We start from the raw sequence: 72,089 nt of genomic DNA, 5'->3' as shown, positions 1-72,089 counted from the left end.
GCCCACAAGGACAACCCTATCAGGGACAACCTTCGGCCTCTGGTGGTCCATCGTTCACCTATCAGAGTCAACCTTCTGGTTATCCAGGGCAACCTGGTACCCAGCAAGGTTACCCGTCTGGACAACCAGGGCAGCCTTACATCCAACAGGGCCAACCTGGTCTCTAGCAGGGTTATCCCTCTGGACAAGCTGGGAAAACTTATATTCCTCAAGGTCAACCAGCAGTCCAACAGGGGTATCCTTCTGGGCAAGGGGGGCAACCCTACATACAGCAGGGCCAACCAACTGCTCAGTCTAGTCATCCTTCTGGGCAAGGGGGGCAACCCTACGTACAACAGGGCCAACCCACTGCTCAGTCTATGCATCCTCCTGGGCAAGGGGGGCAACCCTACGTACAGCAGGGCCAACCCACTGCTCAGCCTATGCATCCTTCCGGGCAAATGGGCCAGCTTTCTACGCAGCAAGGCCAACCCACTGCCCATCCTAATCATCCTTCTGGATAGGCTGGCCAACCTCAAGGTCAACCGGCCGTCTAGCCCGCTCGACCATCTGTTCCGCAAGGACAACCCTTGGTTGCTCAAGGACAACCTGGCGCCCAGCAAGTACGTCCTTCTGGGCAAACAGGTCTATCCCAAACCCAACCAAGCCAACCTTCCAGCCAGATGATCCAAGCCCAACCTGTTCAAGGACATTATTCTGGGCCCCAAACTCAAATGGGTTATCAAATGCAAGGCGGGCCACGGCCCCAACCTTCTTACCAAGCGCAACCTTCTTATCAGGCTCAGTATGGAGCTCAGCAAATGTATGGCTACCAGCAACCCCAGGGGCAAACCCAGTTTACCCCTTATCAAAATTATCAACAGATGCAGGTCACTCCTTACCAAAATTATCAGTACGCTGCACCTGCAGGTCAAGTTGCTAATCCATGGGGTGTTGGGGGGCAGACCTAGGATCAACTGTCTGCATATGGATAGAATCCATATGGACAGAACCCCTACGGGCAAAGTCCCTATGGGCCAGGCCCCTTTGGGCCGGGCCCATCTGGACAGAGTCCATGGGGGCAACCACCACGTGGTTGGAACCCCGGTACTGCCTCTCTTCCACAGCCACAAATGTCCTTTCACCCTCAGTTGCCTTTCTTAGCGACGTTGGAACTTCCAGATGTGTCCAAGTTAACAAATGATCCCATTCTTCATAATCCGTATTGGCCACCAGTTCCGACTAAAATACCCGGTGATTGTCCAAAATTTGATGGCAAAGCTGGTGAAGATCCTCAAGCCCATGTCATGACCTATCACCTCTGGTGTTCATCGAACTCATGGCTTGATGACTCTATCCGGATCCGCCTCTTTCAGAGAACTCTCACCGGCTCAGCCGCTAAGTGGTATATTGAGCTGAATCACGACACGTTTCAAGATTTCAACTCGCTGGCTATGGCATTCCTAACTCATTTTCAGTTACCCATTCGGTATGAGACAAGGACACATCTCCTCACGTCTCTCAAACAGGACACGGCTACGCATATATCTGATCATATACATGAATGGAGAAGGCGTCGTTGCTTGATCAAATTCTGGATTCCTGATCAACTCCTAACCGATTGGTTCACAACTTCCTTTGTCCCTGCGATTGCGCGAGACATCGCCATGGGAGCTTGTGTAACTGAAGAGCAGGCTATCGCGCGTGCTCAATACCTTGACTTAGTATACTCTCAGTCAGGTACTTTATATGATTATTTGCCAGACGCCCTGAGGCCTGGACAGTCCAAGGCTCCGCCAAAACCATCTGTTGACGGAGTCATTGGTTCTGTAAATTCGTCATCAAAGAAATCGGCTGCGAACCCTGGGAAGCAAAAACAGAACGCTTCTAATGGAAATGCTTCTCAGGGCCAATCTAATTCTGGGAGTACCTCCGAGGTAAATGTCGTTCAGTCCACCACGGCGGATAAATCCTCAAAAGGGAAAAAGAAAGGGAAAGCTAAGGATAAAACCGGACAGCCCAAGCAAGATTCCCCTAAGCCTCCACCCGAGGAAGGAGCTAAACGAAAACCTAAGTATCCTTGTCTCATCTGTGATGAGGATCACTACACTAAGGACTGCCCAAGGCGGTCCGAAGTTAGTCGACTTTTGAAAGGTGCTCCCGGGCCTCCTGCCATGCTTAAAGAGCCTTTCCCTTCCCAGCAGACTCAAATGGTGGCAGACCCATCTCAACCCTCTTCCTCGTTCGGTTCTCAAGTGTTCATGGCTGGAACGATTCCCATCCATGTTTCTACTCGAGCAAAATAATATCCACCTCATGCCGGGAAAGAGCCGGAGGTTCCCTCCAGCGCTCCTCCATCCAGTTCGGGTCCTCTCCACATCGAAAGGCCCAGCACTGAGACGATCCCCCGACCCCCTCCAAAAGGTGTACTCCGGAAGTCGTCTTACAACCCCAATGCTCGTGCTACCCATCATTATAGCATCGCTGAGGACCTAGCTCAGGCTCCGTCTACTATGTCTGCTCTAGAATTCCTCCAGAGCTGCCCCTCCCAGAGGAAGTCCTTGCTATCGGCTATTGGTGGCATCGACCCAGCTGATTCAGATTTGATTTCTTTTGATCTCGAGGGTTTTACACAGAGACTGCCTCACCAAGTCGCTTTCCTTATACAGGTCGTCATCAATGGAAAAACAATTCATCGTACGATCATTGATGAAGGCGCCTCAACTTGCATCATGTCTGTTGCTTGCTGGAAGGCTATTGGTTCTCCTACTTTGAGTCAGTCTCCTACGACGTTAGAAGCCTTCGATGGAAGAGAGTCCCGTCCTTACGGTATCCTCCAACGCTTGCCCATCTCTTTGGAAGGGAAGACGGTAGAAGTGGAGGTCGAATTTGTTGACGCCAATCTTACCTACAACCTCCTCCTCGGACGTAGCTGGACGTACGCCATGCAAGCCGTGGCTTCCTCCCTGTTCCTTGTCATTCGTTTCCCTCACCAGGGGAAGATTGTCACGGTGGACCAGCTCTCCTTCTTCGCCTCTTCTTCTGAAGGTAATGTGCCATTTGTGGAGCATACCTCTAAGTCATTCGAGAGTGTGGGTGCTGGACTTTTCAAAGATCCCGCTTTAATGGGAGTCTTTCCCCTCCCACCTCCGAATCTCACCCCTATTAACATGATCTTTGTACGCTCTGATCCTTGGGTTCTTCCTCCCGCTAGTCAGGAAGACTCTTGGGGTGATATGATGTCGTTGAGTCTTGCCGAGCTCAACTATGTCGAAATTGTCGCTGCATCGGCTCCCCCTGCCGAACCTGCTCTTCCAAGCAGTGTTCCCGATTCATATGTTCATTTCCCTTGGCTAGGAGATGAGGTTACTTCGGATCCATTGAAGGAAATATTTCCTTCCGATGAAGCCATCATAGAGACCATGTCTCTCGAAGAGCTCCCTTGGTCAGATCATCACCACTGCTCTTCGTTTCTCCCTCCCCATCCGGAAATGATCACATGTCTCGAGCGGTTTGCTTCGTGTATCCCATCCCCGCCCCTTCAAACACCTATTCAGCTTTACCAAGTGTCTTCTGAGGGCAATATGGGAAACATCACGCAAACCCAACCCATCGACATCTCTGTGAAACCAGGGATTGTTGAATACATTTACATTGGAGTCACTTGTACTCTAGAGGAGGTTCAACTTTACACTGCTCTATTTCGCGAATTCCGTGATGTCTTCGCATGGTCCTATGAGGAAATGCCCGGCATCGACCCCAGTATCGTGGTGCACGAAATACCGACGTACCCAGGGGCTAAGCCTGTCCGTCAGCGCCTACGCCCTGTGCACCCCCGAAAGGCCGCAGCCATCAAGGCCGAAGTCGAAAAGCTTCTCAAAGCCAGATTCATTTACCCCATTCCACTTACGGATTGGGTTTCTAATATAGTCCCTGTGAATAAAAAGCAGGGTACTATCCACGTCTGTGTTGATTACCATGATATCAATCGTGCATGTCCGAAGGATAACTTCCCTACACCCTTCATCGATCAGCTTATTGATGAGTGTGCAGGAAGCGAAATTTACTCGTTTATGAACGGCTTCTCTGGCTATAACCAGATCAACATTGCACTCGCGGATCAACATAAGACGGCTTTTATTTCTCCTTGGGGCACCTTTGCCTATAAGAAGCTCCCTTTCGGTCTCAAGAATGCCGGCGCCACGTTCCAACGTGCAATGTCTTATGCCTTTCATGATATTCGTCACATTGTACAACCATACCTGGATGACCTCCCAGCTCATTCAGTCAAGCGTCAGGACCATCCCTCTCATCTTCGCGAAATTTTTCTCCGCTGTCGACACTACCGTATTAAGCTCAATCCTCATAAGTGTGTCTTCTGCATGGAATCTGGCCGACTACTCGGGTTCATCGTCTCCCGAGAAGGCATCCGTTTGGATCCCCTCAAAGTCGAGGCCATCCTGAATCTTCCTCCCCCTGCCTTTTTGCAACAGTTGCAGAGCTTGCAGGGCAAATCGAATTTTCTTAGACGATTCATTCCGAATTATGCCGAGGTGGCTAAGGGTTTCACACGGTTATTGAAGCGAGACACACCCTTTCGTTGGGATGCTATCGCTCAGGAGTCTTTCGAGCGACTCAAGGACCTCCTTGTCTCGGCTCCACTCTTAAGACCTCCGAACTACCACCGTGATTATACTCTCTATCTAGCTGCCACTGACACCACCATCGACATGGTTCTAGTGCAGGATGATGACGACGGCAATGAGCATGTTATCTATTACCTTAGTCGCAACCTTTTGGATACAGAAACTCGCTATGCTTATGTCGAGAAGTTGGAATTGGCTGCTGTCTGCGCCGTCCAACGTTTCCGGCACTATATCCTGTTGCGTACCACGACCGTGATTTCTGACTGCAACCCAATGACGTACATCTTGTCGCGTTAGCTGCTGGGGGGAAAATACTCGAAATGGATCGTAATCCTCCAAGAGTTGGACTTGGAATTTACTGCTGCCAAGTCTAAGAAGTCTCTGGTCTTTGCTGAATTGCTCTGTTCTTTGCCATCTCCTTCTGCACCATCTCGTTCGGAAGAGCATATCCCGGATGAAACGTTGTTTCTCATCAGCACCCTCAACCCTTGGTATGGGGACATCATAGTATATTTGCAGACGTCTTCCTTCCGTCCCAATGTATCGAAAGACGCTCGACGGAGGATTCGTCACCAATCTCAACCCTATCGCATTATTGGCGATACCCTGTACCGCTTCGGCGCTGATTCCGTTCTCCGCCGATGTTTGACTCTCGAGGAGGCTGAGCGGGTGTTGAATGACTGCCACTCCGGTGTTTGTGGCGGCCATATGTCCGGATATGCCACCGCCCAGAAAATCCTCCGTGCTGGTTATTTCTGGCCTTCTATCTTCAAGGATTGCATCCTTGCCATCCGTGCATGCCATGAATGCCAGATCTACCACCGGAAAATGCGCGCACCTCCTGCACCACTGCACCCTGTTGTTACCGTAGGTCCGTTTGCCAAATGGGGCATCGATTATACGTCCTGTTACCCTCGTTCGGCCGGGGAGCATGGGTATATCATCGTTGCCGTGGATTATTTCACCAAATGGGCCGAAGCGATGCCTACATTGAATGAAGACGGTCACACAGCGGCGCAGTTTTTGTTTAATCATGTCATTACTCGGTTTGGAGTCCCTCAGGCTATCGTCACGGATCACGGAAAACATTTCCGTAATCACATGATGACGGAACTAACGACCCAACTAGGCTTGCGTCAAGATAGTTCGACGCCGTACTACCCTCAATCCAATGGCCAAGTTGAAGCCGTGAACAAAGTTTTGATCACAATGCTCCAACGTACCGTTGGTACACACAAGTCTAATTGGCATCTGATGTTGTTTCCTGCCTTGTGGGCCTACCGGACCTCTATGAAGGACGCCACTGGTTTCACCCCTTTTCAGCTAGTTTATGGACTGGAGGCCACCCTTCCTATTGAATGTGAGATTCCTTCGTTAAAGTTAGCTGTCGAGTTGCTTCCCAACACCACTCCGGTGGAGGAACGGCTTCTTTATTTAGAACGGCTAGACGAGACCCGTCGCTTAGCTTCTCTAGCTATTGAAGCGCAGAAGAAGAGGGTTAAGGCTCACTTCGACAATACCATTCAACCTCGTTCCTTTGTTGAGGGAGATCTAGTACTGCTCTACGATCAAGCTAAGGATAAGCTAGGGGTAGGCAAACTCGAATCCATGTGGCTAGGCCCCTATATCGTGAAGAGAGTTTTGCAGAAGGGCGCATATGAGCTGATTGACTACGAAGGAAATCCTCTCGATAAGCCCCGTAACGGGCTTTATTTGAAAAAATACTATGCATGATTTCGTGCACCTAGCTTGTACATACGTGTGTTTTTAGCAAGTGTGTTATGTGTGCATGATTTCACGTTTTGCATTGGTGTGAAGGCGTGTTTGCCTCTTATTGTGTTTTCTGCTTCTTGTGCAGATGTCTAGTGCACCTTATGTTGGTTTCGTTGATGGCGCCTGTCGTAGCACTTGCAATTTGTCTTCTGCAGCGTGGGTGATCTATGACCCTCACGGAGAGTTGCTAGACCTTCAAGGTATGTGCTTGGGTCGTACCACTAACAATGTTGCCGAATACAGTGCTGTAATTGAGTTACTGGCCGAGGCAGTTGATCTCGGCATTCATGCATTGGTGGTGAACCTGGACTCTCAACTTGTCGTCCATCAACTCAACGGGCGATATTCCATCAGAGACCAACGCATTCTAAGGTTGTATCTACGTGTAATATTGTTAGAAAGGAATTTGATTACATCACATATGAACACATTCCGAGACGATTAAACACGTTAACTGATGCATTGGCAAACCATGTGTTAGACAGGCATTTGCGTAACAGATAAACATTATACAAGAAGACATAGAAAACATAATAAGACCATAGAATAAGCATATGTATATAAATAAATCCTTTTCCAAGCATAGTTTGCATGTGTGTTGTCATGTGTGCTTTTAAGCTTGCATAAAAAATTAAAATATGTGGGTCGTGTGTTATGCAACTGATACATTAGATTACATTTGTATTAGGCATTTGCATAGCATATAAAAACATCATCACATGTGAAAGATCCATCCAAAATCAGTATATATATATATATCACGTGGCGCACCAAGGCGCTCAAAAAATAAGTGTATATGTCTAGATAAGGCCGGTGTCCTCAGTACATCTGAGACACATGTCTCTCAAAAAACATCAGTGGAAATAAGACCTAGATGTCTACTGTGGTGGGTTATGCTCTCTATAGCATACAGCTGCCCGTGCCACCCGCCTCAAAAGGCGGTGCATCCTGGGTTCCACCCCCACTGTGTGGATCTGAGATGCTATGGGGACCTCCTCTATCCCCTGGTAATCTGGAACCCCCGCCAATAAGCCCTCGAGGTTATGTGTCACAGTCTCCATTGTATCGACTCCTGGAGGAGCCAGGCCTAGGGCTCTGGCGCCTTGTCCCTCTCTCCACGCCTCTGGGGCTAGACCAAGGGGTCTTGTGGGTCCCACATCTGCATACCATAGCATTCATCATAAGGACATGTACATGAAAAATTAAAAAACATTACAAAAGATAAAAAAATTAAACAGAGATCAAGTGGCCTACCTCCATCGTCCCAATGCTCTCCCGCAGGCAGTGGCATGTCTGGATCACCACGGAAGTCTATGCCAGCATATGGCCAGTCCTCTACAAAAACAACCTGTCGATCCAGCCACTCTCGAAAATATACACCCCATGCCACTGGGAGGCCGCCACCTCCTCGCGGCATGACATGGCCCCATCGACTAGCCCTCGTCTCCCGGGGACCTCTGGGTGGATCCACAACCATGTCCTGTAGCTGTAAAGCCGGTACCCGCTCCAGCATGAGTGGGAGTAAGAGCGACCCATAACTGAACTGTTTCGACTCACTGCGTCGACAATTGCTTAGTTGTCTCTTCATGCTGGTTGTTACTACTGCTGCCCAGTTGAATATGGTGGGCTGTAAACACTCAAGAGCTAATAGTAGATGGGTCTTTGAGGTCTCGTGATTGGCCAAGCAGCCCGTTGCCCGGGTCACCATGAAGAGTATGGTCCGAAGGACGATGTCCTCCACTGTCGGAATAGCCACCTTCCCACTCCGCGTTTTGCGTGCCTGTGGGCACACTCGAGCCATCAGCATATCGAGGGTTTCACCACTGGGTCGTTGCCCCTCCAGAATGGGCATCTCACCTCGGCGTGATAACCCGGTCAAAAAATAAATATTCGTGTAATCGAACTCGATATCACGGCCTCGAATCGTAAAATTTCCATCAACAGGATTCCAGGCTCTAATTAGGAACTCGAGGAGATCAGGTTGCCCTCGCAGGCGCGGAGTGAGGAAAAATTTGAGCACCCCGCATGCCCGCATTGCATTACGGCACCCAGCATCGGCATAAGCTGCTATATCTTCGTTATCGTGAGCTCTCTCTTGCCAAACAAATGCCATTTTGTCCTGCATGACCACAAAAAACCATTAGAGCCCTGACCGTTGAAGTTTATACGTTCAAATTGATAAAAATATAATTTCACGGCGTCAGCGCGACTGTTTTTAAAACAGTCGCACTGATAATGGCGCCCTTTGTTTTTCTCCGTGGGTCAACGCGGAAGCACACGTGTTTTCCGCGCTGATCCGGAGATGGTGTGTGTAAAAATTATTCGATCAGCGCGGACCCGATGAGGAAATCCGCGCTGACCGAGAGCGCATCGAAGCTCATAAAATTTGCCCAAATTACCACTTCCCACCGTGGAAATGTTGCAAAAATGACTCAAAATGAAGCGCAGGGGAAGGAGAACCTACCTGGAACAAATTGCAGGGAGGATGGTGTCCGCACGGGATGGAATTCACTCCGTCAACCTCGCAGCTCCACAACGTTCTCCATGGCTCAAAATGGTAACAATGGTAAAAAATTTCTTTTACCCCCCTATTTATGGTAAAAAATTTATAATTGACTATGGTTTTTCATAAATGTGGGTTTTGTTATGTTTTTACCATGTATTTAGTGCCAATATCGCTGTGCTATGTTTTTATGCATGTTTTACTATGTTTTTAACATGTCGAACAGGTTTACGCGTGTGGTGTTCTTGTGCAGATTCTCGTAACCGACAGGGTCACGACGGTCCTATACACACTTGGTCCCAAAAACGTCGTCTTTAAGCTCTTTTTCGACGTAAAGCAAGAAAAGATGGCCAAGCTCCCTCTTGGCTCGTTAAAAGGAACGAGAGGCGGTCGCTTTTAAAGCTCTTTTTTCGACCGTTTAAACTAAAGAGATTGACGGGTGTTTGTCGTTTCGCACTCGTTATTGGCTCCAAAACGACGTACTTCTGACCACTTTTTTACTTTTTCGGGTCGAAGTCACTACTTGCGAAAAGTACTCCTCGATCATACTCGTTGGGCGGTTCTTTCAAGCATTGTTTTATACTTTTTCGGGCTCGAGAGACACAACTTTACGAAAAAGGACCCCCCGGAGTTTTCTTTTCTGTTGTCTTTTCAGACTCTCTAAACAAGAAAAGACGTCGAGTTCTTCCTTTGTCAGACTCGTTAAACCTTCATGACATCGGACACCGTCGAAATGACGCTTTCCAAGCATATGCTATCCCCGTCAATCTTGTCCTCCAAAAATAATCGGGGTACCTGCCAGAAATGGTGGGGAAAATGGAACTGTAATAATTTTTGTGTCGGCAGTATGTCGCTCTTGAACATGGCACTAGTCTGCATTCGTGTCTGGGTGGGGATTTCTCATCTTGTTTTACACTAGCCTCCGTGGGTTTGGGTTATCCTATTTTGACCTCTCATCTGCTCATTTCCTTGTCACCATGGCCTCTGCTCATTAGATGTCAGATACTGCCAAATCCGCTGTCGTGCCGCCGATACGTTCAGGAGAAGTTGACCTCTGCAAACTTACCACCTCCCTCTGATGTCTCACACAAAATATTTTATCCTTCTCTATCTCGTGTCGATGATGTGGGAAACATTATGGCCCACCTTCGATCAAGATCACTTCCTGTCGACTTCAGCTCATTATCCAGGACGCTGATCTAGAGACTCCCTTCAGGTGCCTTAGAGCCTGCATGCCTCAATGGCAGGTTCTTCGTGTTCGACGCGAGGTTTTCATCATTGGCCTCCGATCGAATGATTCTGCAGGTGTTTGACACCAGCTCATTGATTCACACGCCGCGGATTGTACCTATAAGTACCTTGAGGACCATTGTCATTATTGGTGGTACCTCTCGCGTATGTTAACAGTTTTCATTATTTGCTGGTAATCAGACGATGTTCATGCATGTTCGACTTCAGCTCATGTATTCACATGCTTGGACTTGTACTTTGTTCGGTTCAGGTTGGAGCGCAAGACCCTGGTTTTTGTCTGTTGCAAACCAGGTTGCGATTTTGTGGATTATTATTACATGACTCATTGATGGATGGCTGCGCCCATGCCTGAGTCTTTTGGGATGGCTGCGACCATACCTTTTCATCATCATGGTCTCTTCAGCTGGGTGGCTGCGTCCATACCACTGACCTTTTCCGTATTTCTTTTGGATGGTTGCGCCCATGCCTAGACTACATGTAATAGAGATATCAGTTGTACATACGTGTAGGTTCTTCCTGGTGGTGTTCCAGTTCAGCGAGTTTTGTAAAGCATTTCACCCCTCCGACTCTCTCGGGCTTCATGCTTTAGGGGGCATCTATTACACAGTAATTTGTCACTGTCTCCCTGTCAGTCTCCCTACTGTGTCATGAATACAAATTAACCATGCTCATGCTCTCTAATCTGGCCAAATGACCCACTTTGCCAAAGTTTTTTCCATCATCGCGACTGTTATTAAAATAACCGCGCTGACTGGCGCCTCATAGTGCAACAAATGCGTTGCCAGTGTGGAAGCACACGTGTTTTCCGCGCTGGTCGAATTTCATGAGCCAGCACATCCTCTGTTCGTATTGAGTCGCGCTGACACAACCTTCTCCATTATTCAGATGCGATGTCAGCGCTCCAGTGCAGTTATACACCCGCGCTGATCCAGTTTGGGCGAGTTTGTTCTAACAGCCAGCCTTCCAGATGACTCCAGACCTGGTTGTTGGCCTTGTAAATGTCGCCCTCCCTTCTATGGCATGTCTGTTCGTCATTTGAGCCACCTTCCTTGGAGATAATCTCATCCTCCCACCATTCGTGGAGACTCCTTCTCCTATTTTAACCCCTACCATTGCCATGAGCAGCTAGTTTTGGATAGTGTGGAGTTGATAGTGCTTAGAGTGCTGCTGCTAGTAGGTAGTTGGTGTGACAAGTGTGGGATTGCTAGATAGCTTAAGGAAGGTTGTGAAGTGTTGCTTGTGTGAGAGAGAGTTCTTGTCTTGGGAGATCTACCTCTAAGGGTGAATGCTTAAGAGACTTGCTGGCTGGACCCTCTTGAGAAGGATTCAACGTCAGAACTTTGGTTGTACTCTTCTCTGTTATTGATTAATAATAGATGACTACTATTATGGTTCCACTCTCATTTGTCTTTGTAATGGTTAATGTGAGTTATGTCCTTTCTGACTGATGTATAATTGCTTTTATTAGATTTCACGCTTGTGTTTGTCTTTCTCTTCGTGTGTGCAGGTATCTATTCACGGGGATCGTGGAGGATCGTGACCGGCCAAAGCGAAGGAGCGAGAGCGGTATCTCTTCATCAAACGACAGTGTTGGAATCCAAGTAGGTGTTCATTGCCTACCTTTTATTTGCAATTAGGAAATTGCATAGTAGCATTGACTGATTGTTGCTAGACCCATTCTGGGCTAGTAGGGATCGCCTCTATCCGTAGAGGGGATTTACCTCTCCAACAGGCACAACAGCTTCAAACAGTGTGGAATCAAACAGCAGAGGAAAAGGGAGAGGCGATTAAATAGGTAAACAAATTAAACTGGGAAACATACTCGCATTACCTGGTAAAACCACATAGCCAATGGATGACCCTAAAGTGCCTCATAACTTTTGCCGAGAAGATAGTGCCAGCTCTTGCCAACGCCGTATTTGCAGGACAGTTAAAAGCTGAAGTTGGCCAACCGACGCTCTTGAAACCAATGCTGGACATTTGCGATCTGAAGGATCGGATACAGGATTTATCATAGATACAGTTTATTTTTGTTTTAGTTTATTTTTGCTTAAAATTAGGCAGATCGTTTAAACCTCCTCATCTATTTTTGTAATATTTATTTTTAGATTTCATAGAAGTATTATTTAAACCCCTCTCATGTATTTAGAGAGAGGTCCAAAGTTTTATCAAAAACAATTCTTCAGAACGTGCATTTTGCCCCCCACTGACGAGGTTTTGATAAAATCAATGAAATGAGATTTATTTTCTATATGATTTTAATATGTGCTATTGAATTGCACTTTTGTACTCTTAGTGGATGTTAAGTGATTTGAAGATAGATCTATATTGCTGCAGCTCATGAGTAGAACTTATTACAAATGGTATTTTTATCTCCTAATACTTTTTACTTATGTGTCAAGCAATAAATCATTTTCAGTTATTTATATATGAAAGTTTGAAATGTTTAGTTATCATTATTGCACTTCTGTATGGTGATGACTTACTCTTTATGTTGAATATGTGAATGACTCTTATGCGATATATTTCTCATAATTGTTTCGGCTAACTTTTTATATGAAACAATCATTTTTAAATGGATTCTATTCTCATTGTGATTGAATGATTTTCATTATCAATTGCTTTTAGAAATTATTTTAGACCTCATAAGTAAACGTTACTCCTAGGATAGTTTTAGAGTTAAATATTTTCTTTGATTACGATAGATGCATATAATAGTTAGAAGATAAGTTAGATTTAAAACAAGTATTCACCCCATAAAACCCCAAAAAGAAAAACATCATCTCGCTAGCACACACATCATAAACAGATTGGGAAACTGGTCCCATCATCCCCGGTCGGAGCCACTATTCCAAAGAGAAAACGAGCTGCATTAAGGTCCGGACCAGATGGTTATCCCCCTTGTTGGAGACCCGATTTTACGAGCCTTCAACATAATTGTATGTTGAAGTTGTCCAATACTTAAGATCATTTGGGTAATTATATAGTAAATCAATTACAGAGGCGTGTAAATGCCTATACCACCTGTTAGGGTTGCACGAAGAATATTCATAGACCTTCGCGGAGGTTCAGAGGACGAATAAGAGAAGTATATTAATAAGCCCTAAGAGGCTTATCGACTGGCGCAAAGACAGAGTTAAGATATAAAACCAACATCAAAACCATCTCAAGGTGCAGAAACTTGGTTTCTGCATCCCCCCATACTGCTTCAGGTGAAACTTCAGTCCGCGCTCCGTGGATTGATGCCAAAAGGGCCAGTGGTGTAGGGATTTGCTTGGCTGACTAAACGTTGAACCTGGGTCAGGGCCCATCAAGCCAACACCTCTCAAATTACTCAACGAATTATAATATATATTTGTTATCGGTTACTTTTCTACCCTCACACAGGATTTTGGAATTGATTTCTCAATATCTAGTAAAATGAAGGATATTATTTATATCACATAAACAAATGTATTATGTCATAGGTTTACTAAGTGAAACTCCTAATAATTCCTCGCTACTAAGAATGAGAAGAACAATATAAATCAAAGATCTAATAAAAACTATTTAAGCATTAAAAAATTTCAAACATATAGTAGCAACATGTTATGCACATCTCTTGCTCTATAAAATACACCTAATATTATTGAATAGTCTTCATCTTATGCTACATGAATGGAATATCACTTAAGCGCATACTACCATTTTCTATTTCCCATTAAATATATTTATATCTATTTTCTAATAAATAAATCCAAATATCTCACTCTAATGGCCTATAAAGAGCCTTTACTCAAGATTGCATATAAAGACCAACATCTCAATGGACTTTTAACCTCTTATCATACCAAGAAACATAGAAGTCAAACCAAATAAAGATTTATTTTTATATAAATTATAGATAATTGAAATATCAATCTCTCTCTACCAAAAACAAAGTATTTTGATTGCATGGTATCTTGTTCAAGATCTTAATTTGGTATTTTTGTTAAGGAAATATGTCCACCTCTAACATTTAAAAACAAAGTATTTTGATTGCATGGTATCTTGTTCAAGATCTTAATTTGGTATTTTTGTTAAGGAAATATGTCCACCTCTAACATTTAAAGTTAAAGTCTGGAACATTATTATTATTAATTATTTCATTGATTCATTCAAATTTAAGATATGTTTTATCTTATCCGATTTCTACTTCTTAGATTATTGCAAAAGAACAAGATTTTGAGATTTCCAAGGTCAACAACTTAAGAAGTGACAAAGCAAAGAAGTGAATTAATATTTGGTGTTGTTGATCAACATTTTTTTATCAAATTAAAAGTCAATTTCTTCTCTTTTAAATGTACATGGTGATATTCATGAAGACCCAAAAATTTAAGAGTTTAAAGTTAGTTTCAAGATATAGTGCTTCTTTACAGAAGGCTAACCAGGATGGTTTCGCCTAAAAAATAAATCATATTTTTTCATTTGATAACGATATTCATGAAGACCCAAAAAATTTAAGAGTTTAAAGTTAGTTTCAAGATATAGTGCTTCTTTACAGAGGATATTCATGAAGACTCAGAAAATTTAAGAGTTTAAAGTTAGTTTCAAGATATAGTGCTTCTTTACAGAGGATATTCATGAAGACCCAAAAAATTTAAGAGTTTAAAGTTAGTTTCAAGATATAGAGACCCAAAAAATTTAAGAGTTTAGAGTTAGTTTCAAGATATGATATAGTGCTTCTTTACAGAAGGCTAACCAAGATGGTTTCTCCTAAAGAATAAATCATATTTTTTTATTTGATAGCTTTATATCTCAGTTGTACCCAACACTTCACAAAATATAAAAATAAGGTTGTACCCAACACTTCACAAAATATAAAAATAAGGTCCTTTCTTGAGATATTGCCAATTTGATCCAAAAACCCAAGAAGTTAATCTACCTACATCATTTTCATTTTACCTTCTTAGATTTATCATTGTATACTTACTCCATATTTATCCATTTACTATTTATCTTTTACATTTATCATTTTATGTTCTTCATCCCTTTACTATTTACCTTTTACATTTATCATTTTATGTTCTTCATTTACCATCAATCATGACCATTTTCCATTATAATTTTTATCTATCATGTGATATTATGGAATTTTCCATTCTTAGATACTTAGCCTTTCCACGTTCCATTTTCCTTTTACCATTTATATTTCCAACCAGATTTTAATAGTTGTACATTTATATTCTACATTATCCACATATATATTATGTTATATTCTAAAAATGAATTTCAGCAAAAACACTAAAAGGTTTGCAAATATAATGACAAAAACATCTTTTTTTTAATAAATTTGTATTTAACATAAATTAATGAATTTAAAACTCATTGGGAAATGTGTTAGTAGCATAGCAAAACAGAGAATGAATTTCACCAGTTGAAACTACTAAAAGCCTTGCAAATGTAATCACAAATATCTTTTAATATTCCTTTCTAAATAAATTTGCATTTAAAATAAATTAAATAAATTTGTGTTCAAAATGAACTAGCAATTGCACCAGATGTTGCAAAGGGTGGTAAGTCGGTAGCATATGGAAGAAGAGCATAGATGAAAAGAGATGTGATATGTTATGCAATCTAGATGTTGTCTAATTTGGCACTGTTTCCTTTGCAATATATATTACTGTCTCTAACAGGTAATAAATTAATTTAACTTTACAACAGGTTTATCTAGGCCTATATGAATGGAGACCCCAATTTCATGAGATATGTGCCATGTGAGCCTATTATATGATAGGCCTAGTCATAGTAACTTCACACATTTCCTGAGTTACATGGAGTTACATGTATATTACTTGATAACTGGTTCAGAGTAAGATTCACACATTTCCGGGGTTATATGGAGTTACATGTATATTACTCGATCACTGGTTCAGAGTAAGATTCACACATTTCCGGAGTTACATATATACTACTCGATAACTAGTTCAGAGTAAGATTTAATTTTTCTAGTTGTTGGAGGTGGCCAATGGATTTGGGGATTCTTCCACAGAGATTATAATTATTCTATTTAAATATGTATTCTTTTTATGATAGACATTGAGATTAAGGTGGTCATTTATAAACTATATATAATCTAGTGTTTCTCGACACTATGGGCCATGTCTTCCATCAATTAGAACAGGGAAGGGAAACTGCTCATAAACAGAGAATTGTAACAATTTAACTGTGATACAAGGTTCTGATTAGCCAGGCATTGATTGAAGTCAAGAGGATTGTGACCGGTCCGTAGCTCAAGAAGAACTACACCAAATGCATAAACATCACTTTGCAATGTCAGCTTTCCAGTCTGTCCAGTAAAAAAAAAATTATTACTAAATAGAGATGCACTGTTATGGAATGAGTTGCAATAGCAGGCCTTTGTTAAAAATAACAGAAAAGAACAGCATGGAATCTAAACTTAGTGCCACTTTGCAATGACAGCTACAAAATGTAAAACAAATATGAAATTTACACATTGACTGGATTAGCAAAGAAGCTCGTTAACATTTTTTTGTTAGGGCTAACTTTAAGTTTCATTGCCCTCATTCCAGGGTTTTTGAATGACTCTGGGAGTAGTTTATCAGCAGCCATAGGATTTTTTTAAGGAAATACTAAAATCTAGTTTACGGAAGATAATTTCTCTTAAATAAATCAGATATATATTGTTCCATGTGAAGCAGCTATTGTGTCTCCATGAAGAGATGTTTTCCCTATTTGCATCAGCCTTTTTCAAATAGAAAAATCCACAAACTTGGTCTTAGTATATCTACATATGGCAAAATGCTCCTCTGCCCATCTAGTAATGTTTAGGAACATTGAAAATGGTGCACTATGATATCAACAGAGATATAAAATGGAGGATAGAAATAGGAAAACAGAATAGAAACTTCCATCTCAAATAGATGGGTTAATCCCCAACATAAGAAAGTAAAAGCCAAAGTCCATATCATTAATTTTGCAAAATTCAATATCTATGAAAAATGGTTCAAAATCAAATTCTAATGGCACCATAAGAATTCCAAATTTTACCAGCATTACAATCTAAAATAGACATTCAAAAAATCAGTGATAGCATCTGAACTATACGAAACAGAGATCACAAAGGCCACCGTCAGTATCATTAGTGCCTAGAGAACTATAAGGATGAACTGAGGCCAGATAGAAATATAAATTAATCACCAAACCCCTGCGTTTATCAAGAAATAATATTTCAATAATTTAAATGTGGCACTTTTTTGTTTTGAAGGGCAAACTTTACGTATCCCCGGTGACAAGTAAAATACCCTAAAAAGTGAATATTCGAAATCTAATTGCAAATTTAGCCTCTACTATTAGATAATGAAAAGATAATTAACATAGGCAACAGAGATAGAAGCTCCCCACGGGTTGATCCTCCAGTAAATTTAGATCTTATCATACATCTATGAAAATGGAGCTAATTTCTTTGTGGGTTGTTTCATACCAGTCATCTACCTCGCATAAAAAATTTATTTATCATAATTTTATGGTTACCGTCAACTGCATTGTATTAAAGATTCTGTCAAGAACAATGAGAGGTGAGTTGGGAGACTGAAAGTGGGGCAGTGTTTCAATTCCAACCAGGGTTCGATTCCTCCTACATCATGTGGTTGTTTTTCCCGAGGATTCAGTTCACCCCCACAATGAGGCAATTGTTCATTCAAATGGTTGAGCCTCAAGGTCATTCATTCAAGAGGGGTGGTATATGCGAACAGTGTAAATGCTGTCGCTTAAAAATTATAGAGGAACCATTTTCCTTCAAACCAATGCCAATCCTTTTTAAAAGTTCTGTTAAATCTAAATTTGACCACTTTTGTTAAGTTGTACAGTTTCATAAAGTAATCTGAGACTGAGGAAGCATTTGCCTTCAAACCATTGTCAATACTTTTAAAAGGTTTTGTTAAGTCTAAATTTCACCATCTTTGATTAAGTTGTACTGTTTCATGAAATAATTCCCAGGCTAAGTTTAAGAATCTTAATTTTCAATATGTTGTGTCAATATATTTCAATTACGATACAATAAATAAGCTGTGCTAACTTCAAGTTGTGCAATATTCAGGGATTCATTAAGGGCTCTTAAACATAATCGATTTATTGAACGATGAACAGCAGTGATAACAAGTAAAAATTGACATATGCTCTCTTCTACTTTTATCAACTTTATTTTAAAAATTTAAAATTATTTGTTATCCAAGACAGTGAAAAATCAGCAAAACCATTTTGATTATAACATGGCCAATACAATCTACAAATGCGTTTCTGATAGTGAGCATTTCCAATTGTACGAAAAGCATTTCCCAGACGCGTTTGTTCAGCTGAAAACACATTTCAGGGCTATATGACACGCTTTTAATGAATGGTATAACCCTATACCACACATTTCCTGCAACTTGGAATTGTTTAATTATCTCAGAATTTTGAGTAACTCCTATGGCTCTGTAAATTATATGCTTAAAGCTGAGGCTGTTTTTAAATTATCGATATGAATCTTTGTTTCGGTTAAAAAAAAAAAACAATACTTCTGTCCAAATCAAGTTAGCCAAGAGACCGAGTGACTAGACCATATCCACAACATACATTCAAATCTGAACATAAGCACATTTTGCCTACCAAAGAGCTAAATAGAATCCTGGATAGTCTTTCACAGTAAAACACCATTGATTTCTTCAGTAATTTGCCATCCCTCCTGAAAACCATGTGAGAAGCAAGTATCACAGGTTATATAAATGTATAAACAGACTGACCAATTTGCCAGCGCTTGAAATCCAGGCACCTACCATATTTTAACCACATATATTTTAACAACCAAGAAAAGGAATCTCCCTCCATCATTATCCAATCTAAATTGTCAAAACTTACATAACAGCGTCATCTCACAAACACATTAATCAGCAATCTGATCAGCTAGCCCTGCACTTAAAAATTCCCAATATTCTGTGGTTCTCAAACTCTCACTAAATTTTGCAATTTGATTTTTAAAATAAGAGAACATTCAGTTCTATTATTATTGCATATATGCAAGTATCTGAAGTCCAGTTGGTTAGGGCAAGTTAGTCACCAGGTTCGTGCTCTACTTCCGTGATCTTGAAATTCGAATAAAGTTCGGCAACTAAAATTTTGTCAACAAAGTTCAACATAAAATTGACATATAGAAATTCCAAAAAAATTGTATATATATAAAAAAAAATCAATTTAAAGTCAAATTCAAAGTCCATAATCCACATTGCAAAGACATAAGACTGTAAAGCATGCATTCATTTCTAAAAAAAAAATCAATTTAAAGTCAAATTCAAAGTCCATAATCCACATTGCAAAGACATAAGACTGTAAAACATGCATTCATTTCTACATGGATTTGGGTTTTCCAGCTGTTCTTTGATCTTTTGTCATTGTCATGGATTCTGATTAAAATTTCTAAATTTGGATTATGCAGAATTGCTCTTTGCAATACAAAAGACTGCAAAACATGCATTCATTTCTACATGGATAATTGGATTTGGTTTTTAATATTTCAGACAACTGTTTTTTATATTTCAGAGAATTATTAACTAACCATGTTTAACAATGGTTAGGGTTTTTCCAATAGTCCTTTTCAGCTTAATGTATGGCCTTGATTTTGGAAGTGTCTAACAGATGTATAATCCTTTAGTTCTGCTGGAAATCTTCATGTCTTTCTGAACAGTTTTTTAAAGAAGATTGTACATGGCTTCGTCTAAATTGTTGGGAATAATGCTTAATTAGTTATGTAAATTGCTAACAAAGTAGGCAGCAGATTTTGTGTTGTCTTTAAAATTAAAGCAGCAGATTGTTAGGATGGTCACCACTGGAAGTTGCTGGAAATTGTAATGCAAGTAGATTGATTGCAGAGTTGATTGACAAATATTTTAGTAATAGTTTTACTATTTAAGAATGTAGTTTATAGTTGAATTTAATATATGATATTTGCACCATTTCTTAGCTCACATGTTTTTTTAATTGTTTTATCTTTTATATGTTTTTTTCTTCATAGCACTCTTTTCTCATTTGGCTGGAAATAAGTCATTTCATATTCTACATGTGGTATCAGAGCAGGTAAAATTATTTTGGGTTAAAGCTGTATTGTTGGAATTTCGCCAAAGTTAATCATGTCGAATTCTAACCACATGCTACTTGCAGAATTTGATGGTAACGATTATGATTATTGGTGCATTAAGATGCTAACCTTTTTGATTGGAAAAGATTTGTGGGAGATTGTTGAATCAGGATATGAAGAGCCAGCTGATTAGAATGCTCTTACAGCCAATGAAATAACAGCAAGAAAGGAAGCAAGGAAGAAGAATGCTCAAGCTTTGTTTCACATTCAGATAGCTCTTGATAAGAGCTTATTTCCAAGAATATCTGGAGCAAAAACTGCCAAAGCTGGGTGGGAGACTCTACAAGAAGCTTACCAAGGTAGTCTTGATGACCGTAAGTCCACATCTGGAAATTGTTTCTTTTTTGGTTCTGGTTTGATTACATGGAGCTCAAAAAAACAAAGCATTGTTGCCCTCTCATCCACAGAAGCGGAATATGTTGCAGTTACTTCAGTTACTTCAGGAGGTACACAAGCTCTTTGGCTTACAAAAATTTTGGAAGAAATTGGAGAAAAACAAGTTCAGCCTACACTGATTTATTGTAAGTGCCATCAAGTTAGCAAAGAATCCAGTTCATCATAGCAGAACAAAGCATTTTGACCTGAAATATCACTTCATTAGAGATTTGGTGCAGAAGAAGGAGATTGAATTGAAGCATATTAATACTCAGCATCAACTAGCTATATTCACTAAAGCAGTTGCAAAAGATCAGTTTTTGGCATTACGAGATAAGATAGTAAATCCTCATTAATCATTAAGGGGGAGTGTTGGGAATAATGCTTAATTAGTTATGTAAATTGCTGACAAAGTAGGCAGCAGATTTTGTGTTGTCTTTAAAATTAAAGCAGCAGATTGTTAGGATGGTCAGTGCTGGAAGTTGCTGGAAATTCGTTGTAATGCCAGTAGATTGATTGCAGAGTTGATTGACAAATATTTTAGTAATAGTTTTACTATTTAAGAATGTAGTTTATAGTTGAATTTAATATATGATATTTGCACCATTTCTTAGCTCACACAGTCACTGTGTTTTTTTAATTGTTTTATCTTTTATATGTTTTTTTCTTCATAGCACTGTTTTCACATTTGGCTGGAAATAAGTCATTTCATATTCTACATAAATATCAGTAATCATCGTTTCAGAATTGATGAGAACTCTTATGCTACCATCTTGCTAAAGGTTGAAAATGCCATCTAAAAAGCTTAGAGTCATGGACGTAATGTTCAAGAGCTATAAATTTAGAGCGTGGATTGAAGTGAAGGAGCTTTGAATACCCTAGAGCATTTAATTATCCCAGAAAATAGCATTGACAATAATTATAATAAAAGACTGGTGTTTACAGTGTAAAGTCTGTAATGTGCCACGGCCCACTGTGCAGGCAGCAGGAGTCAGGACTGGCCGCTGGCCGAGCTGTGTATGTCGGCGTGCTGCACTGGTCAAGCCACAAGCCGTCGAAAACTCCACAAGCCAGAACTTAGAAGCCACGGCCCACAAGTGGTCGACGTTGCCACAAGCCACAACCCGTCGAAAAAGCCGTAGGAAACTCCAAAAACCTGTCGAAAACCCTATTGAACAATGAAAACCTGTGAGCCGTCACTGTATCATGTATGCTATTGCTCACGCGGACTGGTAGTGGTCAGTGGTCGTGGGTCGGTTCAATGGCTGCAATTTGCAAACAATGAAACCTAACCCACCGCAAAAAATGAAACCAAAACCAAAACCTGCCCGCAATTCATTTCGAAATTTTTTTAAAACAGAAAAAAAAAAAAATCGAAACAAAACGAATTTAATCGAACCAAAACGAATTTTAACGATTTTGTTCGGCGAACTTGAACGAATAAATTCGAATTCGTTTGAAGTTCGGCAAATTTCGAATTTATTCATTAAAATTCGCCGAACCCGGTGACTGCTGCGCAACCAGTTTGAAAATGTTGTTTCATGGCACGGTTCAGCGTGAGGACTTCAGTAAGTCAGCAGAGTCCTGGTGACTTACCAGCCTCTGTTGTGATTGGCAGTTGAGCCGCCCTCATCTCAATGTTATGGGGAAGAGAGGGGATCTTATAAGGTTTTTCTTATATATATAGGGTGGTTGGTGTGTACATACAGCGAGTATTTGTGACTAAACAAACAAACAAAAATTTACATGTTTCTCTTATAAACATTCTAATAATATTCCACTCAAACATTATTATTTTATTTTATCAATTCTGCTATCATTAACAAGTTGATTGTGTACAGAATATTTTTTGACAATTTAAGAAAAAACACATGTTCTAACACAACATAAATTTTACAAAATGCCATAAATTAGTATCAATATCCACACTCTTACTCTTAGTTGTTGCTCCAAGTTGTAACTTACAAATCCACAAAAAAATTATAGATTAATTGTTGTGTGGTCCTACTTGGCACTCCTTTTGAAAACTGCAATACCGTCTACCGAAACTCACAACAAGCATGTCTAACAAAAATGAATGAGGTGGTTGGAAATATCAAACCAGCTCTTAAAACAGAAAACAATTTGCAACAGTAGTAAGCATAATACTATGACATCTTCCTGGAATGGAAGACGGAATAGGTATTGAAATATAGTACGCATGGTCAAGCACAAATGTTACATTAGTTCACCAGTCATCGTGAACCAAAGAACATATCTTAGGCACATGACAGTGACCTAGCAGTTAACAATGTTTGTGACAAGAAAATGTGCGCAAATGTTCTAAGAAAGAAGTTGTTTGTCATTGTGAAGAAGACATGGGAAAAATAACGGAGCAAAGCGCCTAAAATAAGAATGAAAAGATTGGTATTATTGCCGGTTGCTATGCTGAAAGAGCTCACTTTCTTGGGTGTTGCAACAACCAGTGGAGCCGTTGGGTTATCTGTAATAGCAAACTTGCCATGCATGAGTCTGCCATCTACAATGGATTCATCTTTTGGAACAACCTCGTAACAGTGGCAGCTTTTCGGTCCCTCTTGGCTCTTGTAGTGCTCGTGATTACTGTGTTTTTACTTGTTTGAAGTTCCAGATGACAGTAAAATTACCAACACTAGCAACAAGATGCCGCTCCTGCTTTCCACTCTCAGTAACCTGGAGAAACATAAATAGTGTCAGAAACATCTATTGAGTTTTCATTTACAGATTGTGACGATGCAACATAAATTCAAAAAAAATGAGAGGAGATGTGGTTCCATGCAAGTAGGAAATAACTAAAAGGCATAAATTATTAAATAGTAGAAATATAAGAGTAGTAAGCCAAATACCTGATCATTGTAAAAGCAGTATTACAGCATCTTAGAATGACTAATGTCTGGTTTGAACCAGTTATCTAAGAAAAATAAAGGTTGCTGCAGATTTGTTGACTGTCTAGGAAAGAAAAAAGCGAGGCACTTCATATGACATGTGATCATCTAGAGCAGAAAGATTGACAAGAGAAATTATCACATCATACAACAAACAAGATTGAATATTGAATAGAAAGCTTCACACAAAGCCTCCTGGGAAGTATGCAACTAACTATGGAAAAAATTGTGGAAAAGTAAAGTCATCAGATTCTTTGAAAATAGTTCAAATATACATGCAAGAACGAATGTTTTACAGTCACAGCAACCATGATCAACTGGTCGCAAATCACGTGAGCACATCAGGGATTTCTATCAGAAGTAAAAGCTTTGCAAATAACACAAACATCTCAAGTGCATGGACAAAGGATATAATCAAGTGCATGCGATTCCCCAGCATAAGAAAAATGGCTTGTTTGTATGGGTTGCCAGTCCCACTTATATCGAAAAGATAAAACACAATGCTCTTTAGCAGGTAATTCTGCCTAGACACCTCCCTTTTGGGGAAAAGGGGAAAACAGGTCCCCCATAGTAGAAAAATATTTCCCCAAGCACCCCACCGCCAATGTAGCGAAAATATGGGGAATGTATCCCAGTGGAACACTGGTTTTTCAATATGTCTGAATTGATAGGAAAAATGTTGCAAAGGGCCCTTTATAAGAACAGCATAGATCCATCTTGCCCTGGATGCATTTAAGCACTCAGAGGGATAAACAACAGATATAAAGCTCTTATCGTTTAAAATATTCAAGGTTAAAAGGGATAAATATATATATATATATTTATATATATAACACTTCCTTAGAGCACATTATTCCTCTAGGCTTAAATGTTCCCATGTATACAAAAACTATATGAATTTCATACCTATAACCATTTGAAAAACATTACCAGAATAAAACTATTTGAAATCATTAAGGCTTGGTTTGATGGCAAATTACAAAACCATTACCAGAATAAAATATGGCAAAGTAGAGGCGTTTCATAACCCAAACCAAGATTTAAATCCCCTAGAGACACATTTCCCCTGCATGAGTCGTCTCAGCCACGCAAAGCGGATATTGCAAGCAGTTGAAACCAGGTGCAAATCACAAGTGACATTAGTATTGCATGAGCCGTCTTAGCTGTTAAAAACCAATAGTGTAAACTATCTTCCTCTCCATTAATCAGATATGATTTACATATATATAGGAGTATTGTCTCAAGATAAGAAAACTATCTTGGACACACAATCTGTTGGTTGAGAGAATATCTCAACCACACACAAACATAGGAACATAGTTAGGAACAGAGTCCTCTAGATAGAAATAATCACAACTGGGACAAGTAAGAATTACTTATTCCAACACAACCCCTTAATGAGTACTTGTCTCGATATCAATTTGCAAAGTCTAGTTGTGGTCAAACATAACAAAATAATATGTTGATGTCCATATAAAGAAGCAACCATCCTCCGGAATTCATGGGTGCTAACTGCTACAACTGCCAATCTTGTAGGATGTCCTTCGCATACTTGGTTCTTTCAACCATTATAACTGCATACATGTACTTGTACCTATAAATCCCCCTCCAATATCATCATGGGTTTTATCGGATTACCCGTAACCATGCTCTGGGTTTTATCGGATCACCCTCAACCATGCCACCAAGGGCTCTCAGCCACCAAGGCTCAACTCAGCCATGAAGGCTCAACTCAACCATGAAGGCTCTAACACAGCCTCAAAGGCCCACCACAGCCGCTCTGGGCCACAAATCTGCCACTAGGGCACTCCAGCCACTTTGGGCTACAACCCTGCCACTAGGGAACTCCAGCTACTAAGGCTCACCAAAGACCCGACTCAACCAAGCCGAGGGTTTTCTTGACTAACCCTAAACCATGTCAACAGCAATCTCTGTCCCACTTCACTCTTACATGTGGTTTCTAGCTTACCACAAACCAACACTGCAACTACAAACTGGTTTTTAGATTACCACGAACTATATGGGGTACACATGCTTTACAAGGCTTACAACACAACTCCAACTTTTGGAGTTACTAGGTACATACATTACAAAGACCATTACAAAACATCCTAGACTTGATTACACATGTGATTCACATTACAACATAATAAAGTCTATTCCACAAACACAAACAAACTCACACTAACTTTCACCTAGCTGTCCATCATCGTTTAACCGTTGTTGCTCGTTTAACATCTTGGGCATCCTTTTCTTTGTCAATTAAATCTTGGAACTCCATGCTTAACGTGTCATCATTTGTTAGAGTCGCGAATTCTAACAAAATAACTTTACCTAAATTGAATTAGCTAGGCTCAATGAGGCACAATAATTTTATCATGACTCCAAGAAATAAAAAATAAACTTTCAAATTAATAATTTATCAAATTTCTGTGTCTCTACTCAACATGACTTTAGATCACTATTTGAAAAGCAGTCACAGCATAGTTAGCTCTCCACTTAGATGAAACTCCATGCTCATTGTACCAAATTCAGCACTCCGCTGTCAGCCGATCCAAATCCAACCTTAGGCAAAAAAATGCTTGGTTCAAATGTGCAGAAAATGGCATGTTGCTTGGCACATCATTTGGATAATTCTCTGATTATCAGCGAAAATCTAAAACACCAACTGATTCAAGGATGCCACTCATGAACCAATGAGGGTCGTTCTTGCAGAGTTACCAATAGACCATTCTTCATGGCCAGAATGAGCGACAACTTTGGCATCGCCACCAGATTTTGCACAAACCGAACGTGAAGCCTCCTGAGAATCCCTGCGGCCGCGACCTTCATCTGCAAGTACGCCATGTCCTTACCCAGGTAAGTCCTCAGCCCTGCGTTAAATGCCAAGAACTTGTACAAGGACTCGTTCTTTATCCTCAATTGCCCGTCGCCGCTCACATCAATCCATCGCTCAAGCTTGAATTCCAGACAGTCGAGTCCCCAGACACTCCGCATGCGGCAATAACAAATGTGGATTCTATAAGCGAATTCTTCAAAAAAAAAATAAAAAAAATCAAGCATTTTCTAACAACAATCTTAGTGGCCTCTCCTCGGCCTTAATGTGCTCGGTTGTTGTGGCCGCCACTCCACAGACTGCTCCGGAGGCAGAGAAGTTTATATCGCAATCTCTTGCCCATCGTTTGGATGGTTATTAGTCGCCTAGTCTCCAGATCCAGGTTCTCGGCACCAATTTTGCCACTGGAGTCAATCCTTCTCCATGCCGAGCCACTGATCGGCCTTCAAAAACATGCTTTCTGCTACGCTCAGATCTCAGTAATTTCAACACAAAATTTTCCACCGCCAAGAACTTTCGTAACAACAACCTTCAAAACCTCCTTTTTTCGTAACAACAATTTTGATATTAAATTGAAAACATTTTTCTTTGGTTCGCCACACACAGGTCGATATTAATTTGAAAGCTATCTCATCGCAGCGACGAAAGCCCCTGCATGAAGAACTCCCTCTGCCTGACTGATGAACGCGAGGGTTGTGTGCAGAACTCCTGTAGGAATTTACAGGGTAAGTTCCTCAGAAAGAATACCAAAAGGACATCGCTCACAACTAGATCACAGATCAATACACCAGTATTTTTGACGTGGTTAAAACCCTCAAAGAGGGAAATAGTCCACGGCCTGTCCCAACGTGGGTACTACAGGCAATTTATTAATCAAAGAATGAAAATTTACATAAGCTTCTCTCATGCACGGATTACACGAACAATGACCCTCCATGCGCTTTAAATAGAACTCATGGACCAATCAGGTGTCAAGCCACGGATCAAGTGTCGGTAATACCGAGGTGAGAGTGAACCGTCGGATCACTACATATCGTGACCGTCGGATTGTAAGTTACAAAATGTACAACGGTAAAGAAAGACACTTTACCTAACTCTATACCTAACTCTATACTAGACCAAGTTGAACTTAACTATATCCTATGTGTCGGAATATCCTAACATCCCCCCTTAAGAACAACTTGGGATAGGATTGAAGGATTTACAAATATGACACAATAGGAGAAGGAAGGAGGCACTAGAGCCTATCCCCCCTTAGTGACAACTTCCTGAACTCCAAGCATATATCGAAGTTTAGTGAACTTCGCCTCTGTGAGAGCCTTTGTGAAGATGTCTGCAACCTGATCATCTGTTGAACAGTATTGCACTTCAAGAACATGGTCATGAATGAGCTTTCTGATGAAGTGCATGTGTAGTTCAATGTGTTTGCTGCGCTGATGCTGGACTAGATCCTTGCATAGCTGAATGGCACTTTGATTATCACACCAAAGTGTGGTTGGATGTTGCTGCTCAAAGCCAAACTCTGATAGGATCTGACGAAGCCACAAGGCTTCCTTACTAGCTTCCACGGCACCACGATACTCTGCTTCTGCTGACGAAAGAGAAATGGCAGCCTGTTTCTTACAAGCCCATGTAATAGGTCCTGAACCAAGAGTGAAGACATAACCGGCAGTAGACTTCCGATCATCAGGGTCACCAGCCCAATCAGAATCAGTGAAACCAACTAATAGAGGAGCTGCTTTGGCACTGTAATGAATCCCAAACTGTACTGTACCTCGAACATAACGAAGTATTCTTTTGGCTGCTTTCCAATGACTTTCACGGGGGTTTTGCATAAAACGAGCAACAAGGCCAACAGCAAAGGAAAGATCAGGATGAGTATGGGTTAAATACAAGAGTTTTCCTACAAGTTGACGGTATAAGGTAGCATCAACTTCATGAGAAGTACAAGAGACTGAAAGTTTGACTCCAGACTGAAAGGGAGAAGGGGCTGGCTTACAGTCTTCCATGTGAAAATGACGAAGAATATCACAAGCATACTTGGACTGGGAAAGGGAAATACCCTCCTTGGATTGCAAGACTTGAAGACCGAGAAAATAGTGTAAGTGTCCTAAGTCTGTCATTTCAAATTTCCTTTTGAGGCTAGACTTCACATGGTTTATAAGGTTGGGATCACTACCAGTAAGGATAAGATCATCAACATAAAGAACAAGGATGATAAGAGAGTTGCCCACTTTCTTGGTGTAGACAGTATTGTCAGAATGACACCTAGAAAAGCCAGATTCTAAAAGAAAGCTATCCATTTTGGCATACCAAGCCTGAGGAGCTTGCTTGAGACCATAAAGGGATTTCTTAAGTCGACAGACAAGGCTGGAGTCTGTTTGTATGAAGCCAATGGGTTGTTCCATATAGATTTCTTCCTGCAAGTCCCCATGCAAGAAGGCAGATTTAACATCCATCTGATGGACTTCCCATTTTAAAGAGGCAGCAAGGGAAAGAACAAGGCGGATAGAGTTCATTTTGGCAACAGGGGAGAAGGTTTCAGTGTAGTCAATGCCTTCAACCTGTGAGAAACCCTTGGCAACAAGACGAGCTTTATGTTTATCAACTTTTCCATCTGGTCCATACTTGGTTCTGTAAACCCATTTACATCTAACAAGTTTGCGTCCCTCTGGTAGAGGAACAAGATCCCATGTATCATTTGTCAACAATGAATGATATTCTTCATTCATAGCTGCTTCCCAATGTGGATGGCCTGAAGCTTCTGCAAAAGTGTCAGGATCATGATTTACTGGAGCTTGAGCCAGTAAAGAAGAGGCTCTTTCAAACTGAGAATGTGTACGTCGCTGATCTGTAGGATCACCGACAAGATCACCTGCTGCATCCCGAGTAGCACGGACCCATCTTGGAAGTTGAGGATCTTGAGAAGGTGGGGGAGGATTATCATCCTAACTTTCATCATCTGAAGAAGAAATGTTTTCAAAAGTAGAAGAGATAGGAAGAGGTGGCACATCCGCCGGACTAGGCTCGCAGGCCGATTTATTTTCATCAAATTTTACATCTCTTCTAATGATAACATTTTTGGACTTAAATGGAATAAGTCTATAACCTTTTACATCTTCAGAATATCCAACAAAAGTACATTTCTCACTCTTAGGTTCTAAAGCTTTATGCTTTTCATCTGGAATATGGGCCCATGCTTCACTTCCAAAAACACGAAAGTGACTTACATCTGGTTTAATGGAACTCCAAGCTTCTTCTGGAGTGATATTCTTTAGAACCTTAGTAGGAGTGCGATTGATTATATAATTTGCACAATTAATTGCTTCGGCCCAAAAACTAAGACTGAGTCCTTTAGATTGTAGCATACAATTAGCCATTTCCTTTAAGGTGCGATTTTTCCTTTCAGCTACACCATTTTGTTGTGGAGTGTATGGAACAGTATGTTGCATTTGAATTCCATTTTCGGTGCAAAAGTTGATGAATGTGTTTTTAACATATTCTCCACCATTATCAGTTCTTAGCTTAAGAATTTGATGTCCAGATTGTTTTTCAACAAAGGCTTTGAAGGCCAAAAATGTGTTAAATACTTCGCTCTTGAGTTTTAAGAAGTATACCCAAGTGCGTCTGGAGAAATCATCAATGAAAGTTAAGAAATACTTGCAGCCAGAGAATGAAGCAACAGGAAGTGGACCACATAAATCACTGTGCACAAGCTGTAAAGGGGCTGAGGCGTGCCAAGAGGCACGTTTGTCAAAACTGTCCCGATGATGTTTTCCGAGTACACATCCGGAACAAACACCATCTCTGCAAGATACCATAGGAAGACCTGTCACCATATTTTCTTTACATAGATGCTGAAGGGAGCGATAGTTTAAGTGACCAAATCGCTCATGCCAAAGTTTGCTCACTTCATCATTATGAGCAACAAATACTGAGGGAAGATTTGATGACCCAAAGTTGTGAAACTTATACAACCTTGTGGAATCATCAGCAATACCAGTAGCTAGAATCTGTTTAGGATCTCTTAGATCCTTGATTACAACATCATGAGGTGAAAATTCAACAATTTTGCCTTCACCTGAATGAGTTATCTGATATACAGATAGAAGGTTGCAGGATAAGGTTGGAACACATAATACATCATTAAACTGACCATTGTCTAGATGAACAGTTCCAGTCCCTACAACATTAAGAGATCTATCATCACCAACATATATGTTTTTGGTGTTACAATCATTTAAAGAAGAAAACATGGCTTGGTTTTTGGACATGTGATAAGAGGCTCCAGAATCAATGAGCCACTCATGAGAAGGAGAAGAAGAAGATACATTTAATGCATAACCAGACTGAGATGATTGACAACAACATGCAGAAAGTGCCATTCCGGAAGTTGAAGTTGAAGTATGCTCCACATGGATGTTATGTTTCTTCATTGCGGCTTCCAAGGCTTCCATCTTCTTAAAGCATTTAGATTCTAAGTGGCCATCTCGATTACAAAAGTTACAATGTCTATCAGTCTTCTTCCATTTGTTTTTATTGGTCTTATCATTTTGCTGAAATGATCTTTCATTTTGAGGCTGAGTTTGCTTAGGACCCTTGTTTGGTTTAGGACCATTCTTTTTAGGATATGACTTCTTAGAATTCTTTGAATTTGGTTGCTGCTGGGCGGCTAACGCTTTCTTGGAAGAGTTTCCAAGATTAAGAAGACCAAGGTGTAAGAGTTTTTCTTGTTCTCTTATTAAGGAATCACAAAAGGAGTCAAAGGAAGGGGCCTTGTAGTCTTTTCCTTGACAAATGAAAGCTTCCCTTGTAGAATGGAAAGTGGAAACAAATACAGAGTAGGCTGGTCCCAACTTAGTAAGGATGGAATAAATAAGGTTACCATCTTCTTTCTTAACCTTAACACCTTCTAAGAGATATCTAAGGGTCTTGAATTTGAACAAGAAATCTTCATTGCAAGAAAAATTATTAGGATCCAAAGTAAGCAACTAATTTTCAAGTTGATGGGCTCTAATTTCATTTTTAATCCCAAAAACTTTAGCGATTTTTTCCAATGCTTCATGAGGAGTCTCAAGTTTTGCAATATGGAATCTAAGATCAGGAGAAATAGACATCCCTATCAAACCACGTGCTTGATCTTGTCTATTTTCCCATTTTGCAGCCTTGTCTTCATCTTTTGGTTTCTTCTCTTGGTCTGTGGCTATTCTGTAGAGACCTTTACTTCTAAGTAAATCTTCCATGTAGGCTACCCATTGGAAGTAGTTAGTGCTGTCAAGAATGACTTGGCATGGACTTTCCATTTTTTTTTAAAACCTGAAGCTGAAGATGCTGAAAGTAAGTGTTCCAATGGATAGATCTCGAAAAAATAGGCGGTTTTAAAAAAAACGGCTCTGAAAAAGGCTTCCGGATGAAGAAGTTATGGCTTTTTGAAAAAAAAAATTGTTGAAGTTGCCGGCAAAGTGCGCGAATCTGCAAGAATGAAAAAGATCCGCCCCCACAAAATGGAGACTTGAACCCAAGACCTCTACTCTCTTAAAATAGCTTTGAACCAATTGATCTATACAAAAAATTTGAGAGAGAGAGAGAGAGGGGGGGGGGGCCTTGGTTTGCGTGCTTGCCTTGAGAAAGCTCTTTTTCCCTACAAAACACAAAACACAAAACCCAACACGAATATGCAAAGAAAAACGAACCTTGCGGCTCGAAGTTAGCTTTAGCCAAAAAACTAGATATTTTTTTAAAAAAATCTCAAAGTTAGCTTTAGCCGAAAAACTAAATATTTTTCTCAATGTTTCTGATTTTCCGAGATCACACTAAGGTGCAGGGAAAAGAGCATACGCATGAGAAAAATCTTTCCTTTCTGTTTCTGATTTGCCCAGATCGCACAGAGTCGCAGGGCAAAGAGCATACGCAGAAATGAAAGGTATAGATCTGGTTAAAAAAAAGGGCTAAATAAACCGAAAACAAAATAAGCAGAGAGAAAATAACAGTAAACTGCAAAAACACTGTATACCTCCCGATCTGAAAAATGACGCAGCTAGGGCTACCGGAAACCTTTTCGTGTGAAACGAAAGGGGTTCCTCACTGGAACAGATGCTCCGAACGCAACAGAGCAGTCCTCTCAGCCCGAAAGCAGTCAGAAACAGCAGATCTAGGAAACGACAGCCGCATGCAGTTCTACCGGCTTCAGATTTGGATCACCAACGGACGCGGCCCTCAAATAGCTCTGATACCATGTAGGAATTTACAGGGTAAGTTCCTCAGAAAGAATACCAAAAGGACACTGCTCACAACCAGATCACAGATCAATACACCAGTATTTTTGACGTGGTTAAAACCCTCAAAGAGGGAAATAGTCCACGGCCTGTCCCAACGTGGGTACTACAGGCAATTTATTAATCAAAGAATGAAAATTTACATAAGCTTCTCTCATGCATGGATTACATGAACAATGACCCTCCATGCGCTTTAAATAGAACTCATGGACCAATCGGGTGTCAAGCCACGGATCAAGTGTCGGTAATACCGAGGTGAGAGTGAACCGTCGGATCACTACATATCGTGACCGTCGGATTGTAAGTTACAAAATGTACAACGGTAAAGAAAGGCACTTTACCTAACTCTATACTAGACCAAGCTGAACTTAACTATATCCTATGTGTCGGAATATCCTAACAACTCCCTCTGTCGTGATCTGATCACTCCTCGATAGTCTTAAATAAATGGACAAACCAAAACCAAACATTCAACAAACTATTTATTTACCTCAACCCAAGAGGAGCCAAGCCTAGAAGGGGCCCGGCCCTTAGGGCTCTGATACCATGTTAAAAATCTATAGTGTAAACTCTTTTTCTCTCCATTAATCAAATATGATTTACATATATACAGGAGTATTGTCTTAAGATAGAAACATATTTAGGAACAGACTCCTCTAGATAAAAATAATCACAACTGGGACAATTAGGAATTACTTATTCCAACATCAGCCACACAAAGAGGATATTGCAAGCAGTTGAAACCAGTTGCAATCACAAGTGACATTGGTATTGAAAGCAGTTGAAACCAGGTGCAATCACAAGTGACATTGGTATTGAATGCTGGCTCCACTGCATTGTAATGATCTTAGATTGGATAAGAGCAAGGTGCTTTGGATGAATATATATTCCCCCAACCATAATTTCTTAAACAAAGAGATCCTCCTCAAGGTGTTGTCAGCTCGCCACATTACATTTTAATATGCCCAGATTGTGAAAGGGTACACTTGTGGCACAATAGTAATATAAAAATAATTTTATCAAATCCAACGAATGATCAATGGGTCCAACATGTAATCCCATGTAAATGGGATATGGGAATGCTACTTCTAGATCAGTACTCAAAGTGAAAAGCAAAAGAAAAATAAAACAGAGCTTTAGGAACTGTTAACCAACTGTCAAGCAAAAAGACAGTATAGATGCCATGATACAATAAGAGAATCAGAGACTGAGGATCTTGTGGCTGCACAGGAGAGGGTCCTGCACGTCCCGATGACTGAGGGAGAGGGAGGAGACCTAGGTATGGGCTCGTTATTATCAATTACTGTGAAATGGCCGATGTTTTGGCAGAAGATATCCTCAAGGGATCAACTGGGGCTAGGAGAACCCAGCTATATGATCCTGGGGAACGACAACACAGAACTAGGAAACATTGCTCTCCTATCATCCATGGTAAAGGGAAAGAAACCCTGGTAGAGGCCCGGCTGCCCAGCTTAAACTGGAGCGTAGTAGGAAGCATCTAAGAAAAACCAAACAAAGCCAAAAATAAAATATAATATAATAAACATTTGAAACCTACAATGCTAAGCAGATAGGGCTATGGTACTTACCCAAGAGAACTGGCCACCGTGGAATTTGTTCTTCTTTCCTGCCAGATGTGAATGGACCGGAGTTAGCTTGAGCAGCCTTGGAGCTGCAATCTAATTCCCCATCCTACCACTGAAAGCCGTCTTCACATTCCCATCCTTGTTTTGGCCATTCTCATGGAAGTCTTTCTATAGAGGCGGATATTCCCATCACCAGAATCGACCACCACACACCCATCACCAATTGAGGCAAAGCACTGAAAATTTGTCCTTTCGGAGAATTGATGCCCACCCTCCCAATTCAACACAGGGCTGGCAATATCCTGAACATTGACATGCCTAACTCTCATGTCCCACCTGCAGAGCCTGTTATCATCGACACCTAAGAAGACTCAGAGGCATCCAGTTGGGAACTCTTGCTATTGTTGGTGACATCCCTCATTGTAATAGAGGTTCCATCTTTCCGGAATTTTCATTATGTTATGACCCTGCCAGTCTCGATATCAAGCTGGTGAATACCGGTGGAATAAGGCCTTCCCTCTTTTGCGGGGGAAACTGTGGTCTAGGGTACCCATGTTTAAACTCTGGAACCGCTTCCTTATGCGAAGGGGTTGGAGGCGACGTATGACGAGTGTTGGTGGCAGACAGGTGCATACATGCGAGGTCGGTGGTTACAGAAACATTCAACGGTTAAACCAACTGTTAGGCGCAAACCAAGGAGTCAGTTGAAAGTTCAAGCGGTCAATGCAAATTGCACCACAGTGGCAGTGGGGGGCAGTTCTTTCCAAAGAACGCCCCCCTAGTAATTAGTTAATAATATAAAAATCATTGAAACGTACATAGACTGTAAACTCAGGTGTATAAAAAATTTGCGTTGTACCAGCCTCGCAGTAAAAAATTTGCGTTGTACCAGCTTCGCGGTATGCTCTAAAACTGTTCCCGCCCATTCGGTTAAGAGAGTTTTTTTATCCAAGGAACAGTTTAACTGTCTAAGATCTAGAATCATTTTTGGCGGGGTCAATACTCAAACACATGTGGTATCTAGTAGGAACAGCTTAACAGCAAAAAACTCAGAGGTATCTGAACTCTGGTTGGAGTGAAAGTCAGCTAACAGCCTAAGACCTAGAGCCGAGAGGCATTTGGCCTTTGGCAGAGTTAAAGTCTGTCCCCGATCACGGGTTATTCTAAGTGGCATTGTTTTCCTTGAATAAGGGTGATGAGTTAGCCACTTGCGGTTTTCCTTGAGTAAAAGTGATGAAATAATGGTGATCAGTCAGCCAGCTAGTGGCGTGGTTGAATAAAGGTAATGGTGATCAGTCAGCCAGCGAGTGGCGTGGTTGAATAAAGGTGATAAAATAATGGTGATCAGTGAGCCACCAAGTGACATGGTTTTCCTTGAATAAGGGTGATGAGTCAACCAGCATTCCCAATTAACTACCAATTATGGTTGTCCTACTAATTTCACCACAAAATTGTGATAAATTTTCCCACCTGTGTAAAAAAAATATTTATACTCTAGTTACACTCAATTTTCTCAACTCAGCCAATAAATTGTAGTTTAAATAGGTGAATGAGTTATTGATCAAAAAAGAAGGAAGACATTTGCAATTATGGATTAACCAAGAAAGAAGAAGGAAGACATTTGCAATTATGGATTAACCAAGAAAGAAGCCAACTGACAACCAATAAATTGTAGTTTAAATAGGTGAATGAGTTACTGACCAAAAAAGAAGGAAGACATTTGCAATTATGGATTAACCAAGAAAGACGGCAACTGACATGAAAACTGAACGCAAACACACAAGTAATAACACAGGAGTTACGTGGTAAAACCTAGACAGGGTGTCAAGGAAACATCCACAGGGCGAGGGATTGGAATTTCTATTCAATCAATAAATGATTCTACATACAATAATTCGGGCATAAGTAATAACATAGGAGTTATGTAGTAAACCTTGACAGGGTGTCAAAGAAACATCCATGGGGCAACGGATTGAAATCTCTATTTAATCAATAAATTATTCTACATACAATAATTCAGGCATTCATCAGTTTTATATGAGCCTCCTTAGTTACATAACCGATGTTTCTATATAAAACTAACTTGTTACTAATTAACACAATGAGTTACCTAAATTTACATAATTAATTGTCAAACTTACAACATAAATATTATAATTTAAATTAAATCCATAAATTTATCTGAGGATGACTAAAAATGTGCTCGCAATATGGTTAGAAATCAATCTTCAAAAGGGAGCTACAAGTACATCCCTGTACTTGCAAAGAGAATGTTTGAAAATATAGATTCCAAACAAAAAAAAAAACGAACTATTCTTTTTTTTAATAAAAATAAGATGTAAAATGCACAACTTTTAAGTAAAATAATAATTAAATTTTTATTTAAATTTCATTTTCCAACCCTTCTTCAAATTATAAATGAATTTGCAAAACTCGTTAGTTAGTTAGTTTATTTATTTATTTATATTTGTTTAATAAAAATTTTCTGGATTTCTGGAAATATATTTGAAATTTAATGAAAACGCTGGTTTTAATGACTTCCGAAGTGAAGTTTTCCTTCATTTCTATGTAATTCACAATCAAGTTGCAACAAGATGCAGTTTTGCGTGAGCTGTGAACTGCCCTCTTCCATATAAACATGAAAGAGAGAGAGAGTTGAAAGTGCACTTCTAAACAAGCCCGAATCAACTTGCTCAAGCTTAGAGAAGGGAGCTGATAAGTCAATTTTAACAATCTAATGTCCTCGTGAGAATAGAGCACAGAAAACTTTAAAAACTTTAAAAACTTTCTTCCAGGTATTTAAAGGAAGATAAAAAAGCCTGAAAATACATTGAAGGGTATGAATGACAAATAGTGTACATGCCCATAAAACCTCAGTTTTCAAGCAATCAAAGTATGCACAACAAATTAGCAAAGGGTCAAATGCCCAGCTGAAAGTTAACGTTGAAAGCAGGAATTTGAAATTCTGATAAGTTGAACGATTAATCCATTGCCTTAAAGAGATATAATAAGAAGTCAGATTTTTTCATTTCATGATTAGTTTTGAGGATGTGGTCTAACAGTTAAGTAGAGAGATTTAGTCTTATAAATTTAGTGGTCTAATATATATCTGAGAAGTGCTCCGAGATTTTTATTTTATGAGAAAAAACTACTCCCAATACATTCATCAAAAGGGAAAAAAAAAAAAATTTGTTTAATTACCCATGAATTTGGGATCTCCAGCGAGAAACGAAGGACCGAAGAAAATGTTGCCACAATCTGCAGAGTAAGAAAAGGATGCCTGGGATCCATCACACATGTAGGTGACCAAATATTTACCCCCTCGATGGAAATATTTCTTGATCCAGATCGATGTAAGAGTACAACTACATTTCCAAAATCCATGTTTTTTTTTTGTTTTTTTTTTTTTTAAGAAAGAAAAAACATGATGTATTATATAAGATATATAATGGGCAGATAGATCTTCATAGGGGCTATTTTAGCCGACTTCGGATTTTCAGAAATTGAGCTGACACAAGTTGTTGTCAAAAAAAGCATGATAACCAGATACATTGCTAAAATAGAAGCATAAAGATCTCTCCAAAGAGAGAAACAGTATTCAGAAACTTGTTCAAGGAGATTCCAAAATTGCTTCAGGCATAATCAGAGTTGTATAGAAGAAAAGACCAAAAAAACTAAAGCCAGATGCAAAACTAAAAACAAAAGGATTTGAAATTAAAAACCTAGCAAGGAAAAGTCCTGGATAGAGAAAATTTCCTCGCCATATTTTACTTTCATGTACCATATACCTTGCTCCAAAAGGAGACCTTCCTTTGATAAGGTATCTACTTGCTGATTCTGTGATCTGAATATGTGTTGGATGGAGGATCCATCCAATTCCTTCCAAAGAAACCTAATTCTGTCCAGCGACCCTATAAGGAGAGGGTTGCTGATGTGGCTCTTACCTGCTACAAAATCAACCATGACTTTTGAATCTCCAAAAGTTAACACCAACTGAATGTTAAAGAAATGGCAAAAGGATAAAAGGCCTACAAGGGCCATCGCCTCGGCTTTACTATTCAAGCCCTTTCCTCCATTCCAGGCAATGAGAAATTGATCATTTTCATTTATGATAATGTGAATGCCACAACCACATGTGCCATTCTGAGCAGCACCATCGAAGTATGCTCTTGGAAGCATTTTGTGATTTTGTACTTGCTCCTTCTGATTACACTTTTTTTGCTTTTGTGGTTTCTGAGGTAAAGAGTCATAAAGCGCAATGATGCTTTGAAGAGTTCCCATAAAAGGCTCTTTATTATCATTAAAGATAGCTTTGTTTCTCCATTTCCAAATACACCATAGAGCAATGATAATAAGAGGCCTCCAGGATTCCTTTTGCCCATTCCACCATAGGAAAGCTTCTTTAGTAGATACATGAGAGATGTGAGGAAATTTATATAAATTTGCTAGATCTTTCCATATTTGTTGAGTTATACGACAGTTGAAGAACATGTGGAATTGCTTTCCTCATCTGACTTGCATATAAAATAGAGGCTCGGGCCATGCCAACTCCTTTTTTTCAGATTCTCCCATGTTAAATTTTTATTGTGGAATACGAGCCAGGAGAATAGAATCGCCTTGGAAGGACATCCCGATTTCCAAAAGGCTGGTGGGAAAATCGGCCTTGGTGGATCATTCTTTATCCCAATCAGATTCTGATATATATCCTTAACACGAATCTGGGAGGTTCCTTTAAAATCCTTCCAAATAAGGATATCAGCATCCTGCGTACAGAATATGCCACAGTTCCTCAAAGAAGTTCTGAGATTTCTCCATTGCCGAGCTAAGAGATCTGACATCCCCATACTGTCCGCCTCTTTCCAAAGAGGGAGAGGGCCCTGCCATTCAGCTATCAGTTTGTCCCAAGTGAAAATTCCTTTTCTATGGAAAAAATTTAGGAGGGATTCAGGCGGGATGATTTCCTCCTGTCCACCCAGGAATGGATCAACTCCAATGAGAATCCGGCTACCAGATTGAAAGCTCCAAGTTAAGTTGCTTAAAAAGTACTTTTCAACCTTATGAAAACTCAGCCATATTGCTGACCCATAACTGGATCCAATCCTCCCCAGTCTATACCAGTAAGAGATATCTTTGCTTGCCATGTATTTCTTTTTTATTGTGTTGCTCCAGGGGCCTTCTCCATAAATCCCTCTCCACAATGATTTGCATAGCAGCGCCTTTCCAAAATCTCGCAGGTCCAACAGGCCCCATCCTCCTAATTTCTCCGGCCATGAAATATCAGACAATTTAGATAAATGAAATTTCCTTTTTTCTGATTGGCCGCCCCATATGAAGTTAGCAGTTAACTTGTTCATCTTCTTTATAATGCTTGCAGGTAGAAAGAATAAATGGGCCCAAAAAACAGCTAGTTGTGTTAGAACTGACTGAGATAAAACAACTCTTCCAGCCATTGATAGGCATTTAAATTCCCATAACGATATCCTTTTGTAGTACCTATCTATTAGCCATTGCCAATCCAATTTTGAGTAACCTTTTGCTTTTAGCTGGAAGCCTAAATATTTTATTCCATGCCTTATGGAGCGCACCTCTATTCCAAAGAGAGAGGATAACCAATCTACTAAATCCATGCAGACATCATTATGGAGAAAGACTGACTTATGTTCATTAATTTGCATACCTGTGGCCTTTTGAAAACGTCTTAAAATGTCATATAAGCATGTCCAGGTGAATCTGCATAACATTGCAAAAATGAGTATATCATCCACGAAAAGGTTGTGTGAGATATAATTGCTTCTGCAGATCCTCAGAGGTTGGCACCTTTTTTCACTAACTGCCCTGTTTATATGGAGACTAAGAGTATTCATTGCCAATATAAACAATAGAGGGGAAAGTGGGCATCCTTGACGCAGTCCCCTTTCAGCTGGAAAATAAGAGGATGGTATCCCATTTATAATGACTGCATAGTTCACCCTCTCAACACATGCCATGATCCACTCTATTATTTTTGCATTGAGACCAATCTTTGCAAGTAAGCATTTGATGAAGCCCCAATCCAGGCAATCATATGCCTTTCGAAGATCAATTTTGAGGATAACTGCTTCACTTTTTTTAGACTGCATGGAAAATAAGCTTTCTTGTGTGTTTGCAACAGCGTCCAAGATATTTCTTCCTTTTAAAAATCCATGTTGATCCTTTGTTAGAAAATTTGATAAAGTCACCTTGATTCTTTCAGCAATAATTTTCGAGATGATTTTGAAAGAAATGTTACAGAGGGATATCGGCCTGAAATCTTGAAAAGATTCTGCTTCCCCTTTTTTTGGGATGAGGGCAATTAGAGTTGAGGAGATATTCTGGTGAATACTTCCTGATATTCTGGCACCTTCTACCATCCTTAGCAAATCGTGTTTTATGAAATCAAAAAAGTGGATGAAGAACTCAATGGTCCAGCCATCTGGGCCTGGAGATTTATCCCTCTTGAAATATCTCATTGTTTGTAGCAGTTCTTCCTCCATGATTGGCTGAAAGAGGAGCTTATTTTTTTCATCATCAAACATTTTTGGAAATAAGTCGATGCCCCATAAGATGTCCTAGATTCTGCAATCCTCTGATCTCCTATAATGATTTTGAAAGTATTTCACAGCCTCATCTGAAATGTCTTGTTGAGAGTATAGATAACCCCCTTTTCCATCACTGATTTTCCAAATTGAGTTTTTTTCACGCCTTGAGCTTGCAAACCTATGGAAAAATTTTGTGTTCCTATCCCCTTCCTCTAACCAGATAGCCCTGCTCTTTAGTCTCCAAAAAGCTTCTTCCTGCTCCAGGATTTTTTGTTTTTGTCTTTTAAGCTCACTCATGCGACATCTTGTATTGAAAGGAAGTGAATGTGAAGCCATTTCCATAGAACAGCTGTTCAACTTCCTTTGAATCTCCGTAAGCTTTATTCTATTTTGAATCCTCTTTTTGATCTGCCAGTCTTTGACAATCTTTTGCATATGACAAAGTTTTTCCCTGAAGGTCAAAAACGAGGGTCTATTACCAGTTGCAGCTAGTTCTTTCCAAGTTCCTTTCACAAAATCATTGAAATCTGCTTCTTCTAGCCAAGACCTATTAAATTTGAAAGAGTACCCCCTTCTGAATGCCTTTTCTCTCCAGCTTAATAGAATCGGCCTGTGGTCTGAGATAAACACATTTCCAATTGTTGAGAAGGGCATGCCCAGTTTATCTATTATGCTGACATGTAGAATGAGCCTGTCAAGTCTTTTTGCTATATATGCCCCATCACTCCTTCCATTATCCCATGTCGGGAGCATTTTGGACGGTCTAATGTCAACAAGATTTCTGTGTAATAATTCAAATCTTATACGGTCTGCTAGAGGATCTTTCTTCCTGCTGATTCCCCAAGATTCATCAGCATTTAAAGTAGCATTTAGATCTCCTGCAATCATTAGAAACTCAATTTCTAAGATTTCTGATGCAAAAAGTTTTTCCCAAAATGGTATTCTATTTTTGTAAGGAGCATAAATGTTTAGAATGTTGATTGGGCATTCTTTCCCTCTAATTGAAGCCGATATAAGAATGCCCGCAAAACATCTGTACACCTTTGCTCTGACCCAATCCAGATTCCATAAGACCACCAGGCCCCCTGAAAGGCCATTTGCATTCAAAGCAGACATATGCCAAGAGGGAAACATTTTCCTGAAATAGGATATAGATACATGAGAGTTATGCATGGTTTCTTGGATAAAAATTATTTTTGGTTGTTCTGAATAGAAAAAATTCTTTAATTCCAAAAATTTTCGGCCTGCCCCCAGACCCCTTACGTTCAAGGATATAATGAAAGTCATTTAGTTGTCTTTTCGGCCCTGCTTGCTCTAAGAGGCCCTTCTTGTGACATATCAATTATGGGTACATCAACGAGGGAAAGATTCCGGACTGCTCTGCCAGCTACATCTTCTCTTCCCCTGAAATGTCTACTTCCCCTATTGTTTTTCCTTCTCATTGTAATGTTTTTTGCAGAATTTGGACTTATATGAGGAGAGGATGGTTTTCCAGGCTTATGAATGGTTAAGGGTTCAAATTCAAGCGATTTTTTACTTAAGAGATAGTCCAGATCGCTGCCAATTGAATTTGATGGGGATGAAACAGGGGAATTTAGCGGTGTTGGCGAGACCATAGGTTCCTTTCCTTTTTCAGATAGGTATCTTTCCTTTCTTGGAGACGATGAGGAAGAAGGAATAAAGGTGATATGAGGGTCCAGGTTTGCAACTTTGGATGGCTGAGGAACCGGAGGGGGGGAGGGGACTTCTTTATCAATAGCAGGTTCCAGGGGAGGCATGGAAGGGAGATAGTCAGTGATTTTATTAGATGGGGTTTCTGACTTTTCTGCAATTTCCGGGATGATGCTCTGACTTTGAGGGTGTGTAGACGGAAAAATTATACAAAGGTTTTCTTCTGGATTAATAGCTCCTTGTAGATCACTATATTCTGATGAAGATAAGCTTATTGCAGGGGATGGAATCTCTTTCCTATGATTATTTAATCCAAACTTGGATTTTCCATGATGTAGATTATTCAAAAAAGCAGGGCGCCGAGGGCAGTTTTTGATTAGGTGCCCCATCCTATGGCATGCTGAGCATCTAAATGGGACTCCCCAGAAGTCCAGTCTCTGGTTAATTTTTAAGTCTCTCCAAGATATCTCTATATTGTCAGGAAATCCTCCTCTGTAGGCTTTCTCTATGAGTACCCAGGCTACACGTTTGTCTTTTTCCCCTAAACATCTGGGATCGACATAAACACATTTTCCTATTGCATTCCCTATTTCTGTTAAGGTCTCCTTTGACCACAGCTCCAGTGGTAGACCAGGAAGTTTGACCCAAATTAAGTTATTAGAGGGGGTGTTCTTTAGCGGGTTGTAGCCAATATACCACTTATAAAGTGCTAGAAAACTCCTTCCCTGTACCCATGGACGGTTTTGGATAGCTGCCAGGTCGCTTGCACTCAAAAAATGGAAACAATACCATTCTTTCATCAATTTCACTATAATGGGGGAATAGCCGATCAGAGGTTTCCATTTAAATTCTATCCACTTCCTCATCTCTGAGTCGTCCATTTCTGGAAAGTGCCATCGGCCCACGAGGGCTAAATCCTACAAACTTTCTATGCGATCAGACAGGTGGATACTATCTAGCTTGATCGCTGCTGGAGGAGGGGCGGTTTTAACAGGTTTTGTATTCTTATTATAGTAGTTTGAGGCCTCGAAATCGTCATATTTCTTTTGCTGAAAGTCTTTTTGCTGAACAACCTTTTGTTTTCCTTTTCTAAAATTTCCAGCCTTTGATAGGCCACCACTATCCACGTCCTTAGAAGGTAAGGACGGATGTACAACCACATCATCCAACGTGTCTTTCCAGTCGTTTGACAACATGGCAACACTATGACGGTTTTCGGCTTGAATGGCAGCTAGGATCATTGCCTCTGTGACCGATGCATCTGACGCGGGATCCATCATTTCAAAATCCCCTTCTGTCCTAAAGGTTATACTAAGAGAGTCCTTATTAGGATCTTCCAGATCGGGATATAAATCATGCAATGAATGTACACTTGTCCCTTTCGGATTAAAATACCCAGAGAGTAAATGCCCAAACCAGAAAGCAAGGACTATGCTGACTGGATGACTGACAACAGGAAGTCTCGGGAATTAGAATTTTCGATTTCCCAGAAGATAATAAATTCCCAAAAGTCCAGCTATCTTCTGAATTTAAGGAAAGGTGATGATTACATGACATACTAAGCAACGGAAAGGCTGGAAGATTTAAAAAACGGCGGCTTCTATCAACCCAAGATGTCAGACATTAACCCAAAAGGTACCAATTCTTTCCTCCAAAAGATTTGAGGCTGAAACTCTCTGCCCGAGACAGATTCAGGGAAGAAAGGAAAATAAACCGAAAAATTTTCCGGTTCTCGGAAAGATGAAGCCTGGCCAGAATAACCAGGAGGCAGGAGAAAACAGGCTTATCCTTGATTTTTGAAAGTTTCAGAACGAAACCTCAGAGCATCCAGTGCAACAGCAATATATCTCAAAAACACACCACCATGAACCAAATTTGAAACGGATGTCTTGACAGGGTTTGTATATTCCAAAACAATTCTTTAATCTATCAATGGAGAACCATGACCAGACCAAATTTATAGACCTTAACATAAGGATTTGAGCATAAAACTAGGAAAATAATAGGCCTAGGGAAGGTAAATTCAGACTTCTAGCAGAAACGGAATTCAGACAGAAAATTGAAACAGTAGTTCAGAGTTCATAACTCATATGAAGTCTAAAAATCCCTTTTTTTTTCCCTAAATTTACAGCTTCCATACAGACAAAAAGTCTATCCTTTTATGATATATTATGGTAAAAAACACTGACCTGTAAAGCAGCGAGCGATTGTCTGAGTGAAGAGCACCACCAAACCGAGCAGGAAGCCTGAGCCGAGCGATACTCCGCAAAAACATAAAGTTTCTGCACTATCTGGCCATTCACTGTCGCTCAAAAAGAAAACTATAGGCCTCGCCACCCAAAATGTTGAATTTCTCCCAGAGCACTTTGCTAAAGGATGAGATAGGACAAAAACTAAGCAAGGGACATGCAACAAAACGGGCCAAAGATTCCGGGAGAAAACTACAGACTCAAGACAAAGGAAAGTTGGCTAAGCAGGAAAGACAAAAGATAAGTCGAGAATTCGAGCTGACTGAAATTCACAGCGTCAGTGAAAAATGGCGAGAAAGGGAATGTCCGAAACTTGCACACCCCGCGTTTCCTTGGACAAAACACATTTTCTGAGAGGATAACACGTCTAAGCCTACAAACCAAGCATTAACCATGTCTGTGCACATAGCCTTTCGTCTTGAAGCTCCTCCGTTTCTGAGAGGGTGACACATCTGAGGCTAAAAAAAACAAAACTACAAACTCTTACTATGCACGTAGCCTTCATGCATCTACCCTTTAATTGTTGTAGCTTCAGGTCTTTCTGCTATTGGACGAAAAAAAGCAAGCGCTTAGTTCTGATACGTCGGCCCGCAGTGCTCTCCACTTGGTGCTCTTCACCTTCAATTGTTACATTTCCAAAATCCATGTTGTCTATTCGGAACATTATGTAGGAACAAAATTGTTTCAAACCTGTTCCATCATTAGCAATGTCCAAGTGAATAGATGTTCACTAGGGGAATTAGTGGAATTTGTAGATGGTACAGTACACATTGCCCTAAATTTGGGCTCAGATAATGTTGGAGTTGTATTAATAGGCGATGACTTGATGATACAAGAAGGTAGTTCCTCTCTCTGTGAAGGGGCCGCCGCTTTTGATGAAGAAGCCAGAGAATCAAATTCTCGTTCTTTTGAAAACGATTTCTCGTTCTTTTGAAAAGGAATTTTTAAAGAGTTCTCGGGAAGAGGAAATCAAGATATTTATTGTTTGATTTGATTTTATCGAAGACTTTGGTGGTCTTAGTATTTATTTGAAAATGGGTTAATAATAATTTATAATAAACATATTTAGAATTTAATGTTATTCAATTTATAAAAAATAATTAAATTATATTTTTATTTTAAATTTATTATTATTATATAATAATAAAAAAGAATTATCTGAGTTTTGTTTGGGTGGTTGGATGGAATAGTTGTTATCATCCCCACCCAATTTAAGTCTTGCAAGTTGACATGTTGATGCTCTCAAACAGAATAACTAGTACCAACAATCTCTCTCTTGCCCTAGAGCTAAAAGAGAAGCTAATTTTCTTCCTTGAGGTTACCTAATGCCCAAAATTTTTAAAAGCCCCAAGAGTTAGCTCAAGTGGTCTAGAGCCAAATTTGAGGTTATGTGATATTGTTTTGATATTTTTGCTAGTTGTTATTGATTCCCTTGGGGCCAGGTCCCATAATCAAGGCCAAAGGTTTACTGGGTTTACCATCCACTAAATGTGAAGAAGTACTCCAAGCCTTCCCGTGCTTTCATTCCAAGTAAAAATAAATAAATAAATACATAATAAAAGTAATATATATATCCATGGAGATTTAATTCCATTTTATTGGAGATTCTTAACATGTAAATAGGCTTTGCTACAATAGCATGGCTTATCAATACCACATGCCCAAAAAATCATTACTTCATATGACATTGTTTATATGACATGTTTTTTAATTAATCAATTTAAAAGAGCATAACTCCTTTGTTGGTAAACCTCAACTTTTTATTTGTACACTATTATGAATATTTAATTACTTTGAGATAAATCTTTTATTTGTATACTACTATACATATTCTAAAATATTCCATGGAGATTAAATTTTTATCATCCACCTAATACTAATATTTATGAACAATTGTTCGCTTGGTGTAATTCAATTGGTAATGGTTGTGGAAATGAAGCTTTACTCAACTGGAAATCTTGGGTTTAAATCGTGTACTATTTCCCAATCAAAATAAAAAGTTTGACATGATGAAAACACAATCTTAACAAACTTATAAAAATAGATAATTAAACAATTAATTAAAATTATGAAAATCTTATTAAACGTTTAAAAAAAAATTAAATTGAAATATTTCCTATAAACCATCAGAAAAACTCACTCATTCTTATTTAAGAAAAATAATAATTAAGTCACATTTACCTACAGGATTTTAACGCATTCAAAAACAACAACTATATTGCTTATCATTTCCCCGATTTTAATTAACCATCCTTTAGAAGAAAGGGTAAAAGGGTAGCAGTAACAGGCAACTAAGGTTAAGATGGATGTGTACTAATTATATCAAAGGTTAAGCATAGGCTTTTCCACCCTTTACCTGTGGAATGTTTATTAAAAATATTCATTAATATATTCATTTGAGAAAAATTTAAAATAACTATTTTATATCTATCGACATATTTCTTTCAATATTATTTTGAAAAACTTTTTTCTCCCAAATTTGAAATTAAAAATTATTTAACTGGTTTATTCATTTAACATAAATATAAAGCTCTTGTTGTATATACATGACCACAACAACATAAATAAAACAAGAGCATAACACATTTTATTGTAATCTGGAAACGACATTAAATATAAAAACTTCTTTTGAATATAAAAAGTTATAATCATAGAAACATTTTTAAAATATCTTTCATGGTAGTTTCGATTTTATTGTTCACATTTATTGTTCACAGAAAAAGGGTCGAATACATCAAGCAGATGAAGAAGCAATCTCTCCCATAGGCTATCTTTAAGCTTGTGGACATTAAAATAATTTCTTTCTTTCTTTCTTTTTCTACATTCAATAATAAAAATGTTACACGAATAATAAAAGAGGAATAAAACTCAAACTAAATTTAATGATGGTATTGGCCAAATGATATGATCTCGGTCTCAAATAAGGTATTTTTTATGAAGTGTCTATTTAATATGAAGATGTCATAAGGTGGATTTGTCGTTGATCATTTAAATGAATTTAACATGGTTATCAGTCAGTTAAGTTATGTAGGGGTAAATTTTGATGATGAAATTGGGGTTTTGTTATTTACATGCTTATTGCCAAAAAGTTTGAATGAGTTAAGTATGGCTATTAGTAACTTTGTCTCTAGATCTAGTACTTTAAAGTTAGATGATGTTGTTAGTTTCATCCTTAGTGAGGCAATGCAACAGAAAAGCTCTGGTGAGACATCAGGTGATGCTTTGATTACAGAGACTAGGGAAAGAAAAATGGAAAGAGGAAGGAGGCCAAGAAATCGTAGTGTGTCAAGAAAAGGTAGATCCAAATCCAGATCGGAGATAGTGTGCTGGAAATGTAGGAAGAAAAGAGACCTAAAGAAAGACTACAAATCTCAGAAGGGAAAAGAAGGAGATGGACAGCGAGAGAACAATCATAAAGTGAATGTGACAGGTGATGTGTTGCAAGATGTTTTGATTATTTCATTAGAGAATATTATTGATGTTGGGTGGTAGATTTGGGGGCCTCATTCCATGCCACACTTGATCGGAAACATTTTCATGACTATGTTCAAGGAGATTTTGGACAAGTTCGTTTGGGTGATGATAAACCCTATAAAATCGTTGGAATGAGTAAGGTGTTTATAAAGCAACAAAATGGAAACCAATGATTATTGAAGGAGGTAAGGCATGTTCCAAATATATATATATATATATATATAATTTCAACAGGGTAGTTAGGGGGTGAAGGTTGTGTAACTAGTTTTACAGGCAAAACCTGGAAGGTCACTAAAGGAGCCCTGGTAATAGAAAAAGGAGAAAATTTTGGTATGTTGTATTTATGTAATGGTATTTCTAATTATATTAATGCATTAACCTCCACAGGAGCAAATACGACATTGTGGCATTATAAGCTTGGTCACATGAATGAGAAAGGGATGCAAATGCTTCACTCAAGAAATTTGTTGCTAAGATTGAAGCATGTTGATTTGGATTTCTGTGAGAATTGTGTTTATGGAAAGCAGAAGAGAGTAAGATTTATCAGGGTTGGGAAAAAAATAAGAGTGAAAATTAGAGCTTGTGCATACATATGTATGGGGACCAGCTCAGGTATCATCTCTCAGTGGCTCTCGCTATTGTGTTACTTTTATTAATGATGCAACTAGGAAAACTTAGATTTATTGTATTCGAAATAAATCTGATGTATTTGGTACTTTCAAGAAATGGAAAGATTTGGTTGAGCATGAGACAGGAAAAAAGTTGAAGTGTCTCAGATCAAACAATGGAGGTGAATACTGCAACAAAGAATTTGATAACTATTGTTTATAACATGGAATTCACAAAGAGAATATGGTTCCACGAACACCACAAGGAAATGGTATGTCAGAAAGGATGAATAGGACAATCATTGAGCATGCAAGGTGCATGAGATTACATGCAGGATTGCCCTTACAATTTTGGGCAGATGTTGTAGATATTGTTGTTTATCTAATAAACAAAGGGCCTTCAAGTTCCTTGGATGGTGGTATTCAAGAGGAAGTATGGACAGGTTAAAATGTAAGCTACTCATTTTTAAAGACTTTCAGTTGTGAAGCCCTTGTCCACATTAACAAAGAAAATAAAATAAAACTTGAGGCAAAATCAAAGAAATATACCTTTATTAGATATGGTGTTAATGATTTTGGTTATCGCTTATATGATTATGAAAATCAAAAGATCATTAGGAGAAGAGATTTCATATTCAATGAAATTTTTTTGTATAAGGATCAAATGTAGGAAAAGGAACGGGAAAAGGAAAACAAAGAATACACGGTGCTTGATGAGATCACGTAAAAAGTAAAGGTGTCTGAAAATTATAATTATCGAAAACCATAACAACAACAACAACCAAAGCAACAACAAGAACCTCAAACACCTGAAAGTGGTGTTAGAAGATCTACCAGGATAAGTAGACCACCTAAACGATACTCTCCTTCATTCATTCTATTATGTATTTCTTATTGATCCTGGTGAAATATAAAGATATGAAGAAGCAATGCAGGTAGAAATGGGGAAGAAGTGGGAGCAAACCATGGAAGAAGAGATGGACTCCTTGATGCATAACCCGACTTGGGTCTTAGTCAAGTTTCCTGTAAGTGAAACAACATTGCAGAATAAATGAGTTTACAAGTTGAAGGAAGAAGATGGAGGAAAACACAGGGATAAGGTTAGACTTGTGGTGAAGGGGTTTGCACAAAATAAAGGCATAGACTTTGATGAAATTTTTTCTCCTGTTATTAAAATAACTTCAATCAGAACTATTTTAAGTCTAGTGGCAGTAGAAGATTTGCATCTTGAGAAGTTAGATGTAAAGACAACCTTTCTCCATGGGGATTTGGAGGAAGAAATATATATGCAACAACCACAAGGCTATGAGGTCAAAGGGAAAGAGAAATTAGTGTGCAAGTTGAAGAAGAGCTTGTATGGATTTAAACAAACTCCAAGGCAGTGGTATCTAAAATTTGATAGGTGTATGTCTGAACAAGGTTATACGAGATGTCACTTTGACCATTGTGTTTATCTTAAAAGGAAAAATGACGAAAGCTGTATTATATTTCTATTGTATGTAGATGGCATGCTTCTTGTAGGGTATAACATGTGGGAAATAAATTTGCTCAAAAGAAAATTGGCAAATTCATTTGAAATGAAGGATTTGGGTGTTGCAAAGAAAATCTTGGTATGAGAAAAACTAGAGACAAGAAAAATCACAAATTAACATTGTCTCAGAGTGAGTACATATAAAAGGTGTTGGAAAGATTTAATATTCAGAATGCAAAACCAGTTAATCCACCTTTGTTTAGCCATTTCAAACTAAGTAAGGAGATGTGTCCCAAGACTGAAGAAGAGACGGATTATATGTGTAAAGTTCCATATGCATCAGTAGTTGGAAGCTTAATGTATGTAATGGTCTACACAAGGCCTTATATTTAACATGCAATGTGAGTTGTAAGAAAGTATATGAATAATACAGGAAAAGAGCATTAGATGGCAGTGAAGTGGATTCTCGAGTATTTGAGAGGTACCACAAATAAAGAATTATGATTTGATGGTTCAAACATTGCTCTACAGGGATATATTGATGCAGATATGGCAGGTGATAAAGATAACATGAAGAGCACCACAAAGTATGTGTTTATTATAGGTGTAACAACTATCAGTTAGGTTTCATAATTGCAAAACTTTGTTGCACTTCCAAAAATGAAAGCAAAGTATGTTGTTGCTATATAGCTTAGTAAAGAAATGATTTGGTTAAAAATGTTAATTGATGAATTAGGCAAGAAGTAGGAGATGGGCAGGTAATACAGTGACAGCCAAAGTGTCATTCATCTTGCAAAGAACTCAACATTTCATTCCAAGACTAAACATATACATCTCAAGTACCATTTCTTATGGTCAGTCTTGGAAGATGGATAGTTGAAGCTGGAAAAGATACACACTAGCTGTTAGGTCCCTATAATACTAGTGATTCTCCCATTATTATTGGCATTGTATCCCTTATTGTTATTGTTGTGCCCTTATTGTCCCCATATTGTTATTATTGTGCCCCATAGAAGCCCACTATTGTTATTGTTGTGCCCTTATATTATTATTGTTATGTCGGCTTTGATTATATTGTGACCCCTTAGACTCCTATATACAGAAAGGAGGTTTTTTCATTTGTATCATCCAAGAATTGTTCATTTGTGTAATGTAAAGGATGTTTTCCCCTCGAAGAGGCTGATTTTGAAGTCGTTGATCTATCTTTTTATGAGCTGGTTCATAACACTAGCCATAATCTTGCAGATATGTTAACAAAAGTTGTAACCAAGGATAAACTGAGATTTTTCTCAGTTTCAATTGGTCTTTAAATATGATGGTAAAGATGAGAAACATCTAGGTCCAAGTGGAGTCATTGTCCAACAAGTAAAGCAATGATGTAGTTTATATAATCAGTCTCCAAGTGGGAGATTGTTAGGTGTAGAGCATGATTATCTTATTGATTTAGAGGTCTCAACCACATTGGACCCCAGTTCCTAAATGGGGTGACAATGCCACCCATATGATAGTTGTTAGGGTGGTTTGGGTAGGGGGGCATGGGGCGTGGGACGACAAAATAGATGAAAAATTTCCTTGTAAAATATTGTAATTTTGTAATCAGTCTGGGTCGTTCATTAGGCGGATGATATGATGATAGAAGTTATGTTAATTTATGGTTTTTTTTCCCTAAACGATGACCCTAAGTTTATATGATGGAATTGTATTATGGTTGTGTATTATTATTCTGAGCGATAGAGAGAGAGGAGGTTATGTGTGAGAACGAAGAGGAAATTACAACGAATCTATTGTAGGTTTTATCTCTTCGTTTTGATGGATAATATAAAAGTAAGGACTGACTATTTCTTTGTGGGTGTAGCCCAAATTAGGTGAACCACGTATATCTGTGTCTCTTGTTTGATGTGTTTTCGTATTTTTGTTTCCGCGATATTTTATGTGTTTCATTGCTTCGTGAATTAATTTCTAACAACATATAGAAGGAAAATGTTTTGCAACTGAATGGATATGTGAAATACTTAATGTTAACATATCCATCTGGAATGCAGAAACACGGGATATTTCTTTGAGATTATATTCATCAAACATTTCATCCAAAATCATGTACCTTTTGCATCTACCAATGTCAACATCACATGCACATTACCATGCACTTTTGCACATTAGTGGTTTCGATAATATCATCCACAATGACAACATACAAGGAATACTCCAAGTAATATCGGAAAGAAAAACTGACATTTCGATGTCAGATGTGCCTTCTAGACATCCTTTTAATAATGAATCTAGTTCTACTACATCCTGTACCCAACTAAACTATCGGTCAATTGACACTGTAGCATCAAGAAAAAAAATTTGAAGTGGTTAAACACGTCAATGCACACACATAACAAAAAAATAGTCTCTATGCCTTTTTCCAATGGATCCAATAAGGAACACACTTGCTTGCATCAATATAATTTGCAATGAAGACAAAAGGTTCCTTGGTATACAAAGAACGGAAAAAGCATGTGAAATCAAACAAAGCAACTGAGAAATATTTTGAAATCAATGGAAGACACACCTATAAATGCATGTTGCATTTGTGATAGATTGTACTTTTGAAAAGACATGCGACTCATTGAAAAAGTTGCATTGTCCACTTCTCACTATCTCATGCCCACAACAAAAGTCAAATGAATCAAAATAATCATCTCAAGTGCATGTGATTCCCCAACATAAGAAAAATGACTTGTTTGTATGGGTTTCCAGTCCCACTTATATCAAAAAGATAAAACACAATGCTCTTTAGCTGGTAATTTTGCCTAGACACCTCCCTATTGGGGAAAAAGGGAAAACACGTCCCCCATACTAGAGAAGCATTTTCCCAAGCACCCCACCGCCAATGTAGCGAAAATATGGGCAATGTATCGTAGTGGAACACTAGTTTTTCAATATGTCTAAATTGATAGGAAAAATGTTGAAAAGGGTCCTTTATAAGAACATCATAGATCCATCTTGCCCTGGATGCATTCAAGCACTTAGAGGGATAAATAACAGATATAAAGCTCTTATCGTTTAAAATATTCAAGCTTAAAAGGGATATATATATATATATATATATATAACACTTCCTTAAATCATATTATTCCTCTAGGCTAAAATGTTCCCAGTTATACAAAAAACTATATGAATTTCATAACTATAACCATTTGAAAAACATTACCAGAATAAAACCATTTGAAATCACTAACAGGGGCTTAGTTTGATGGAAATTTACAAAACCATTTGAAATTATTAATAGAGGTTTGTGGTTAGATGGAAAAGTAGAGGTGTTTCATAAACCAAACCAAGATTCAAATCCCCTAGAGACACATTTCCCCTACATGAGTCGTCTCAGCCACACAAAGAAGATATTGCAAGCAGTTGAAACTAGGTGCAAATCACAAGTGACATTCATATTGCATGAGCCGTCTTAGACACACAAAGAGGATATTGCAAACAGTTGAAACCAGGTGTAAATCATAAGTGACATTGGTATTGCATGAGCCGTCTCAACCACATAAAGAGGATATTGCAAGCAGTTGAAACCAGGTGGAAATCACAAGTGACATTGGTATTGAATGTTATCTACACTGCATTGTAATGATCTTAGATTGGATAAGAGCAAGGTGCTTTGGATGAATATATATTCCCCCAACCATAGTTTCTTAAACAAAGAGACCCTCCTCAACATGTTGTCAGCTAGCCACATTACAACTTAGTATGCGTAGCTTGTGAAATGGTACACTTGTGGCACAAAGGTAATAAGATAAAATAATTTTATCAAATCCAACGAACAATCACCAAAGTAGGTCAATGGGTCCAACATGTATAATCCCATGTAAATGGGATATGGGAATGCTACTTCTAGATCAATACTCAAAGTGAGAAGCAAAAGGAAAATAAAACAGAGTTTTAGGAACAATTAACTAACTGTCAAGCAAAAAGATAGTATAGATGCCACAATACAATAAGATAACCAGAGACTGAGGATATTGTGGCCGCATAGGAGAGGGTCCCGCAGGTCCCGATGACTGAGGAAGAGGGAGGAGACATAGGTATGGGATCGTTATTATCAATCACTGTGAAATGGCTGATGTTTTGACAGAAGATATCCTCAAGGGATGAACTGGGGCTGGGTGGACCCAGCTATATGATCTTGGGGAACAACATCACAGAACTAGGAAACATTTCTCTCCTATCATCCATGGTAAAGGGAAAGAATCACTAGTAGAGGTCCGACTGCCCAGCTTAAACTGGAGTGTAGTAGGAAGCATATGAGAAAAACCAAACAAAGCGAAAAATAAAATATAATATAATAAATAGTTGAAACCTAAAATGCTAAGCAGATAGGACTATGGTACTTACCCAAGAGAACTAGCCACCGTGGAATTTGTTCTTCTTTCCTTCAAGATGTGAATGGACCGAAGTTAGCTTGAGTATCCTTGGAGTTGCAATATTATTCCCCATCCTACCACTAAAACTCATCTTCACATTCCCATCCTTGTTTTGGCCATTCTCACGGAAGTCTTTCAATAGAGGCAGATCTTCCCATCACCAAAACTGACCACCACACGCCCATCACCAGTTGAGACAAAGCACTGGAAATTTGTTCCTCTGGAGAACTTATGTTCACCCTCCTAATTCAACATAGGGCCGACGGTATCCTGAACATTACCATGCCTAACTCTCATGTCCCCTTGCAGATCCTGTTGTCATCACGACCTAAGAAGGTGGACTCAAAGGCATCTAGTTGGGAACTCTTGCTATTGTTGGTGACATCCCTCATTGTAATAGGGGTTCCATCTTTCTAGAATTTCCATTATGTTACGACCCTTCCAGTCTCGATATCAAGCTGGTGAATACTAGTGGAATAAGGCATTCCCTCTTTTGTGGGGGAAACCGTGGTCTAGGGCACCCATGGTTAAACTTTGGATATGTTAAAATTGGAAACTAGGGCCAAACTCCATGTGGGTCATCTTATTCATGGCTGATAATATTTTTATTAGATTCCTCTCGTCGAGAGGTGTAGGATTGATCTAAAGATCATCCGATTCCGATAAGTATATATGGAGATGTGAATTTATTATGGAATAATTATCAAGCCGACCTACAACTCATGTAGGATCAGAAGCCCAACAGTCGCATCTATTCAAACATCAACAGTTGTGTATAAATACAGGATGTATTTTCCTCATTTGGACTCACTCATCTCATCACATCTCTCTCTCTCTCCTTTGCAGAAAAGAGACTCTTCTCTACTGCGCAGAAAAGAGACTCTCTCTCACACATGTGGAAGGAAGGACGTAGTTTTAGGACAGCAACTGCAGAACCTAAGTTTGACTAGCGTTGACCAGAAGACTCCCTCCTCAGAACTTTGTTGTAGGTCCATCTGGATCTCCTCTGAAGGCCACATTTTTTGGTGGTGGAATCAAGCCGATCCGATGGTCGGTTTGCGAGATATTGTTTGCCCTAGTTTGGGACTGATCTAGGGTTTGCTGCTGCTAATGTAAATCTGATTTATGTACTATTTCTCTCTGCTAGATTATTGAAGATAAAGGAAGATTTTATCAAAGGGTTTCCCCACATTGGGGTTTGTCCCTGGCTAGCTGCCACATCTTGTGTCTCTTATCTTGTCTTGTTTTCTGTCGATCGTTTAATGTTTTATCTGCACTTTACTTTATGTACATGTGATTGCTAATCTGTGGATAATAATAAGAATGATAAGTAAATTGTTATAAGCATAGAGCATACCATAAATTAACATGGTATCAGAGCTGAGGTGAAGACAAAGCCTGAGCAAGAGCAAGAACAATCACCGAAGAGAAGATTGGAAAGGATATCCTAAAAGAACTATGGGGTCCTCATCACTCTTTCCTGCCAAGGACAAGCTCAGTGAGAAAGCTGACTATCACGGATGGAAGATGTCTATCGATCTAACCTTAGAATATCAAGGAGTGTTGGACCATGTGAGAGGCAATATTGTTGAGCCTCCATCAAATGCATCCACTGCTGCCAGGAACAAATGGAAAACCGGAGAAGTCAAAGCAAAGAAGATCATCCGGGACTCTATTGACAAGCGCTTGGTAGCCTACATCTCTGATTTGAACACCTCCAAGGAAATATATGATACACTGGTGAGTTTATTTAAAGTTAATGATGCAAATCAAGTTTTGTTTCTTAGAAATAAGCTGAAGGAATTAAGAAGGGTAAAGATGAGAGTATGCAAGCATACTTCTTAAGAATCACCGAGATCAGGAACAATCTCCTATCTATTGGGGAGACTATTACTGATAGGGAAATGACACTCATGACTCTTGGAGGATTACCATCCGAATGGTACGTGTTCAGGACTACTCTTCTGAACAATAATGTAATTCCTGGTTTCGAGGAATTAATGGCTAGATGCATCCAAGAAGAAACAAGGGTAGAAGAGCAAGAAATGCCCATGCCTAAAGGTCCTCCTACTACTTTTTCTTCTCATGCTAAGAAAAGAAATACTTCCAGGTCTAAATCAAAAAGAAAGGTTGGACCTAAGGGTGGAAGAAAAGGACGATGTTACATTTGCGATAAAGCAGGTCACTATGCAAGGGAGTGCCCTGATAGAAAGGACTCACACCGGGACGGTGATAAAAATCCCTCTCATGGAAATCAAAGGAATGGAAAATTCAATAGCAAAGGTAAAAGGAGTGCTGGGAAACAAGGAAGAGGACAACCATTCAAGAAGGCTAGTAATTCCAAGTATGAATCCAACATTGTTGAAAATAAGCAGGATGAATATTATCTTTGCTTTGTCCGAATGAATATTATCTTTGCTGTGGAATATCCGAGTTCAGATTCTAAAAAACCTAACCACAGAAATCTATAATCCATTATGAATATTATCTACCAACTGCTCTATCTACCTCTACTCCTTTGGACTCAATGGGAATTTGGCTCATTGATAGTGGTGCCTCAAGGCACTTCACTAGTTACAAAGAAGTTCTCCATAATCTGATAGAGAAAGAAACTAACATGGAAATTGTCCTTGGAGATAATATGAAATATCCCATGAAAGGTGTAGGCAATGTCTCTCTCAAATTGAATCAAGGTAATACAATCTACTTACAGGATGTATTATATGTACCTGGCCTCAAAAAGAACCTGGTGTCCATTTCGGCAATGGAAGACAAAGGCTACAAGGGAACCTTCAGCAATGGCAAGGTACGTATATGGAAAAATAATGTTAAAGATGCCTTCACTCTTGGGTTTCGAGTTGATTCATTATATCAGGTCGGTGGAAGTCTGCTGGGTGTCATGTCTTGTGACACACCTCTTCAGTTTGAACTTTGGAATCAGAGGTTTGCCCACCTTCATTACAAAGCTCTACCGAATGTAAGACAAATGGTAACATGGATGCCCAAATTCCGAGTAGAGAAAGAAGGTGTATGTTTGGGATGTGCTGAAGGAAAGCTCAAAAGGGGACCATTCCCCTCAAGCCAAAGCAAGACCTCAGATATATTACAACTGGTTCACTCAGACATATCTGGTATAATGCTTGTGAACTCCTTGGGAGGATATTCATATTACCTTACTTTTACAGATGACTATTCTCGAAAGACATGGATATACTTCTTGAAAAAGAAGGATGAAGTGTTCTCTTGGTTTCGACACTTCAAAGCCTTGATCGAGAATCAAACTGAAAACAAGATCAAAATCTTAAGGACTGATAATGGGACTGAATATGAATCTAACAAGTTCCATGACTTTTGTAAAGAGGCTGGCATCAAGAGGGAGACTACTAAACCATATACTCCTGAACAGAATGGTGTGGCGGAAAGGAAGAATTGTACGATTGTGGAAGATGTTTGTGCCATGCTCCATGATCAAAGACTTTCGAAGTTTCTATGGGTCGAGGCTTCAAACACCGCTGTATATGTACAAAACCGATGCCCTCATCAAGCATTGGGTTCCAGGACTAAATGTTCACTGATAAGAAACCTGACGTATCTCATTTTATAATTTTTGGAAGCCCTGTATATTTTCATGTGCCGAAAGAGAAAAGGAATAAATTGGGTGCATCTAGAAAGAAAGGAACCTTTGTGGGCTATGGAGAAAATACTAAGGGCTATAGAATCTATGTAGCTAGTCAAAGGGAAGTTGTGATTAGTCATGATGTCACCTTTGACAAAGATATGGCTCTCAGCAAGGTGGACAATCTTCTGACTTTGTGGAGCTCTCAAGAAGCCAACACCAGGGAGCCAAAAGAATTCCTGATGTGTAAGAACCCATGGATCCGATTGATCCTCTTCCACATGAGCCATCCTCTTCTAGGAAGAGGCCTTCATGGCTTAGGGGGCTACTTGATGATGCTGGAGGACATGCTGCACCCTGAGGAACCTTCCGTGAAAGTAAGAAACCTAACAAGTATCAGGGATACCTGACCATCATGAGCATGATCATACAAAATGAGCCTTCATCATTCTCAGATGCCGTCAAGCATCAAGTATGGAAGGATGCTATGACCGAAGAATATGAGTCTATTATGAAGAATGATGTCTGGGAAGTAGTTCCCAGACCCCAGGACAAGACAATTGTCACCTCTAAATGGCTTTACAAGATAAAACATGCAGCAGATGGAAGTACAGAAAAGTATAAGGCTTGTTTTGTTGCTCGTGGTTTCTCCCAGAAGGAAGGTATAGACTATGATGAGATATTTTCACCTGTTGCCAGATATACAACCATCCACTCGATCATAGCCCTTGCGGCTTCATAAGGATGGAACCTACATCAGATGGATGTCAAGACCGCGTTCTTGCATGGTTCGATAAAAGAAGAGGTATACGTGGAGAAACCTGAAGGATTTGAGATTTATGATAAAAAATCCCATGTATGCAGGTTGAAGAAAGCTCTCTATGGGCTGAAGCAAGCACCTCGAGCATGGTATGAGAGGATCGATAGCTACTTGATGAAGCTGGGATTCACTAGGAGTGAAGTTGATCCTAACCTTTACTTTAAGGTTGAAGATGACAAACCTCTCATACTGGTGATGTATGTGGATGACCTCTTCCTAACAGGCACAGACCCTCTTATTCACAAATGTAAGAAGGAGTTAGCTTTTGAATTTGAAATGAAGGATCTAGGACTGATGCACTATTTCCTAGGACTTGAAGTCTGGCAGAAGCTAAGGGAAATTTTCCTATCTCAAGGAAAATATGTGGTGAAGATATTGGAAAGATTTGGTATGGTAGACAACAAGCCTGTAACTATCCCGATGGAGCTTGACTTCAAGAAGTTAAGCGGTAGTGCTACTGGACCAGTTTTACGAAACGCTACCGAATATAAGCAACTCGTCGGAGCATTAATGTTCTTAGTGAACTCCCATCCAGATATATGCTTTGCAGTCAACACGTTGAGTCAACATATGGTTGAACCTCACCACATACATTGGATTGGTGCCAAGAATCTGTTAATATATCTTCATGGCACAATTACATATGGGTTAAGATACACTGCCGGAGATGTGAGACTACTTGGATACACTGATGTTGATTGGGCAGGCAATGTGGAGGACTGTAAGAGCACTTCCGGGTGTTGTTTCTCCTTGGGATCTGCTTCGATATCCTGGATGAGCAGGAAGTAGAAGTCGGTGGCTTTGAGCACCGCCGAAGCAGAGTATATTGCTGCTAGCATGGCCTCCTGTGAGGCAGTCTGGTTGTGAAAGCTCTTCAATGAGCTGTTTGGATTTACATTAGATACCACCGTGATCTTATGTGACAACCAAAGTGGGATTCATTTATCAGAGAATCCTGTATTTCATGATCGCTCCAAGCATATCGATATCAGGTATCACTATATTCGATATATGGTGCAGCGGGGAGCTATAAGGCTCCAACATATCGATAGAGGTGAACAGGTCGCCGACATTCTGACAAACCCCTAGGAAAGGTCAAATTTTGACTTTCCGAGAACGACTTGGTGTCGTTGAAAGACCCTTCGATGAGGGTCCTGTATGATGCATTGAGCTCTGGGAGCTCCATGGGGGGTGCGGGGTACTTCTTGGAGCAACATATGATCACAGGGTGATTCACCATCCCTTGGTGGTATACATGTACACCCCGTGGCGACTATGTAGTAGGATGATTAGTTCTCTTGTGAGGCCTGGATGATGTGTTCTTCATGACGACTATGTAGCAGGATGATTAGTTCTCTTGTGAGGACAGGATTGATTAAGTTCTCCTGTTAAGGCATCCTACCCATGCAGTCTGGGACTCATGGGAAGTACCTCTCATCTGATCAATGAGCAGGGAAATGAGGATAGGGACCATAGTAGTACTGATGGACACATCATTGTATCTACTGTACTCCCTATGCTAGGATGATCTTCATTGATCTGGGATCAATGAGGCTGGTCTAGGACCAGTGGTAGGAGTTATACCCACTATGATGCTGACTTCGGGTTGGTTGAGATTGGTTTGGGACTAGTGGTACATACCTTGAGACTGACTTTAGGTCTGGGACCAGTGGTAGGAGTGGTACATACTATGACGCTGACTTCAGGTCGGTTGAGACTGGTCTAGGACTAGTGGTATGCACTCTGAGACTGACTTTGAGTCAGTGGAGGATGATACTGGTCTAGGACCAATGGTAGGAGTTGTACCCACTATGATGCTGACTTCGGGTTGGTTGAGACTGGTATGGGACCAATGGTACATACTATGACACTGACTTTGAGTCAGTATGATACATCCTCGATCATTTCTTCCTCTTCATAATTCAGACAAAGTAGAGCAGAGCAGAACAGAACAGAGTAGAGCAGAGTAGATCAGAACAGGGAAAAACAGAATAGAGCAGTGCAGGCAGGATAGAGCAGAGCTGAACAGGGGTCAAGCTGTACAGGCAGTGCATTTGATGGATGAATAGTAGCAACCGATAGACAAATTGCAGATAGAGTTATCCCTAGTTGAGAGGGAGTGTTAAAATTGGCAACTAGGGCCAAACTCCATGTGGGTCATCTTATTCATGGTTGATGATATTTTTATTAGATTCCTCTCGTTGAGAGGTGTAGGATTGATCTAAAGATAATCCGATTCCGATAAGTATTTATGGAGATATGAATTTATTTTGATTATGGAATAATTATCAAGCCGACCTACAACTCATGTAGGCTCAGAAGCCCAACAGTCACATCTATTCAAACATCAACAGTTGTGTATAAATACAGGATGTTTTTTTCCTCATTTGGACTCACTCATCTCATCACATCTCTCTCTCTCTCTTGCGCATAAAAGAGTCTCTTCTCTACTGCATAGAAAAGAGACTCTCTCTCACACATGTGGAATGAAGGACGCAATTTTAGGATAGCAACTGTAGAACCTATGTTTGACCAGAGTTTAACAGAAGATTCCCTCCTCAGAACTGCGTTGTAGGGCCATCTGGATCTCCTTTGAAGGCCGCATTTTTTGGTGGTGGAATCAAGCCGATCCGATGGTCAGTTTGCGAGATATTGTTTGCCCTAGTTTGGGACTGAACTAGGGTTTGTTTCTGCTAATGTAAATCTGATTTATGTACTATTTCTCTCTGTTGGATTATTGAAGATAAAGGAAGATTTGATCAAAGGGTTTCCCCACATTGGGGTTTGTCCCTGGCTAGCCGCCACATCTTGTGTCTCTTGTCTTGGCTTGTTTTCTGTCGATCGTTTAATGTTCTATCTGCACTTTACTTTATGTACATGTGATTGCTAATCTGTGGATAATAATAAGAAAGATAAGTAAACTATTATAAGCATAGAACATACCATAAATTAACAGGATACCACATGTGGCCTCTTCTTCGAACTCTTCTCTCAAATTCTTGTGCGAAGGGGTTTGAAGCGATGTATGACGAGTGTTGGTGGTAGATAGGTGCATACATGAGGCTGGTGGTTACAATATGGTTGGGACTACTGCAAATCAATTCCAAACACCAAAATTCTAGAGGTCGGAGTTAGTGATGTGACTTGCTTTCATATTGCATAGAAACATTCAACAGTTGAACAAATTTATAAGTAGAACTTCGACGTAAATCACATAAAGAGAGACATTTGTCGACGCGTTTCGAACCAACCAGTGTGGCTCATCATCAGGACAAGTTGAAGAAACAGATCCAACTATTTAGCATGCATAGTTGGATCTGTTTCTTCAACTTGTCCTGACGATGAGCCACACTGGTTGGTTCGAAACGCGTCGACAAATGTCTCTCTTTATGTGATTTACGTCGAAGTTCTACTTATAAATAATATGGATCACAGAAGCCTCAATTCATCAGTTGAAAAAATTGCTGTTAGGTGGCTTAAACCAAAGAGTCAGTTGAAAGTTTAAGTGGTCAATGCAAATTGAGCTACAGTGGAGTAGGCGTTAGTACTTTCCAAAAAATGCCCCGTAATAATTAGTTAATAATATAAAAAAATTGAAAAATACATAGACTATAAACTCATGTGTATAAAAAAAATTGCTTTCACTAGGTTTGCAATATGCTCTAAAATTGTGTTTGCTTGGCTAAGAGCCCGTTTTACTTGGATGTAAGGAAACAGGTTAACCAGAGGCATTTGGCCTCTGGAAACAAGTCAACCGCCCAAAACCCAAAGGCATCTTGCCTCTGGAAACAGGTTAACGACCCAAGACCCAGAGGTAACTGGCCTCTGGCAAGGGTGAAAGTCTACCCCTTACGGACCACATGTTATTCTAGGTGGCATGGTTTTCCATGAATAATGGTGATGAGTCTACCAACATTCCCGGTTAACAACCAGATATGATTGTCCTTAGTGTTAGTTGCACCACTAAATTGTGATATATTTTCCCACCTATAAAAAAAAAGATTTACTTGTACTCTAATTACACTTCAATTTTCTCAACTCAATTAATAAATGTTATAATTTAAATTGAATCCATAAATTTATCATAGGATGACTAAAAATGTGCTTCTCAATATTGTTGGAAATCACTCTTCAAAAGGGAGCTACAAGTACATCCTTGTACTTGCAAATAGAATGTTTGAAAATATAGATTCCAAACATAAACAAGAACTAATTTTGATAAAAATCCTTAAACGGTCAGGATGTAAAATGCAAAACTTATAAGTAAAATAGTAATTAAATATTTATTTAAATTTCATTTTACAATCCTTCTTCAAATTATAGATGAATTTGCAAAACTAGTTAGTAATTTTATATATTTAATCATTTTTTTTATTTTTATTTTTTTAGATATATTTGAAATTTAATGAAAAAGCTTGTTTTAGTGACTTCTGAACTGAATTTTTCCTTCATTTCTATGTAATTCACAATCTAAATATACAAGCAAGTTGCAACAAAATGTAGTTTTGCGTGAGCTGTGAACTGCCCTATTAATCTTTAGGCAATCAAAGTTTGCACAACAGATGATAAAAGAGTCAAATGCCCAACTTAAAGTTAAGGTAAAGAAGGAATTTGAAATTCTAATAAGTTGGATGATCAATCCATTGTTTTAAAGAGACATAATAAAAAGTTAGATTTTTTCATTTCATGATTAGTTTTGAAATATGGTCTAATGGTTAGGTGGATAGGTTTAGTCCCATGGATTTAGTGGTCCAATATGTATATCTCAGAACTACTCTGAATGCAATTTTTGTTTTGTGAAAAAAAACTACTCCCGGTACAATTTCATCAGGTGAAAAAAGTTTTTTTTAATCTTATAGTCACCCATGAGTTTGGGACCTGCAGCAGAAAATGAAGAACATAAGAAAATGTTGCCAGAATTTACAGACTAAGAAAATGATGCATGGGATCCATCACACAATAACATGAATGTTTACAAGATGTTAAATAAATTGAAAGGGAAGAGGAAATCAAGTGATTTATTGCTTGATTTGATTTTACCAGAGAGTTTGGTGGGCTTAGTATTTGTTGACCACTACGTGTCAACGACCCATAGCAGTACGCCCCCTTTTTTTGCAAAAGGATAACACTTGATCGATGTGTCCATGCCATCCAGCTAACATCATCAACCTGATTTCAAGATGTTATGTAGACCCTTTCTGCATGTGTATAATGTAAATAATCTTAGCAGATCCATGTCATGTATGTAACGACCTAGGTAAACCTACTTTTCTAGTGACGATCTCCATTCTGGGAGGTTTTTTGTCTCACCGATCCATTCTCGGATGGTCGACAAAGTTTTCCTCTCGTCTTACCCCAAAGCTGGAATGGATTTGTCGTTAGGATCTTAGGCAAATCCTAGTGTTCTAGATCGATTCTATGTAAAAGTAATTTGGGAATAATCCTAACTATTTGGTTAGGTTATTTTATTACAAATTGATTGGTCTGTTGGATTATATTTGTGTCGCAGAAATGGTTAGCCTGTGAGGATCTAATACAAATGGGTTTTCCCCCTTATGATGTAAAAAATATGAAAATCATGATGTAAAGTGTCATGAGGGTTGGAAAAATAATTTATTCCCTTATAGGTTAATCAATTAATTTTTTTGGCCAAAAATTAATGAAAATCCTAAGCCCAAAATTGAATTAATTCTAGGTCCAAGGTAAAGCTAAATTCTCCAAAGGCAAAATTCGTCAGTCTTTAAAAATTAAATTTTAAAAGGTCACCAGACTAAAGTAAATTAATTATTTTACTAAATTTTAAACCTTTGATCCCTCGGGGTTAAGTCAAAGTCAATTTTTTGGGGAAATTAACTCAAAGATTTGATTTTTGAGTTAATTAAAATGCATTTAATTAAAAAATTTGAATTTCCTCAAGAATTAAATATTTCGACAAATGAGATTAAAAGAAATTTTAATATTCATCAACAACCGAGATTTCTTTGACGAGGATCACTCGAACTAGCCGTTGGAGGATTTATCTTTAAATAGGAGGTCCTTTGTCAGTTGATAGATCTGACCTTTGAGTCGTGTGCTCAGCAAGAAGCTCTTGTGTAATCTTTTTCTGGATAATAAAGAAAGACTTTGGGGTTAAATTCTGCTACTGTTACTCTTCATGGGAATATTGTAAGATGTGTTGTTTTCATGCATATTTTTTTCTAAATCCATTGATGATAGCTTCTGAAGAGTGATTTGAGTAAAGGTATCTTGCTCAGTCGTTGGGGTTTGAATAATAATCTAAATTTTGGACATAATAGTAGGTATCTCTATTTGTCTAAGTTTTATTATTATTTTTTCGCTCTATTTTTAATGGCTGGATCAAGTTTTGCAAGGAAATATTTATTTTAGATCCTCAGGCGCCAGGGGAAGTTTTCAATTGGACCAGCTAACTCCCGAACTGTGTTCCCAAAAGAGCCTAGCTAAATTAGCTCCCGACTTATCATAAGATTTTATTGGTGATATACGAAAGGTTTCGAGTTAGCACCTCCTTTATTTTTTTATCTTTTTTGTGCGACATAGTGATAGATATGGCTTATTAGAGCATGCAGTTTGTAAATTTTGTAATTATTTTTCTAACGTGGGTTTTTTTTGGGTTTTAGTTTTTATCATTGTATATATCGTTTGGGTGTTTTCTTGTTGTCATGCAACTACAAATCTGACGAAGAAATTTTCGTAGAGTCCAGATCTAGGCCCTACAGGGTAAGATCTGGATCTTTGGGGTTTATCAACATAATTTTCCAGGGATATTATTCAATTTTATTTTTTTTCAATCCAAGGGTGAAAAATTTTAAATCTGGACATTTTTATAGGGGTTTCAAGGAAATTTGAAGCAGAAGTATACTAAAAATGTTTTAAAGGGTTTTATGGCTACCATTTTTTTGCTGAGTTTTTTCCTCTCTGGAAAAAATCGTTTTTATTTTAGAAACCCTATCCTCTTTATGCCTACATTTTTTTTTCATCTCAGATCTGCATCTCTCTTTGCTGCAGATTTCGAAATCTCTCCCTCTGCTGCCCAGACTCTCCCTCACATAACCCGCGTCCATACCCCTGTTGTAAGCCTGACTACCTCAAACTCTTGATCTGTTGATCCTCCGCGTGTCCTCATCTTCTACATTGCGGATCCCCCTCTTCTTACCTGTTCGCTTCTTTACATCCTCTTGATTTTTTGATTTGTCTTATTTTTGTTTTGATTTTATTTTGTTTTGCATTTTTTTTTATGACTTTGACTTTTAATTTTCAAATTCGATTTTATTTTACTTTTTATTTTGATTTAATTTTGTTTTTGTTTTGAATCCTAGGTTTGCTTTATTTTGATTTTAATTTTTTTATTTATTTTTTTTTCTCTTTTTTGGTTTTGTTTTACATTTTTTTTTTTTTGAAAAAATATTTAAAAAACATTTAAAAATGTAAAAAAAATAAAAAATTTCATTTTTGTGACTTTAGCTACAGATCTGAGGAATTTTTTTCGTAGAGTCCAGATCTAGGCCTTGGAGGGTAAGATCTGGATCTCTGAGGTTTATCAACATAATCTTCCATGGATATTATTCAATTTTTTTTTGAAGTCCAAGGGTTCCAAAATTTTAAATCTAGACATTTTTATAACGGTTTCAAGGAAATTTGAAGTAGAAGTATACTAGAAATGTTTTAAAGGGTTTTCTGGCTAACATTTTTTGCTGAGTCTTTTCCTCTCTGGAAAAAATCATTTTTATTTTAGAAACACTATCCTCTTTCTGCCTACGTTTTTTTGAATCTCAGATCTGCATCCTCTCTTTGCTGTAGATTTCAAAATCTCTCTCTTTGCTACCCAGACTCTCCCTCACATAAACCGCATCCATACCCCTACTGCAAGACCAACTACCTCAAACTCTTGATCTGCTGCTCCTTTGCATGCCCTCATCTTCTACATTGCGGCTCCCCCTCTTCTCACATGTTTTTTGCTTTACATCCTCTTCTCCATCTCCCTACGTGTCTCCTCTCCTTCTCTGCGGATCCCAACTTCTGATTTCTCTTCCCTTGCTCATTGCAAACCCTCGCCTCCCTTCTCATTTGTTCGTTGCTGCCATCCCTGCGTCCAAGCTGCTCCACTCCCTAATGTTGTCGTCGTTCCTCCCTGCCCTTCCGCGACTGCTCCTCAACCTCCGCATCCCTCTTCCCTGCAGCATTCCCGCAGTCCATCCCCTTCGCTGCCATCTTTTGCATTCCATCAAGCTGCTCGCTGCCTCTGCCGCCAGACCTTCATATCACAGTCCCTCCCTCCTCACCGTCGTCGGACCTGCACAACTCAACAAAACATTCAACCTTTTTTTTATTTTTTTCATTTGTATGCGTTAGGTTAGGTTTAGATTTTACCCTCTTTTATTATTTATGTTAGGTTTAGATTTTACGTTTTTTATTTTTATGCTAGGTTAGTTTAATTAGATGTTTCAATTTTTTTTTTTTTTACATTTCATTTTTTTTTTCTTTTTGTTTTGATTTTTATTTTTATTTTTAATGAAATCTTAAAAAAAATGTAAACTATTTTTATTTTTATTTTTATTTTTTATTTTTATTTTATTTTATTTTATTTATTTATTTTTATTTTTTTTAACTTTGATTTGTATTTAATTTTCACTTTAATTTTTGTGGTATTGATTTCTCTATTGGCAAGTGCGATTAATGTTTTAAAAATCATATTTCCTATAGAAGAAAGATAAATTCTTCTATGATCTAGGATTTAATAGCTAGAAACTCTTGCATGTTAAAGTTTTGAGCACTCACATTTAATCATTCATGATCGTCACTATTCGTCACATTTATAAATTTCTTTGGATAACTTGTTTTTTATTTAGTATATGGTTAATTGAATATAAAGGCATTGGTATATAATCATTTCTATCTTGTGGTTGTGTCTTTGTCGTATTAGTGTTTGGTATATTCATCTCAGTTAACCATGACTCATTTACATTCGTCAAGTTGTCCATCTTTAAGTCTCAAGAGCTTGTGTTTCACAGGCTATCCTCATTCATTCACCCTAGGGACTACCCCCTTTGAATTGTCTAGGAGAGAGTCTAAACGGAGTGAGTAAGGATTAAAGTGACAACCGTTACTTTGAGCGTTGTTGCAGTGCCTAGACACTTTGTGCGACAACCTTTTTTTGCGCTGTTACCGGGGATAGAGTTTTTATGTCCTTGGTCCTCACGACATTTTTCTAATCAACTCATCTTTTCTGTCGTTCATTAGGCCGTCAAGCAACACAACATTTTTGGCGTCATTGTTGGGGATATTTTGTTCTCAGCATTTCAATGACATTTCCTCATCATTCTTCTCATTTCTCATCTCTCATTTGAGTCGGCAAAGCCAACACTTCTTGGCATTGCCACCAAGGACCAATTTATTGGACCTTGGCTTTACGACATTTAATCTCATTTTTCTGGCATCATTTCATCTCTTCATTTCTCACCAATCCTAACTCTCGTCATCTCCCATTTAATCATTTCATCTTCACTTTCTGCACCTAGACATTTTGATTGGTTTCCTGTTTGGGTGGCGACTCCACTTATTCATTCATTTAATCCCAGACAAGGAGATCTCCCTGAATATCCATCTGCCTCCATCCACTAACTTTTTGGTTTCTGCTTTGGAAACTTTATGAGAGATTCATGCTCAAGTGGCGACTCCACTTCTTCCATTTCTTACAAAACTTTCTGCTAGAAGATCACTTCTTGTAGATGTTTTGGTTTTCTTGAGCAGGGATTTCTCTCTCTGATATCCATTTGGCCTATCTTTTTCCCGTTAGGTAGGTCATCATGGATTTTGACTTGTTTGCTCCTTGTGATTTTACTAACATTCAGGGAGCTCCACATGGTTATCCTTATTTTTTTGGTGAAGCCATCGATGAATTTCCTCTTTTTCAAGGTAACAATGCTTTTACTACTGAGACTCACCTTCAGAATGTCAGCCTCTATATAAGCAAGTGTCACCCATATTCTAACTATGAAGATGTGAAGATGAAGATTTTCGTTCTCACCTTATCTGGAGATGCTTTAGATTGGTTTATTAAGTTCCTTGATAACACTTTTGATTCTCTACAATCAATCATTGATGCCTTTGAAGATAGATATGGAGATAAATAAAAGGTCAAAGCAAAAGTTGAAGTAAAGGAAACTATAGAAGTTGAAAATAATTTCAAGGAGTTAATTCAAATGGTTAAAGACATACAGTTAAATCAGGTTCAAGTAATCAAGAATGCAAAAGTTAATCATGCTCAACTTATTAAAGATATGGAACTTAATCAAGAAAGATTAACAACTGATAATGCCAAGGAAATCAATCTTATGCAAAGCAAGTTATTAGCCCTAGAGGAAATATGATGATCATGGAATTCAATCATTCAAATAAAGTGACTACCATGGAAGCACGTTATCAAGAAGAAATAAGTTTGATTTAGAACATATTGTCAAATATGGATGAAGAAATGACCATCATGAGATTCGATTATATTAATCAGTTAGATACCATGCAAGAAAATCATAAGAAAGAGATAAAATATATGCAACACTGCTTCATGGGCATGAAAGAAAAGAATGATAAAATTATAAAGGACATGGAAGTTGGTCAGATATGTCTTCAGAATACGTTATTGACCATGGAGGAAAACCATGCCAAGGAGGTCAGTGCTATGAAGGTTGAACACTCTAACTAGATGGATGTCATAACAATGGAAAAGATACAGGTACAAAAATTTCAGCATCGGTTAGAGGATGAAAGAAAAAATGAAACATCAACAGATCATAAGCTTCCTTGTTTGCTGCAACAAGCTCCATCTTCTTATGAGGAGGTCATTTTTTCCATTGAAAAGTGGCTAATTGAAGGTGACCCAGATAAAATGGAAAATTATAAGAATCAGGTTGATTCTTACATGGTTGATCCACTAATCATAACATATCACATTCATAAAGAAGCACGAGTCACATAAGTCTTGAACATTCAAAATTTTCCATATGAGCATTTTTCAAATCAAAAAGGAAGTTATGCGCTGAACACATCATCATCAATAACACAACCTGCCACAAAGAAAAAGCGCAAGAGAAAGAGAATGATAAAGTTGTTTGATCCATCTGATGGCCATGAACAACTTGATTTTGCGGATAAGAAAAAGTCCTATCGTGTGCAATATTTGACATGGCACATTTGAGAAACAACCAACAGATTTGCCTGAAAGCAGAAAAATGATCAATATGCACTATATTTAATGAATTTGATGCCATGGGGCATCTTTGTATTGTATTTATAACCTTATACCCTGTTATTTCAGTATTTCATTTTGTATTAGATTTGTGTTTTTCATGTTATTAGGATAGTTAATAAATGAAGAGCTTATATCTTTCCTGTGCGTAATGTTATATGATGGATTTTTGGATGGATGTTGCTTATGTTATATTGTGTGTTGCGTGGATGCAGATTCTGGATTCTCACATTCCTTCGGTGCAACAACGTGTCCCCAAGTAGAGCTAGATGTTGACCACTACGTGTCAACGACCCATAGCAGTATACCCCATTTTTTCGCAAAAGGATAACACTTGATCAATGTGTATGTACCATCCAGCTGTCATCATCAACCTGATTTCCAAGATGTTATGTAAACCATTTCTGCATGTGTATAATGTAAATAATCTCAACAAATCCGTGTCATGTATGTAACGACCTAGGTAAACCTACTTTTTTAGTGACGATCTCCATTTTGGGAGGTTTTTTGTCTCACCGATCCATTCTCGGATGGTCGGCAAAGTTTTCCTCCAGTCTTACCCCAAATCTGGAATGGACTTTTTCGTTAGGATCTTAAGCGAATCCTAGTGTTCTAGATCGAGTCTATGTAAAAGTAATTTGGGAATAATCCTAACTATTTGGTTAGGTTATTTTATTACAAATTGCTTGGCCTGCTAGATTATATTTGTGTCGCAGAAATGGGTAGTCTGTGAGGGTCTATTACAAATGGGTTTTCCCCCTTATGATGTAAAAATATGAAAATCATGATGTAAAGTGTCTTGAGGGTTGGAAAAATAATTTATCCCCTCATAGGTTAATTAATTAAATTTTCTGGCCAAAAATTAATTAAAATCCTAAGATAGAAATTTAATTCATTGTAGGTCCTAGGTAAATTTAAATTCTCCAAAGGATATATTCATTAGTCCTTAAAAATTAAATTTTAGAAGGTCTCGGGACTAAAGTAAATTAATTATTTTTCTAGATTTTAAACCTTTGATCCCTTGGGGTTAAGTCAAAGTCAAATTTTTGGGGAAATTAACTCCAAAAATTGTTTTTTTAGTTAATTAAAATGCATTTAAATAAAAAAATTTGAATTTCCGCAAGAATTAAATATTTCGACGGATGAGATTAAAAAAAATTTAATCTTCATCAACGGTCAAGATTTCTTTCACGAGGATCACTCGAACTAGCCGTTGGAGGATTTATCTTTAAATAGGAGGTCATTTGTCACTCGATAGATCCAACCTTTGAGTCGTGTGTTTAGCAAGAAGCTCTTGTGTGATTTTTTTCTGGATAATAAAGAAAGACTTGGGGGTTAAGTTCTGTTGGTGCTACTCTTCAGGGGAATACTGTAAGATGTGTTGTTTTCATACATATTTTTTTCTAAAGCCATTGATGATAGTTTCTGAAGAGTGATTGGAGTACAGGTATCTTGTTGAGTCATTGAGGTTTCACTAATAATCTAAATTTTGAACATAATAGCAGGTACCTTTATTTGTCTGAGTTTCATTATTATTTTCTCGCTCTATTTTTAATGGTTGGTTCGAGTTTTGCAAGGAAATCTTGATTTTAGATCCTTGAGCATTAAGGGGAGTTTTTAGTTAGACCAACCAACTCCCGATCTGTGTTCCCGGAAGAGCCTAATTAAATT

At 38.8% G+C, this 72,089-nt stretch overlaps 1 protein-coding gene and 1 long non-coding RNA gene across 2 annotated transcripts; both read right to left on the bottom strand.

The window, feature by feature from the left end:
* Nucleotides 1-23,165: 23,165 nt before the first annotated feature.
* LOC149173889 (uncharacterized) lies at nucleotides 23,166-34,869 on the bottom strand. The gene is made up of 2 exons (XR_016259712.1): nucleotides 34,281-34,869; nucleotides 23,166-23,368 (listed from the first exon to the last, which is right to left on the bottom strand). It is a non-coding gene; the product is annotated as an uncharacterized LOC149173889 (long non-coding RNA).
* A 5,995-nt stretch (nucleotides 34,870-40,864) lies between these two features.
* On the bottom strand, nucleotides 40,865-41,950 carry LOC149173888 (uncharacterized). Its single transcript, XM_089426862.1, has one exon. The coding sequence runs from the start codon at nucleotides 41,948-41,950 to the stop codon at nucleotides 40,865-40,867; it is 1,086 nt and encodes a 361-aa protein (XP_089282988.1).
* Nucleotides 41,951-72,089: the final 30,139 nt, after the last annotated feature.

Source organism: Pinus tabuliformis, chromosome 4_2 (assembly GCF_031772625.1).
Source record: "Pinus tabuliformis cultivar Carrire ecotype Pingquan chromosome 4_2, CPIR1, whole genome shotgun sequence".
Taxonomy (NCBI): domain Eukaryota; kingdom Viridiplantae; phylum Streptophyta; class Pinopsida; order Pinales; family Pinaceae; genus Pinus; species Pinus tabuliformis.
Note: the sequence above shows the minus strand (reverse complement) of the source record. Positions and strands in the feature narration are given on the sequence as shown.

Coding starts and splice junctions, on each gene's coding strand:
- LOC149173888 (XM_089426862.1), bottom strand. CDS start 41,950: ATGTCTGCTTTGAATGCAAATGGCCTTTCAGGGGGCCTGGTGGTCTTA.